This window comes from Diadema antillarum, unplaced genomic scaffold, assembly GCF_040938485.1.
Source record: "Diadema antillarum isolate AM-2024a unplaced genomic scaffold, OU_Dant_1.0 seq00001584_RagTag, whole genome shotgun sequence".
Lineage (NCBI taxonomy): Eukaryota > Metazoa > Echinodermata > Echinoidea > Diadematoida > Diadematidae > Diadema > Diadema antillarum.
The window spans coordinates 208,209-280,297 of NW_027272302.1; the positions used below are offsets into that span (position 1 = coordinate 208,209).

Sequence of the window (72,089 nt, forward strand, 5' to 3'; positions counted from 1 at the left end):
TAATTTATGATAAATATGACACTATTCAGACTACAGTACAGTGAGTGGCTATCAACAAATGTCATTATCGCAAAATGTTTCTCAGAAGAAGTATTCTTTTTTATGTGGGGGGGGGGGGGGGGGGTAAGGTGGAAAAGACAAATAATTTCTAACCGTCAAAATAGGACGAAAGGAAAGATTAATGTTGCCGATGATCCGGTCTTGGTTTCATACCGAGCCCCTTCCTTTGTTTGTGCAAGTTCAAAACTATAAGGATGTGAAATTGTCTTTAAATGAAACTAAACGCAATATAAATGTTAAACAAATCGAAACAGTATAGGAAATTTATGTCGTCATTTGTCATCAATGTTGGTCTCTCGGGATTTTAAGACAACGAAGCCGTGTGAGTAAGTGTATCTCGAGCAGTTTGATCAAAATACAATGAACTTCAATACATCATACACCAACTTTTACTGTAGTGAACGAGAAATATATTTCCAACTTTATAATCAAACTAAGAAGCATTTGCAATGCAATATAACGCTTTAATTACAATATCATGTAAGATCAAAAGTGACTATCATGCAGTAAATACGTAGGATGGTTAACTTTGCTTTTTTGATTTTTATAACAACCACCATTTTCACCGCAGTAATTGTGGATTTATCGTTCTTGTTTGTTTTATCTTTGACAGCTGCCAATGTGTAAGCACGCAGAGATGACTGCAGTGACAAGAAAATCAGCGATTTTTCTTTCTTCCCAAGAATATTTTTCCGCATTTTCATCTTCGCCTCTCAGCGATTCATCGTTTCGCCCAAGCGCCATATCAGTGTGTTTATTTTTTCTTCGCTTCTCCCCCCCCCCCATGTATTCATTACCATAATCATTCGTAACTCAAAGTTTATTTTCTGTGTTGTCCAGTAATTCGTCGCGCGCCTGTCGTTTGCGCTTGTGTTGTTCAATGTTTGCATAAACAAATAAAGTTATTTTTCTCCCCTTACCAAAAACAACAGTGTTCCTGTCATTACTGAACTAGTAAACAATTTATTGATATGTCGTATGAGAGAATGAAAATTTATTTGTTCCATAACATGATACTTAAATATGTGTGTACTCGATAGTTTCTATACTTGAAATAACAATGGTAGGCAAGGAAGTTTTCATTATTTAAATCGACAGCATTCTTGGGCTTAACGGCTGAGAAAAATCGTGTTGTTTATGTCACGCACAATAGTGACATTATTATTGATTGAATGCTTTGCTTGTTTGTAAAAATGCCGATAACTGGATGCAGACACTTTCTGCTGTATTGCAGCTGCGAGAAAATGAGACACTGAAACAGGACGCCCCCCCCCCCGCAACACACACACACACACACACCATGGAAGGGGGAGGGAGGGTTGGAGTAAACAAACGTTGTGAACACAGGTACTACAGGTTGCTTTAAGAAATAAAGAAATGAAATAACAGACGGAGGAATGAGGAACATATGTGTGTGTATATATATATATATATATATATATATATATATATATATATATATATATATATACACACACATTGTATATATATATATGAGAGATAGAGAGAGAGAGAGAGAGAGAGAGAGAGATGTATAAACATAGATATGCATATTTTTACTATTAATTCAACAGTGTTACAGTTTATGTCAAGGCATATATAGAGAATTATCCAGGATAATCATTATGCTATGTACCAATCACAGTTATCATCACAACTACATGTATTATGATTGATAATAAAGAAGTGGTGAAAGATGGTTATCATGAGATGACGCCTGCACGTCAGACGAGATTTGAGCTGGAAGCAAGGTATCTGTCATCTACCTATCATAAATCATATGAGCATGGTTCCTGCCAACCTTTTTTTTCTTTCTCTTCCCCCCCCCTTTCATACACACACAGAAACGCACAGACGCACACATATACACACACACGCATGCACACACTCGCATGCACACACACACACACACACACACACACACACACACACACACACTATCTCTAACACATAGATGAGCAAAGTCACTCTCTCCCATCTCCCTGTCACACACATTATAAAACCTACACACACAGACACACACACAAACTCTCTTCAACTTCACCTTCTCACACGCACACACAGACGGACACACTATCTTGAACAAAGAAATCTATGAATTCACTTTCCCTCCCTCCCTCCCTTTCTTTTTCTGTCTGTCTGTCTCTCACCCTCTCCCTCCCAGAACTACCCTACTCTCCGCAGCAAGACATCTACACTATAATATATCCAGTGGGAGGTCTCATCTCAAGTGGAACGGCAGCCCCCATGGGGGGACATGAGATCCTCGCTTATTTTCCTGTCGGAGGACACGCATGAACGGGAACAGCGGCCTCAGCTCGGCCTCACATGATTGAATTTGGTGGAGCGAGTAATATCAAATTTATGACACGGTTCCCGGTGAGTGATCGTGTGTAGCAAATGTATCCTAGTAGGCGCAAGACCTTGATCTATCTGAAAGATGATGGAACAATAATTTCCTTCCATCTACGAGATAGTGACTCGACATACAAAAAAAAAAAAAAAAAAAACTTCTTTCCTACCATAGCCAGTGTGTATCGCCAACATTACAATAATATCACAGGTTGTTTTGTTAGAGATAGTTAATACCCATTGAGAAACATGGATAGGCTGATTTTGTAGATTTGTAAGTACAGTACATCTAAAAACTGGGAATGGTGAAAACTCATTAAGGGAAAATGAATGCACTGAGAATATGTGAAACACAATTTGCACACTCAACTATTGATTCCTGGCAGCACACAGACATAATTATTATCCAAAAGAGTCCACTTTTTTCTTTCTTATTCACATGAATCACAAGTTTTATTAATAGCGACAGTGAATGCACAATTCTACGTCTGACTCAACAGCGTCATCATCTGATTGCAATATTCATAATATGTACACTACTTACATATTAGATATATACACATAGACTCTAATCAAGGTGTACAAAGCATTTGTGTTCTTGTCTTTGGTTTTAACAAGACATAAAGTGTCGCATACATTCCTCCTCACTAAGAGCAAGCTTGAAGAAAAGCAAAAACAGAACAATAAAACAGAAGAAACACAGAGAAGAAAATTGAGACCTCTTTTCACTTAATCATGATCCAATTGTTGAGATTCAGTAAACTCATAAAACGGTGCATTTAGTATTTTATTCTACAGTATAATAAACACACACACCATCATTATGCTAAAAGATTGATGACAGATATAAACGGGAACAAAAACAAACAAACATGGGAACATCAATGAAATCAAAAGTTTCTCAGGACCATGATAAAGTTCTTTTAAGAGAGATCTACTTTCAGCTCCTCTTGTATGACATTTAAAAGTTTTAAATGCCTTGTAAACTGCTTCACCATGTTCACATTTTGCTTTTCATTATCACAGAGTACTAAGGTGATCAACAAAGTGTTGATAATAGCTGATGGACAGCTACTTGCTTCCAGGTGTGATGTACCTAGTCAATCCACACTCAAAAGCCCGAATTCACAAGGGTAGTCTTAATCAAATCCATGGATTAAAATACAGTTCCAGAGCTAAAACAAGAGTGAAACAGGCATACCTTTTACAAGCGCACATCAGCGTGCATCCACTATTGGATGTCTGTTTTCAGTATGCAAATCTGTCACACACACTTATGCAGAAGAGATTTGCATAAGCTGTGGGCTAAATTCAAACTAAGTCAGTGAATTTGGGCCAAAATGTATGTGACACTTGCTGATATCATACTTTCAAAGTAGAGACACTTTGAGGTATCTCCAGCAAATTATTCATGTTGTTACCACTGGCAACACTGGATGATCCGCATGAGAAATATGAAATGTTTAACTAGAGTACGGAGAGGTATTCATATCTAAAAGTCTCTACAAAAGTCTATCCATGATCTGAGGGGATATCGTATCTTATTCAGAAAAGACTGCTACTTCATTAACTGTGTGGTTTTGTCTGCTTTTTTTTTTTGGGGGGGGGGGAAGGGGGTTATCAAGTATTTGACATCCTGTTGTGTAGCTTGTGGGCCTGCATTTTACATACAGGATTTGATTATCTTATTTCTTTTTATGGTTTGAATCTTTCTTTATTTTTTGCTCCATAAAGACGACAATGCAAGATACAAGTTGTTGTGTGAAGATATCCAACATTGTGTTTTCACGCAGGCGGCTCTTAAATCACGGGTTGTGAACAGAGCTTAATGCGATAATAGACACAAAACACACACTGTCTATGGAAGGGCTATTTTAACTCTCCCAATCCTTTCCATAACATAATTTGTGTACAATGTAACTGGGATATTGAGAATGTGGTCCTGAGAGAGTTAATGTGCTGGCATATACAGTACTCACCGCGTAATCGGCTATCGCTTAAACGGGTACTCCGTTTAATTGGGCAGTGATGTCAAAATCAATTCCAATGCACATTAAAATTACCTGATAATCGGGTTGCCTCTCCGCATAAATGGGTAAATAATTTTCTTCTTGTCTAATTTCTACCCACATTTTATTGCAGATATAACACTTTAAGAAATCATGAATGTCAAATTTTCCATGGCTAATCGCATTCTCTGCTTAATTTGCAAAGAAGACTGATCATTTGGGGAGTTATTAAACATGAAAACACATGTACCAGTAATGACTTGACACACGTAAACGAACATTACACATGTAGCTGGCACTCACAACTGCATAGACAGACAGGAGTTGAACACACTTGCGCTCCACCCTTGCTCCGCAGCAAAATTCACAATATGAGAAGTTTGCAACGAAAATCAGGCCATGCACCAGCTCCATAATTTTGCTTTGCCCCAGTCACTTCTCGAAAAGTAACCCGACGTTCTACGTGACTAGTGCACGCAAAGAGACGTGTTCATTTCGGAAAACGCCTGCGTGTTGGCGAGGAGTCTATAGTCAAACGACAAAGTTTTCTGAAGACAAAATTTTCCATAAAAAGAGTGTAAATTATTGCTCGTGACTGAGCAAGTGTAAGGTATGTATAATGTGCCGTGCAAGCACGCGCGTTAAACATGCAGTGTAGGTGTTTGGTGCAGTGTACAATGTATGTACATACACATTGTGTGTGTCAATTTTGAATGAGACGTGTTCTTCTGTTAATCGGGTACTCCGCTTTAAATCGGGTAAGAAACGCTCTGCCCGAGCCTACCCGATTATGCGGAGAGTACTGTACAATGTATGCCAACAGGTTCAAGGTCTTTACTCCACAGATTTCAACAAAATCACAGAGTCTATTGAGTGCCCCACTGAATTTCTAACTGTAATGTGATGGCCAAATTGGAATCCTAGAACCCAATTCCATGGGTTGACTAACACCAGTGACCCCAACAGTGGACATCACCCCTATCTCCCTCCCCCATCCCAATTCCTATCACCTTCTCATGAAACAAAGTGAAGAAGAGGATATGGCAATGGGGTAGGGGGAGTGGTGTTGAAGGCTAGATGATGGTTGGTGGGGGGGGGGGGGGGGGGAGGGAGGTAAGTGCAGCTCACTCAGCCACGGAGAGACACGCCTGCTCAGGTGAGAGGGGGAATGCAAAATGAGCTCCATCCTCTCAATGACATACGGAGAAAATACAGTGGGTGGGTAGCCCCTTCGAGACATGCTCAAGAAGCTCGTGCAAAATGAATGATAACTACCACGCCGAGACCATCAGACCAAATGATCTTAAAAACAGTGTGATATTTTTTTCCCCTTACTCCTTTTGTCAAAACACCAGCAAACTTTGAAGTCCTCATTTTTTTTTACAAATTTCATATCTTTTTAATTTCATATCTGCTCTCTAGCAGTAACCATCCTTTTCAAGTTTCCCAATTTCATTTCCTGCCATCAAGAGCACATCATGGTTGATTAGAGAAGGAAAAGAATGTGACACCGATTTCAATAAATGTGAGTGATGCTCTGCACGCAGCCATCCTTACGTGAGAAATCGCATTAAGCATGCCAGATGGTGCCACCTCATTGAGCTTTGTCGGCTCTACCAGCATTCGGTGACATGAACAATTGGTACTCTCATCCTCCACATGCAGCTGTCAGTTGGATGGCCACATTCTAAGGATGCTATTGTCATACCAGCCTACTGATATTTTGTTTCACTTCAAACAAATGTCTGCACTAATCATCTTCCCTATCAATTTTTTGTGATGTGAGCGTTAATAGATCAAAAGGCGAGACTGGTAACTCCATGTAATGATGACATCACCAGCGAATGCAATATCATGTGACAGAGACAAAGAGTATCACAACAATAAAGTGGCTACTGCAAGTGTAGATCATCATGGCACCTTGGCATTCGACAGTATCAATGATATTGCCATTTTCAAATTTGCAAGGTTGTGAGCCACCGTACTGTAAAACAAGGAATGTTCATGTGCATTTAAATTTTGAAAATTTCACAACAGTCAAGAGTTGCAGAATTAAAATCCAGACAAAAGTTCTGGTCTACTCTATATGCATTGCATGCCAAAGGCACTTTGCGAAAATTTCATGCCTTGAAAAAGGCCATCGGCTCCAATTCGCAAAAATTGCATGCTGCGAAAGTATCATGTTTTACAGTACTTAAACCCATGGCGAGACTCACCAACAGCCCATCAGCCTTGTGAAAGTGTCTACTCTAGTTAACAACTTATGCTGGGGAAAATTCATCAATCAGTCTTCAGTCTAAAACTGGATGAGTCTGTGGATTCAGTCTAAAACTGGATGAGTCTGTGGACTGGTTCTCTGTATTTTGCTGAATGGTTACAAGAGAGGGACATTCCGAGTTTCAGCTCCTTTTCGGGGAGCAGTATCAACAAAGACTTTTCTAAACTCAACGTCAGCAAAGGACTGAATCTTGATACACAACATCTGGAGAAGTTTGATGAGGATATGGTTCATAAGTTGACAGAATTTGAAGGCTGACGGGGACACAAAAATGCCCTGAATGGGAATAAAATGTAGCGAGGGAAAGGAACACAGCATTGAAGGATAAATACAACAGTCCCTTTGAATGCTACTTTGAAGTAACTTGATGCTGACTGCCTGTGTCAGCCGTCATTTGTTGCCCGACTCCCGTTGCTCCTTCTGAGGTAGTCCTGCTGATGGTCGCCTAGCGCTGGACTCCCTTCACTAGCATATCCTGTATCAGACGGTTGTAGTCGTTGACCTGCTCTCTGACTTTGGCCACTAGAGGGCGGTAGTCGCTCTCCATGCTCTTAGTGGCTATGACTGTTATTAGAGTGGACTGAGTTAAGGAAAACACAACAGGAAACCATGCAAGATGATACAACCTTCACCATGAAAGTTTGCTTAACCTTTTTTTGTGCCCAGGCACTTTGCTTATTTAACTTGCTAAGCTTTTTGATCAGCACTCAGTAATCCATTTTAAAGGGATTGTATAGTTTTGGTTGACACCTAATTTCAGGTTTCTAACATTTTTGGGTGAGATAATGAGAAACCTCTTATGAAATATGAAAAAGCATGTAATTCCATGAGGAATTCAACATTTATTTGATGAAAATTGGTTTTGAAATGGTTGAGATTTCCAAAACAGAGCGATTCTAATAAAGTGTGGGACCCACACTTTATTACGATGGCTTTGTTTTACTTTGTTTTTGGATGTTTCAGTCATTCCAAACCCGATTTTCATCAAATAAACTTTGAATTCCTCTTAAAATGGTACACTCTGTACTATTTCATAAGTGTTTTCGTGGTATCTTGCAAAAACTTAAAAGCCCAATTCTCATCTCCACCAATACTGTACCATCCCTTTAATCTTCACCTAGTCGTAAAGTAAAGGGCGTATCTCACTGAGCAGCAAATGTTTGCCAAAAATTTAGGTTTTGTCAGGGTTCATAACCAGTTGCTATCAAGTTCGTAAACAGTTGCAATCAAATTTCTAAACAGGATTCAATGTTGCAAACATTTATTTGGCAACAAAAAGAACAAAACACTCAGCATTGCAGGATTTACCTACGGGCTTCACAGCACGGATAACTGTAAAGATCCAGTAGTGTGGGAATATCCATAGAGTGGGAAGGCTGGCCCGGCTCTGATATATTCGAAATCTCTTTAACAAACTGTATACAGCTTCATCACTGATCTCTAGGTACGTACACACACAGCCACAGATTCTCAACTGGAGTCAACTAGTACCGATGAATACACGCTTCAATGTACATAAATTATTCACTGTTGGGGGCGCTATTCATGTTTTTCAAACACACCCAGTGGGAAGCAGATGAAGATCAGTTTGATCGGACCACCCATGTCTCCCCACATTACTGTTCTTCAACACTATGGCCCAAATTCACAAAGGTGGTACAGATGAAACCATGGTTTAAACCATGGACAAAAGCCAAGTGTCGCAAGGAATATTTCGTTATGATATTGGTCATTTCGTTGACAAAATGACCGTTTTGTTAATGAAATTATCATTTCATGGACGAAATGTTCATTTAGTTACAAAATGTTGTCATTTCATTACAAAATAATCATTTCATTGACGAAATGACTGATTTCGTCACGAAATATTCAATGTGACACTTGGCGCCTCATGGTTTCTGTCCATGGTTTTAAACCATGGTTTCATTTGTACCACCTTCGTGAATTCGGGCCTAAGAGAGCAGTTCTAGCACAGCAAAGCTAGCAACTACTGCGAGTACAGTTAGTCAACTTCCAAGCATCACCTGGTCTGGGAATTAGAGAAAAAAAATATTAGCAGCACAAGAGAAATCTATTTCAACACAACACAGTTAATGTGTGCACATGTGCATGTTGTTGAAAAGGATACACTCTTTCATGACAAAGTTGTTCTGCTCGTAGTGCTGCCACTTTCGCTCCAGATTGCCCAGCTGTGAGTGGGTCTCATTGTCATTCAGCTGAGCCTTCAGTGCCTCGTACTGGCTGGACAGAAGTTGAACGCCTGGAGGAGAACAATGAAAACATTGCACATCAAAACTCCATTAATTGGAATATTGTAATTGGTGGGTTGCTCTCTTCCTCTATACATATATACAATGCAGAAATTAGTTTGAGATGAGCAGCTAGACAGATGGTCATAAACATGGACAGTGCCAATTATTATACAGGGCTGCACACTAACTCATTTTTTTTTCTACTGGTCCGACCTGATTGTCGGACCAGTAAGTACCCAGTTTTTAAATTTTTCACTGCTCCATTCCTGAAAAAGTTACTGGTCCGACAGTGATCTTTACTGGTCAGGGACCGTCGAACCAGTGCCATGTGCAGCGTTGCTTTATGATAGGTAAATGATATTTTAATTTGCATGTTGCTCTTCTTCTTTCTCTCTCTCTTTCTTGACAAATTACATCACATTAAAATATATAGATAAAGAGAAGGATGAATGATTTCACACATGCTGTAGGTGGTGATTACCAATAAAGGCATATTCAACTATCTATCAAATTGAATTATCATTGATAGAAGCATGTAAACGCTGCCACGATAGAGGTCGAACTTGATCTTACAACCCTGATTGCCAGCAAATCAAGCCCAAAATATCTGCCCTGACACTCTTGCATGACACTTCACCATGCGCGAACACCGAGAAGAAAACACCATGTGTCTACAAATCCCTAAGCATAGAGACACCCAAAATCCATCATGGAAGTAGAAAAGTAAAGCAAAACCGTGCACCTGTGAACGTTGTCATCACAGTAAAGCCCGCCGCACACTACACGATTTTGCCCGATTCACCGGTCTTAAGACCTTAAGACTAGAAGTGTGACGTCACAGTCTTGCCATTTTCTAGTCGTACGACTGAGTCTTAGCGCCAGTCGTAGGGATTTGACATGTTGAATTTCTACGACTGGTCGTAGGCTTTCAGCCATTCACAATGCAGTAGAATGCAAGCGCACGCAGTGCGCACTGCACGCGCTTTACAGTCGGGTCATACAGTGTGCGGTGTCCGGTCGTACGACTGGTCTTAAGACCTAGCTTGGCTTAAGACTTTAAGACCAGTCTGATCGTGTAGTGTGCGGTGGTCTTAAGCTTACAGCTGTACATCATTTTTTATTGCCGACAAGGCAATATTTAACATTGTCACTTGCGCATTTTCACAATCAAGGCGTAGTCCTTGTGTGTTCTTTCAACTCCACCTTTTTACACAAATGTGGGCACTTTCCAGTGGGACAACACTGATGAAATTTCCCCCAAAAGAGTGCCTCTGAGGGAACATGTGACTGGAACTCACTTTTCTTGAAGACATCTCTCCTCCTTGCAAGGTTGACTTTGTCTTCTTGCAGTTTCTGTGGAAAAAAATAACAAATGAACGAAACCACATACGATGTAAATCCATTGTGTGATATCCACGGCCTTCACAACAAAGTAATAAAAGAAGAGGATCAAAATCAAACACACATGATTTGGATCTAACTTCTATTCATGCAATGTGTATGTATCATGATGTGATGAATGTACATCATTGCAGGGCTGAATTCTGCAACTAACATTTGGTGAACAAAATCCGCCAGTCAGCAGAGCACTCTTGTGTAGAAGCTCTATGCATACAGTGCACTCCTGTCATAATGAAGATGGTTATAACAAAAATTCTCATTGCAATGAAGTAAAAATTCAAGCCCAAAATTATTGTCTATACATCTTTGTATGCTCCTGTTTAGCTGTAACGAAATTTCGATAGAACAAATGAAAACTGCTGGTGCCAAAGACTTCATTATAAAGGGAGACGCCTGCAATACCTTTTATGCCGATAGTTGAATGGACAAATCTAGCAATTCCACCACTCAAAATGACTGCCTTAATAATGATAAGATAATAATGACACGAATTTATAAAGCGATGTACTTTACAATGAAATGACTGATGGAACAAGTGAGTAGGGTATGATGAGAGGGCTATCATCGTTGTTGGAAAAAAAAGAAAACAAAAACACAAACAATGATAAGATAGGAGGTCCGACCTTCTTCTTCTCATCAGCATTCTTCTGCAGTGAGTCGAGGTCTGAGTAGGTCTTCAGCTCCTCATCCATCTCCTTGATGCGGATCTTGAGGTTTTCCAGCTCCGCCGTGATCTTCCCTTCCAGCTGTTCTACCTTCTGTAGGTCCATCTGGAGACGGGCAGATTCTTGGGAGGAGGAAGAGGAGGTGGGGGTGGGGGAAGGTGGTATTAATTGTATATTATTATATTATCTTTAACCTTCAGGTCCACAGGTAAAGACCGACCTCTCCTACCAAGCCATGTCGGGACCGGTGCTCATCCGGATAATTGATTTGGTTGGATATAGGAGACTCAGAGTTTAATACACACAGCTACCTACCCAAATTGTAGGTATATGTACATGAATCAATTTTGCGTAAATATGTCATGTCCTTGTCAGCCCGTCTACGTTCTGAATTCTCTGATAATTTCCTCAATGAATGATTGCCTGTACCGTGCTCTGATCTAATGAAAAGTTTTCCGTCCATGTTTTTGCGATGATTAGGGGGAAGTGAACTTCTTAATGCATGTCATCCAGATGAAAAATTGATATGAATGTAATATGTTCATCATGTTAGGGATAATATGTAATTCATGTGAGTTTGTTGACATCCCTTTTTTCCCCATAATTTCAGATTGGAAAAAAAAAATCATGCCAAGATCGCATTCGGATAATAGACAGATCCGGATAAAGGGAGGTCAGATAGGAGAGATCGGACTGTAATTATGATACAGAAATGATCATTTTGTGATTATCAAATTGGCACCTATTTGAATTTTTCAATGTGCTGCATATATTACAGTAAAGCATGAAATGTTCAAGGCTTGAAATTTTCGCCATATTGGAAGCGATGGCCTTCTTCGCGGCATAACATTTTCATGAACTGCCACTAGCATTCAGTGCATAGCTTGTAGACAAGAAATTTTGTGTGCATTTTAATTTTGTGAATCTTGGCTCTCGAGAAATTCACAAAAATGCACACGAAAATGTTTGGTTTTACAGTATATCGTAGCTAGAGTATATGGAGTTTGTTACATTCATCAAGTCATCAACTTATGAAAAACTAAACAATGTCAATTTGAGAGAAAACACGAACTTATATCTTCTATAATGTGTTTGCTAATTAGAGAATAAGTTATAGATTTTGCAGATAAAATGTTTTTGAAAATTCTGCATCCGAGACTAATAATCATACGTGACCAAAGGTAAAAAGCACAAACAATGAATAGTACATACCCACAATAAAAACATGTCGCACCAGACCACCGAAATCTGAAACTGACGGCTTAATTGGCATCATATGCCCTGATAACTAAAAATAACTAATTTCCTTCCATCTATTCAAGTCTGATCTTGAAACCTTCCTAGTTTATAATTACATTATGAGTTTCAGTTCCTTTTTTTTCCTACACTATTCGACACATGCGCTAATCTTTGTATTTGCTGTACTCCTAACTTTCTTTGTCATGCAATTATCACACAAAGCCCTTACAGATTTTATTTCAATCACCACTTTAAAAAAAAGGTCATGATTTTCAATGACATTTTTATCACTAAATGCCAAGCAGACTGAATTTTGTTCCATTTTCAATTTTCAAGCTTCAATGTGCTTCCACAAGACACGAGGGTTATGGTCTTACCTCCTGCTAGCCCTGTGGTGGTGGCCTCTGACTTGTGCATCTCATTCTGCTTGAAGTTGAGGTCGTCCTGCATGCGGGACAGCTCCTGGGGTGTGGGCATGTGCTTCTGACGCCCAAGGTTCTGATGGACAGAAGATGGGGCAAGCATTCATTTCAGTTTATGAACATTTACAAGCTTTGTTTTCAGTTAGTTCAGTCATATTTCTCGTTTTTATTCATTATGGAGTTAAAGCTTTGGTTCCACTATTCATTTTAATTATATGTGACCCTACATCACAAAACCAACAAAAAGTTGCAAGACATGGATTTTCAGTTAAGGGCAGATTCTGAAAGAGTAGACTCTAAGCTTTAACATGATGTATAGCTCCATTGAAATGGACTCTCCTAACCTATCTTAACATTGGAAAGAAAGCACACACTCTGGAAAAGTGTGAACCGAGAAAAGAGGCTATAAAGTACAGGGTCTATTCAAGCGCTTAATCTTCACCAAACTGTGCTAGCTGTGTGATGAATTGGACAAAAAAACAGGGTGTAAACCACCGGAGCAACAACAATGAAGAGATTATCAGATTATGCTAAAATTAAACATACTCTATCAACACATTCTGTTCTTGATTAATGCCAACTTTCAATGCAGTGGCAGTATCCCTTCGAAAGTTAACAGACTTGAAAGTGTAGAGCGTTCAAAGGGCTATCAAGAAATGAAAAGGGGCCTCGAGAATGACATACCTGATCTCACTATTCTACAAAAAAAGGTTGCAGAAAAAACTGCTGAAAATGCACTTTTCAATTAGATAAATGATCCCAAACTTGAGAATAATTTAGAAGGGTAGCTCTTTCAGAAAATGTGAAAAACCCAATATTGACTTTGTTGACCTGTTTCACATTTTTTGAATCCTCACGTAAAATCAAGGGGTGCGACTTTTTGTTCGTTTTGTGATGCAGTCACATGTCGTGTATTATTTACATATTTACTTATCATTGCGGCTACTTGTAATTAATGCGTTTTTAATTGAACTTTGATTTGCGGCCTAAGAGTGTCTAGCTGCTTGACTAACTGATGTGCCAGCCTGTGGCTCTGATGGAGGAAGACGTGTATATTATTGTACAGAACCGGAAAATTCTCCACCCCCAAAGATTGACGTGAACGTCCAGGTCATTCTGTTCTGATTAGCCAGAGCATGTTCCTCTTCTCATTTCAAACAACTCTTAGTGTCATGTGACATGTCCCAGATGAGGAAATCACTGACACAAATCACATGACTTTGATTGTACATGTACAAACACAAACAAACACACACACACATACACACACACACATACACACCAACACGCACACACTTACCCTACTCATGTGCGCCAACAGCGTCACAACGGTTTCCTCTGTTGCGCCACGTCTCTCCTAAGAACAAAGACGGAACAAAGCATTTGTGAGTTAAAGGAACTGCCAAACTTTGTTTCTAATTGGAAATTGTATAAAGCATGGTCTTACAAATTTTACAAAGCATCTCTGATTTTGTGTTAAAAAAATTATCTATGAAACATTTGCCACTGAAGATGGAAAGTCAATATTTTCAAAAGAGTGAAAGCCTGTAAGTGACAAAATTTGCCATGTCCAATTTTCTCAAAGACACTGGTCTTGAAATAAGTTATTTCAGATACCATTCATTGGCATGGTGACATTTGTTTGAAGATATGCTGAATGAGACTAAAAAATTGACAAAACTTTTAGTATGTTTGAATGTTTGTTCATCCATATGGATATCAACGCACAACTCAGGCAGGAAAGTTTGGCAATGAAAAAAAAAAAATAGATAAAAAACAAATTTTAAAAAATGGAAAAAAAAAATGAGAGCCTAACCAAAATCTCAATTTGTGTTTTTGACAGCACATTCAAGAGCATTCAAAAGTAAGGTGAGAGGTTTTGAACACTCACTGCAGGGTGTCTAGCACTCAAGCTACACAATGTCAATCATCTGATGTGCTAAATAGCCATGTCCACTGCCCTAAAAATTATATAAAGAGAGTCTGGCCAACTCTGTTTTGAGCTTAAGAGTTTTGAAGCCTGTGATTGGTCAAAACTGGTCCCGTGATCTTCGTGGAGCCATGTCATAACCAAAGTGCACTCATACAAAGTGACCATTGTTCACTACCCCTCATTTGGCTTCCTTTCATTATTACATCTGAGTGTACACGCTAACCCTTTACCGTGTAATACGCTGAGTGGTGACATGGTGTCCAATTTAGCAGTTGTCCAAACTCTCTTTATATATGGCACTGGCCCTGTCGTTGCCAAAACCACGACGAGCACGTACAATGGCTACGGGGTTTTGAGGGAATGGCACAAAGAGGTGTTAAAGTATCAAGTACAATATCAAACTAGGAGTTTACCAAACCTCTGATATCTACACATGACACGATCATTTAGATATCGAGTTGTACTCACAGTTTCCTCTTTCTTGGTGCTCTCAAAGGTTTCCAGGAATTCTGTTGGACGATTTTTGAAAGAATTTACATGGATATTAGAATATGTAATATGAGCTTATTGCAACTGATTGACAAATTTGCCCTTCATCCATGTAATTAAACATTGACTATTCAGTGTTTAAAGGACAAGTCCACCTTCATATACATAAGGATTGAGAGAATGCAGCAATATTAGTAGAACACATCAGTGAAAGTTTGAGGAAAATTGGACAATCCGTTCAAAAGTTACAAATATTTTAAGTATCTGCGCAGTCACTGCTGGAAGAGAAGACTACTCAGTGTATGATGTCACATGCGTACAACTATATAATGAAAATAAAAAGAGAATTACACAAAACTTTACTTTTTTAATAAAGTGCACATTTCTTGGACTTGCTACTGACGTATGTTAAGGGTAACATCATTCCCCCTGCCTTCTGAAAGAGAGAAGTCGAGTGTTCTTTTGTCATGCGAGAAAGATGGAAATATGTTGAATTTTCTTTATTCTTTCTTTATATTGTTGTACTCACGTGACATCACCAGCTATAATAGTCTTTTCATCCAGCCGTGACTAAGCAGAAACTTTAATAATTCATAACTTTTGAACGGATTGTCCGATTTTGCTCAAACTCTCACTGATGTGTTCTACTAATATTGCTGCATTCACTCAATCCACATGTCTACGAAGGTGAACTTGTCCTTTAAGTAGTAGAAATGATAGAAAATCATGGTCATAGATATTCCTGTTGGACTTGAACCAAAGGCCTCCTGATTGCTAAAAGGGTGTCATACCCACTGGACTACCAAGCTTCTGTTCTCACCCCTTATAGCAGCGGGTACTATTTTTTTTCTTTTATTATCATTATTTTACGTCAATGAAGAGCAATTTGGCAAATCAGCTGCAATACAGAACAACCCAGTGCAAGAATAATTAATTCGAATAAAATGACCTAATAAATACTGTGGAATTACATAACAGATGTCATGAAACAATTTGTTCAGAAGGTCTCATGGCCTGATAAAATGACTTACTGGCTGATTTCATCATAGTCTTTAAAGTACAGTCTTCATGTCACTTCACTGATGTATCTTATACATTATTATATGATGTGTGACCTGCATAATCCGTGAAATGTCTAGCGCAACGTTTGAGGGTCTGCATCTACGGGTCCATTTGACTGGTGAGAGGCATTTGGTTCGGTGGGACTATAGAGCATCGAAGTCATGATGTCACTTTATTATTATTTTTTTTCATATAGCTTGGGTTGGAATCAGGTGCGAGCATAAATGCTCAGGCCAGGTGAGGTTGTTTAGAACCCGTTTCCATGGCGATGAATGGCTATGACATCACAATTTGACACTCTCACTTACCGTCTATGGTTTCCTCTCTCTTCTTCAGCTCTTTGTACTTCATGTTCTTCTCTCCTGAAGAAATACGAAAAGAAACGGTAACAAGTGATGTAATAACTGATAAAATGTATCACACATTTTTTAATTGTCAACCCAACTAGTTGAGGAGCGATGTGATAGTGAAGGCTCCACAGATACTAAATATTCCTGGTCCTAATTTTTATCCAACATGAAGTAGTGTAATGGCAGTCTAAAATTCCTAACTGATCAAGTCATCGCATACGTAAAACATCAGAATCAATGAAACAGTATGAAAAATGAAAACAAAGTAAATATGTAAAATTAGGTTTTTTAACAGAAAAGTACAATTTTTCCTTGTTTTTTATTTTTTTCGTACTTCCATTATTTACCGGGATTACCTGTATGTGCGACAATTAAAGTGATTGTGGCATTTATGTATATCTATGAATTTCAGCCCATGGATGCTAATCATGACGGAAAATTTAAGTGGATGAATACAGAAAGAAAGCTATGTAAACAATGATTAAATGCACAGGTCTGTCAAGCTTTGAACAAGATTCTGTCATTCAGCCACTACCATATTATATGCATGGGTCACTTGAACACTTTTCATGCATAATTATCCTGATGTTTACAAAATATTGTTGGCTAGTCAGAAAAACCCAAAACATCTTGATGGTCTAGAACAACAGATACTGTGTCCTTCTTTTTTTTTTTCAAATATGTCCTATACTGTTTCATTTTTATGTTTTCTTTCTTTTATGTTTGTAATTCATATCTTGCACAAGTTGTACTAAGAGCATTTAATAATTTTAGATGGATGACTATCACTACCTCTGCCATGGGGGTTATGTTTTTGTCAGTGCTGGTTTGTTTGTCTGTTTGCAAAATAACTCCAAAAGTTGTGAACGGATTTAGATGAAACTTACAGGAAAAGTTGATAATGACAGAAGGAACAGATGATCAAATTTTGGTAGTGATCAGGGAATTTATATGGATTTTTGAAGGATTTTGTATTTGTTGGCATATAGGGTCAAGAAACTAGAAGCTGCGCATACTAGAGTTTTAGGTATGCGCACTAAAGTGGCGAGGCACTGCGCAGCTGGAAGCTGATGACGTTAACAAAAGGCTTCTATATTGGGAAATTGCATGCGTGTATGGGTGGAAATGACTTGTTGGCTTGGCAGAGGTCTGCGCTCTGAAAGTGCTCTTCTAGTTACAAACCGTGGTCAAGAAACTTCCAAACATTAATAGGACACTCTACCTTGATGCTCCTCGAGATCCATGTCTAAGTGCCTGAGCTCTTCCTGGACGTTTTCCAACTTCTCATGTATCTCTTTGGTCCTGGAGAGATGGAGCAAGAGAGACAAGCCTGGCCTTGACATTTGCTGTGAAAACTTTCTTCACTTCCTGTATCAACTAGGGTACTTGATGAACTGACCATGTTTGAAACGTCCACTGAGTGCGACATGAAATGTGGTATTAGCAGTTTATGCCAAGAATGGGGGAGGGGAGGGGAGGGGAGGGGAGGGGGAGGCGGATGGGAGGGGGACGGGAAGGGGGGACACCAAAGGATGAAAAGATCTCAACTTTTATATCGTGCAAGACACGATGGATCTCATCCATGTTTGACATTTCAGGATAGCTATAACACAAGCAATCCCACTTACAGCTCATGAGCTCAGGAATGAAGGTTGTGGGTGCACAGAGGAAGAAAAGAACAGGGAGATGATGACAAAATAGAAGAGAAAAAGAAGGAAAGAAGAGGTGGCAAGATAAGAGAGAGGAGAGGCATGAGAGGAGGAGGAAGAAGAAGAAGAAAAAAAGGGAGAGGAGAAAGAGAGAAAAAGGAAATGAGGAGCAAGATGAAGAGAACAAAAGTAGAAGTGGAAGAAGAGAACAAAAGAAAAAGTGGGAGAAGGACATATGTGGGAAAATATTCAAAATTCAAAATTTGCACAAAATCACAGGAAGAAGACTTAACCAGAAGGAGAAGGAGAAGGAAAGAAGAAGAAGAAGAAGAAGAAAAAGAAGAAGAAAAAGAAAAAGAAGAAGAAGAAGAAGAAGAAGAAGAAGAAGAAGAAGAAGAAAAAGAAGAAGAAAAAGAAAAAGAAGAAGAAGAAGAAGAAGAAGAAGAAGAAGAAGAAGAAGAAGAAAAAAAAGAAAAAGAAGAAGAAGAAGAAGAAGAAAAAAGAAGAAGAAGAAGAAGAAGAAGAAGAAGAAGAAGAAGAAGAAGAAGAAGAAGAAGAAGAAGAAGACGACTTCTTACTGTCTCTCCATGCTGCCAATCTCTTGGTTATCTTCCTTGACCTGCTTGAGGAGTTTCTCTCGCTCCTCTGCTGGGGTTCCCCTGGACTGCTCCTCAGCAATCAGCTGGTTCTTCTTGTCCTCCAGCTCATGAAGCTGCTCATACAGCCGTACTGCCTCCTGCTTCACTTGGGAGTGTTGCAGCTCCTACAAATATAGTGACAGTATGTCGGGGGTCTCTTTACACTTGAATGAAATTAATAATGACTAAATAATATCTGTTTGCGTTACAGGATATGTGATGTGCAATAATGCCTTCGAAATTTGCATAATAAACGGACTACATGTATACACACTACCTTTGTACATTATAATTATGGCAACTCAGGTTGTCTACTGAATGAAATCTTGACTTATTCATCCATATGTTATAGTTCATGTTCCAATAGTGACAGGGGACTGCCAGACTGTTGATTGTCCGTGTTTGCTTTAAAAATACATGCCTCAGAAATATCTATAGCATGGCTATCATTTCTGTGAAAGAGAAAGCCAAGAAATGAGTAATAGTATTCACTGAATTTATTGAGTACCACATATAAATTCCATGAATGACTTCCATGTGTCTGTACATTTTGATGATAAACATATGCGTAATGAGTACTGCTTTTAAATTATCAGGTCTACTGTATCAATAATAGTAGGGCATTGGACATACATTCATATACAGTAGGTAAGGACTAGCTACACATTTGTGGGTGCGTGCAGGGGCCAGCAATATCACTCTATGTTTTATCGCCTTCATCAAGTTATATATTATTCCAGAGTCATAACCCAGCAAAAGATTGCACAAATTTTTAATTGTGGAAGCAGCAGGAATTTTTGAATTAAAATATTTGCAATATATGTCTATGAGAGTGTATCTGCCATTTAGCAAATAAAAGTCCTTGCTCAGCGGTTCTTTTTAACTCTTAATGTGCCATCGTGTAAACTCCCTGTGTGCTGCATTATTCTGAGACTGCAACATAGTCATGCTTTGTGGAAATGTTCTATTCTTTGAAGCGATGTGTATTTAGATTATTGTTACCATGGACATGTGTGTAGCAAAGCTGTAGAGAAAATGCCTAAGTTTGCTTTGATGTAAATTGCATGACAAATCTATGATTGCTCTTTTTTTCAAATGACCAGTAGCTATTTCATTGTAGAGGCATGGCTTTTGCACACAAATCAGTGACAAAAACTTATAATTTACTCGCAAGTCCAGTGAGGAGCACCCTTGAGAGTTAATCACCACACTAAAATGCAAGCTAGTACATGTAACAGGAGTGGAATCGCGAGAAACGATTTCCTTGTACTGCCGCATTTGGCGCTTCATCGATTGGTTTGGACGGGTTTGTGCGTTTGAGCAGAATATGCGTTATTGGCATTCCATCGACTGAGTTGGGTGTGCGAACGTGGCACATAAAGAGTTAAGAACATGTCGCAAGTTTCTGCCATTGATACCAGTACTAACATCATCCAGGCCGTCCTTCTTGGTGTTGAGTGCATCCAGTTCCTGCTGCCGGTCCTCCAGCTTCTTAGACAGCATCTCATTCTCCTCCTTCAGCTGCTGGTACTTCTTGCGCATCTGTGGATTCTGTGTTTGGGGAAATCGGGAGGTGGGGGTAAAGTGTACCAATCACTCATCTCGACAGGTGGTATGTACACACACACACACACAAACAAAGGGAGATCTATCATGAATTGCACATTCTTTCCTCAGAAATAGCCCGCATTCAAGCTTTCTCTTCACTGAATCAAATCCTAGGATGTGGATGATAAACATACATGTAGTTTAATGAAAATGATTGCATACCTCACCATTTGCAGCCCTTGTTACAAAATCTTTGTGGTGATGCAGGCTTGAAAATAAAATGATTCAATTAACGGTCACTTGCTTATGATACATCGAATATCCCACAACGTTCATTTACAGTTGGGCTGATTACTTGACAGCTACTCCATGACAGTGACATATGGTATCTTTAGCAATCAAATAGAAAAAGAAATGAAGAATTTTATCATCTGCCCAGTGCTTACCTACCATGCCCTTTGTAATCTTTCACTATTGCATTTGATTCCTAAAATCTAAATGTCTAATTCAGATGAATTCAAAGTGAATCTGGAGAATGTGTCAAATCAGGATCACAGATAAAGAAAAAAAGTAGAGGTTAGTTGCTAACGCCTTTGTGGTTCACAAAAGTTGCATCATTTAACAGCTAGCAAACTGTGAAGAGAATAAAAACAATGTATTGAAAACCTTCAGATTGTGTTGATAAAGAAAAAAACAAACAAACCAATAATTCAAAACTTGCATTAATCTTACTCACAATATATACCAGAAATTATATGCCATACTTCCTGAAACTGAACTTACCATATCTTCCACCAGAGTGTCGGCCATTCGTCGACACTGCTGGATCTCCACGCTGACTTGAGCTATCTGTGATTCAGTCCTGCGAAAGAAAAGATGCCACCATAAAAAAATATGCAAATGTTCTACCCCACTATATCACTCTAAGGGGAAGTACAAAGACAGATATATCATATGGACTACACTTGAAGACGACATATTTTGATGTCCTTGAAGATAAAAATAATCATGAACTATCAAAATTATTTAGACTGATCATAAAATGCACAGTACAAAAGTAACACACATAGACAACGAAAGATTGCAAAATACCAATGTATAAAGAGCTTTTTTGTCCATGGTGCAAATAAATACTTAAAATAACTGAAAGAACAATCATAGCTAAAGTTATCATTGCCATTCACATCATTTGGTCAAACTAAACCTTTCAATGGTATTGTTCAAACCACTGTTGAGAAGACAGGTATTGTGTCATGATGTACCATTCGGCATTAACAGACATCGGTTATTCATCTTTTTAATTACTTAGAATCCTCTTCTTTTTCTTATGCATATTTTAGGAATCTAAGGAGATTTTCAGATTAATCTTTCTGCCCACTGACCAACTTCAATTTTTCATCGTATGACACTGTATTTTGAATGTGCATAATGATACAAATTTCCAACAAGATAAAAATTCTGGGAATACATTCATCTTCAAGTTGCATATATACATGTTGTAGACCATGATTTGTTATGGGAAATGGGAGTACCACTGTCATTGCTTTTCTTTAAAGTTGCCACAAGCTGTTGGTACTTACTCTTGTCTTGTTGTGAATATTGCATCAATGTTCTTACTCTCCAGGTCATTCTCTACTTTCAGCTGTTCAGACAAAGAGAAACAACATTACAAGCCATGAAGTATTATTTGTGGAAACAAAGCTAACAGAGTATAATAATTCTTCACCACAAATAAGATGCATGATTTTCTTTAATACACTCAGAGGTCAAATCATTAATTGACTGTTATTATGGCATCAAAGTTAGGATATAATGCAAACAAAATTTCTTGTCTCCTTGGTCTACTGTACATATTGTAAAACCAGAAACATTTCTGGTACGAAGCTTTTGAGAATTGGAGTGAGTGAATGGCCTTATACACGGCATGAAACTTTCGTAAATTGGCGAATAGCATTCAATGCATACTACGACAGAAAATTTTGGTTGCATTTTATTTGTGTCAATCTTAAATCCTTGCCAAATTAGTGAAAATTTCAGGTACGTGAAGATTTCTGAAAAAAAAAACAACCAGTAATCCAAACTACCTTTTTCTTTAATCATAGACCAAAAATATGATTTTTATCATTTTTTCAAATCGTGAGAAAGTTGAGAGGTAAGGACACCTCAATTGGATTAACTTACCTGGTTGAAGTCTTCTTGGACCTCATCCATCTCAGTGTCTGTGTTCAGCTTGTCCACAAGCTGGAGAAGAAAAAAAAAGTGCATGCAGAAGAAATTTGTTCAAATGATGACGATAATAATTATAATAATAACAATAATAATAATAATAATAATAATAATAATAATAATAATAATAATAATAATAATAATAATAATAATGATAATAATAATCATGATGACAAACAAACAGTGACTAAAATTCCTTTTGTCTTTTTATTTTGCAGATACATCTCACTCCAAGAACATTTTATGGATAAATGATCACAATGAATAAACAGGGAACAAACGATTTAATCTTATACCAAGCAGGAAAAGAAGATTCTACATAAGCACACAGAAATACTGGACACCACTGTATCATATAGCCAACGTTGCACACTGGCACTGGTCAGACGATCCCTGACCAGCAAAAAATCACTGTCGGACCAGTAACTTTGTCAGGAATGGACCAGCAGGGGGGCATTTCATGAAGGATCTTGTCCGATAAAATGTCCGACAAGTCAATTATATCCGACAAGTTCAGAGAAATCAGCCAATCAGATTAAAGAATTCTCAAAATTTGTCGGATATAATTGACTTGTCAGATATTTTATCCGACAAGTTCCTTCATGAAATGCCCCCCAGAAAAGATGGAATAATTGGGCACCTACTGGTCAACAGACAGGTCAGACCAGTAGAAAAAAAAAATGGGTTAATGTGCAGCCCTGATAAAGCATTATCTGAAAGTCCCTGAGTAATTCTGATGAAACAAATTGTCTTCTTGCCTGCTTATTCATCAATTTGAATTCACTATAAAATAGTGAGAATGCAGGTTTGAAATGAGGAAGATTACTTACTGTATTGTAGTCGCCTAGTTGACCCTGAAGCTCTTTTATCTCTGTAGCCAGACTTTCTGCCCTTTATGAAGAAAAATATGCAAACCACAAATAATGAGTGATAACAAAATAATTATAATAATGATATATAATACAACATAATATAATATAATACAATCTAACATAATATAATATAATGTAATATAATATAATATAATATAATATAATATAATATAATGTAATATAATATAATATAATGTAATATATTAAATCATAATATAATATATGATATAACATAATAAAATAAAATAAAATATAATATAATATAATATAATATAATATAATATAATATAATAACTAATATTTTAGTTTGCTATTATTTCTATAAACATCAGTCAACTTGCAAATTTGTGAAAATACTACCACTGTAAATTGTACGCTTACATAGTACTCATAAGAATGATTCATATGAAGTATATAATAATGTGTGCTATAATATAAATAATATGTCTAAAGATTTTCTTAAAATTTCGAATTTTGACCACATGGGCACCGAAATGTGTTAAACTGTCTTATATCTTACATAACTCAATGTAGAAAGACACTTTTATGAGCCATATTCACAGCTATACTCACTTCTTTTCGTAGGACAAGAAGCTGTTGTTCTCCTCATTGATTCGGTCAATCTCTCGCTGTAGCTTGTTGTTTTCTGTGGTCAGTTCATTCATCTTGGTCCTCAGCAGGCCCAGGAAATATGACTTGTCCATCACCACTCTCTGGGGGCCTGGAGAGGTCAAAGGTCCCAATGAAATTAAGTGAAATCTCCTCTTGAGGTTCTCTTGTGGAGCCAGTCAATGTCATATCACTGCGCACATTTCAAATAAAAAAAATCTTGCGTGCTGTGTCTTCAGGTAAATGTTTGCAAGAGTCTGTGAGAGGTGGTGCCATCCCTTGACATTGTATTCTCAGCATGTGACTAACAAAGGCATTACAGCTTAGGCCAAGAAAACTGCTCGTTGAGATATACATGCACTGTTCTGACGTAGGATTAGGACACTGATGATTCTTGACAGAAGAGATGCTTGTGTGTAATATCAAGGTAAGCCATTTCTTATGGTGTGGTACAACTGTACCTACTTCTGTATCCAGAATGCTTTCACTAACTGCTTATGACATAAATGCTGACCGCACAAAAACAAATTTGTAATTTCTGCTAAGATCAGCTTTGCCCTCATCTCCCACAAAACGCACTTGCTCCGTTCTAATGCGGTGTTATTTTTGGTCCTATCAATGATCTTCAATGCGTGACTTCCCCAGCCTCTCACAAGGTACTTCACATGAAACAGGGGAATACCCTGTAATGGGAGACCGAGAGGCTGAAGTTACCATCACAACACAATTGTTATACCGCCCTCAGTAGCCAATACCATACAACCATGATTGCATTCCCCAAAGTGGAGTATATGATTGCATAATTATTTCTGTTTGCATTGGTTTTGGTCAATTTTGAATTATTTCAAATAATGCTTCCTTACAGAGGCCTTTCCACATACCTTTCCTTCCCGTCTTGAGTCCACCAAGACCCTGCTGAGTGGTTGGACGATCCGCCACATTGATTCTAGCATCAAGAACTAACAAGGGGGGGGGGGGACAATAAAATTACAGAACATTTTTACATAGTTTCATTTTTGATTTCTCGTAATAAATCATCATTCATATTTCATATATAACTGATAAGTGAAACTTTGTGAAAAAATAGGAAACAGCAAAACCTAGAATTATCGTATGTACGAAGTTTTTTGTCATCTGTTTATGGTATACCAGTACAAGATTAAAAAGAAAATGCTTTAACTGATATAATTTATAGCTGATTGTCTCTCATATTGCCATGATGCTATCAAAGTTCCTACATGACATCGAGAAAAACTTTCATCCTCACATATAAATTGGTTTACAATTTACACAACAAAACCACAGCAGGAGTTTAGTTACATTTGTAGAAGCTACTTTATAACACAGCATTACAGGAATGAAATTGTCTGTGTAATTCAAAGTTCCATTCTTAATGACGAGTCAGTAAAATATTTACCTCCGCTGGTCCCTGGTCCTCCTCCCCTTGTTCCTGGTCTCGCTGTACCTGGGGCCTGCACAAGGAGACAACAAGAAACCACATCTTTCAAAATCATAGTAACATTATGCCACATGAACATGAACCCGTACACAAATTCTGAAGCAGCCCTGATAGGAACTTGCCTATCCATACAATTATTCAAGATGACATTTTGAGCAAAGAAAGCAATATCACAATTTAACCAAAATCAGTAGCATCCAATTCCTTAAAGGGAAGCAGTCCTGAGATTTTCACTGTACTGATAATTAAGAAGAGTAAAAAATATAACCTTTCACCAATTTATACGCGTGGACATCAAAAATTGTCTCTGTACGCGATTTTTAAAAAATAATTCCTGCAAGCGATCGTGTAAGAGCCTGCCAAAAGGTGCAACGTCATTGATGCCCTACTCTCAAGTTGACAGCAGTGCCTCAGAAAACCAATTTAAGTGTTCAAAATGATCATATCTGATTTTTTCATAAAATGTGACAATATGTGGTTTTATTATTTCAAACAAAATATTTCAAGCTTATTTATATATACAATAAATATAAAATAACTAGAAATATCACTGAAGGTGATTAATACCCCCGCCCCGTGACGACAGTCTTACCAAAGGAATGATCTTTCCTTGATCTTCTGCCATTTAAATGCCGTTACCATGGCAACGCAGCTTCCGACACGTCCGAAAAATATGTCTTGCACATCTTCCCACCAAGACTATTGTGTGTGCCACATTTCATAAGCTTTTGTCAAAAACTGAGGAAGTAGTTCAATCCACAAGATCTTTCCTTGATCTTCCGCCATTAATATGCCGTTACCATGGCAACGCAGCTTCCGACACGTCCAAAAAATATGTCTTGCACATCTTCCCACCAAGACCAATGTGTGTGCCACATTTCATGAGCTTCAGTCGAATACAGAGGAAGTAGTTCAATCCGCAAGATCTTTCCTTGATCTTCTGCCATTTATATGCCGTTACCATGGCAACGCAGCTTCCGACACGTCCGAAAAATATGTCTTCCACATCTTCCCACCAAGATCAAGGTGTGTGCCACATTTCATAAACTTTGGTCAAAAAACTGAGGAAGTAGTTAAATCCGCAAGATCTTTCCTTGATCTTCTGCCATTAATATGCCGTTACCATGGCAACGTACTTTCGGGTACTGTCAAAAAATGCGTCTTGCACATCTACAACCAAAGGCACACATCTGTACCAAGTTTCATGGAAATTGGGCAAAAACTGAGGAAGTAGTTTGCAACACAAAATTTTCCATCATTTTGGCTCATAATATGTGAGCTGTTACCATGGCAACATACTTTTTGTCACTGTCAAGAAATGTGTCATGCTGACCTATATCCTAAGACAAACATTCAATATGAATTCCATGAGAATTGGAAGAACACTGATGAAGCAGTTTTGCCATGAAGCATTTTGCCCTATATTTTACCAATAACATGCCGTTACCATGGCAACGCACTTTTTGCCACTGCGGAAATATGTGTCTTGCACATTAACATATTCAGATGAACATCTGTACCTAATTTCATAAAAATTGATCAAAAACTGTGGGAGGAGTTCACGACGCAAGATTTGTACCCATTTTTGCCCATAATATGCCGTTACCATGGCAACGTACTTTTGGGTACTGTCAAAAAATACGTCTTGCACATCTACAACCCAAGGCACACATCTGTGCCAAGTTTTATGGGAATCGGTTGAAAACTGAGGAAGTAGTTCGCGACGCAAGATTTGCAACGGACCGACCGCCCGACCGCCCGACCGCCCGACCGCCCGACCGTCCGCTGATTCCTATATACCCCCTTCAAACTTCGTTTGGCGGGGGTATAAATAGTAAACATGTATTTATAAATAACTAGGGATGACGAGCAGAACACCGCTGGAAAGAGTTGTGCATCGATGACGTATGACTCTCCGCCAAGACTTGCTCATTTGCAGAGTCACACTTTTTTAACCGAAATGTATGAGCTTATTTGGTGATTTGAAAGTTTGTTTTTGATGAAAATAGTTCATTGGAGGTACCAACAACAACACATTTTATTAAATTTCATAAGGACTGCGTCCCTTTAAGATGCAGTAAGTTCTATTACTGAACATGAAATTCCACAAGATTTATTGTAAAGTAGTTTTATATTAAGAGATCTAGAGGTGGACTGGGTATTGAATGGCCGAGTCAGACTAGAGGATATCACTACTTCAGAAGAACACATCATTATGCACATCCACTGTGGATTGGCAATATCATCAATCTTGTTGCATTGCTATCCATATGACTATACACAAACTTAATTATTACTTCTGTCTTATCTTTTATAGTATGTTAGAATTAAACTCTCATTAATTATAGAACTTTTCAGAATGCGGGGGATTGAGCCTACTTACCCCTGTTCCCGGGGGCATTCTCATGGCAGTGCCTGGTGGAGGCTGTCTCACTCCTGATGGAGGTCTCATGCCGGTGGTTGGCTTTCGTCCGCTGCTGGAAGGCGGACGGTTCCTGATTGAAAAGAAAAAATAATGATAATAAAGCCCTCTTTAAACAAATGACAATAAATTAGCCATGACATACAGTATGCTCAAAACACAATAACATGTGCAACACTTAGATCTACCCTATCCACACTTTGTTTGCCCAACATGGGGCACTGTCTGTAAAAAAAAAAGAAGAAGCAAAAATAACACTAGTTACTCACAAAGTCCTGCAAATTACCAATTTGGCAAAATTATGTGAATTATTCACTCTATTTTTGGAAAATATACTTCAAACTGAACTCCTTATCTACTATAAAAAAGTTATCCTTTGGCGAGGTGCAACATAAAAACTGTAAAATTGCATTATAATTCTGCCCTGGACACGAGTTTTATAATAGAATAATCAATCAATATCTTTCACATTTAACTCAGTACCGTATTCATGTACAATGTACATTTGAACCCCTATTCACCCATGTGATTTACCGAACATATTCATACTGGGCAGAAGACAAAGAGGAAAAAATGGCAGATGGAATTAAATTTTGTATTGTTGTAGTATTGTACTTGTAGGGCAGTAAATTCAAATCATAAATGATCTAGACTAACTAACAAGTACATGTAGTAACATGAACATTTCTAACAACATAGGTGTAGGTCCTACGTACACATATTCTTTGAAATCTGAGGTGAAATGTGAATATCTTACTAAGAATTTCTCCATTTTTGTGTCGCATTTGCATTTGGCGATTTTCAACAATTACACGCTCTGTAACTTAGCTACAGTACGAGCTGAAATTTTTGCGTACAGATATTTTCGCAAATTGCTACATGGAGGACATTTTCGCATGTTGTTAATTTCGCGGTTGCGAGGGTCTAACTGAACTTAGCTTATCTATTTGCGCGTTATTTTCGCGGTTCAAATGCGATTCGCGAAATTCACGAAAATAAAACCACCACAAAAATTTCAGCTCATACAGTAAATAGTGTACATTAATTTTTACTTGTAGTTGTACTTTTATGAATACCGAGTCTGGATGAAATCTGCAAATGAATCGAATGTCATTATCTATTTATTAATATGTTGGTGAGAAGCACCGTAAAAGTTGTGAAGGGCCTAATCGTGATATCGGTCCCCTCTCGTTCTGCGTGTGCATGTGCGTCTCCACTATGACAATGTGCAAAGTCTATAGAGGTTAAAGGTCCCCAGCTATGAGTCATGACGAAATGAATGGCGGTGAATGGAGTGGGGACCTATTTGAATTTCGCGATAATGCCAGTTGGAGTAGAACCTATGCAGAGATGTGCGCGTCCAGAATTACTATGTTGTCCAGTAAAAGATCTACCATGTTTTTGTCTACTTTCTATACAAAGAATCTACTGAACAGCATCACACTACACTAACAGTAATGTTAGGCCTAACATTGGTCAAATAGCACACAGCACAAGCCACAGCATAACCGCAGCAGCGACCCCATACGGACAAATACGTACCGTAAAGGGCTGTGTTACAGCGCCCCGCGACGGGGTTAGCCACAGCAGTGCATTAAGTCGAGTGCGAGGATACCACTACAAAATATTGAATACATGGGACATACGCTATTTGTTTCGCCGAGGAAAATGCGGACGCACGATATTTGGGATATCATTTCTCATTAACTCCTTTGAAATGCCACACCACTCAAAGCGAAGAAGGAAGAAATACTTACATATCTCAAAATATGTTTGCTCCTCTCGATTTAGTCGTTAATTAAAATGAAATATGAGAGCCGGATTCAGATTCAAGCGTCCGCTGTCGCTAGGTCGACGAGAAATATTTACACTAGGAATGCTGGGAATGGAAGACGCCCTCTCTCGATACATCTCTACCTTGTGTTTTGTTCTGTACTCCCACCACACACACGTACACGTACACTATTATGTACATTGTATGCACAACTTTTCATTGGTCGAAAGTTTTGCTAGTTAGTTTTGACTGGCCAGCTACCTCCCGGTGTTAATTCACCGACTCTCCCTCCGCCGACAGGATTTCTTCCTTTCCCCATTTTCACAATTTTTTTTCGCAGGACTATTGGAAGTGATGGGGAGTGCTGTGGCAAAATATCGAAGACAAAGACTCAAGAAAAGAGCGCAATTAGCGGGTAGAATTGGTCGAGTTGCGAACCTGTTTCGAGCGGCGGCTGTCGCGCACGCAGGATCAAGTACAGGGCAAGATGGTGGCGTCTTGAAAGGAAAAGAGCCAAGACAAGGCACAACAAGCTCCGTGTCTGAAAGTAGTAATGTGGATACGAGCAACACCACATCTCAACAAGACCAGGGACCCAGATATAGCGAGTCTGCGTGGGCAAAACCATCACCATTTCATAAAGTGTACAGGCATGCATATTCATAAAGACATAATTATGTAGATTCTAGATCTGACTAGTTTTGACTTGTTTGTGTAGGCCCTACCAATACCATGTTACAATTTAAAAAATGGCGTAAATTAAACACCTAACGTTAAGAGTCGGTGCACCAGTTTCCTGCAGGGGTCCAGTTTACGGCACCCCTTGGAATATCTCACTGTTAACCATATCTTCAAAAGTAACGTTAGAGGGGTATTTTTTTTCTAAATTGTTTTATTTGAAGAGCAACTGAAGAGTTTTCTTTTGATACCAAAATTATGAAATAACTTGGATGATGGTCTTCATAATTCTAACTTAAACTGTCTGTGTGGCACTGTTTTAAAAAAAGAATGACTTTCTTAACAAAGAGATATTAAGATTTTCTCTTGCTAGCCATCCGGTATTGTAATTTGTCAGTTTTGAGGATTGCAACAGTGACCAAAATGTTGGGATGGGTCCGGTTTGCGGCACTCCTATGGCTATGGGATTTACACATTATAGCACTATTTTTTTACGTGTAAAATTGGTGGAAATTGATAAAATACATGCAATCTTGAAAAACTATAAAATCATGAAGGATCGAGATAATGAATCCAAATAAATGTTCTAACAAGTTGGAAAACTAGTTGGACCATCACAAAATATTTGGTTTCTGCAAAATTTCAATGTTTGAAGAAATCAGGGGACATTTTTGTGTGGGGTGCCGCAAACTGGACCCCCCTGCCGCAACCGGGTCCTTGTCTTTACTATACTACTTATTATACTAGTCTTGGTGGTTGCAAATTTTCTGCATAAAGTTGATTATTACTACTACTACTAGGGTAATTGTCCACCATACAAAATTGTGATGTAGTGTCGAAACAAAGAGGCCTTTGGTATCAGTCTTCCAATTAAAAAAAAAAAGTTGTTTAATTTCTGTTGCCCGTTTTACCAGAATGCTACAAAATACCCTTGAAAGTGGGTTCGCTCCTCTAGAACTCTAATTTTAGTTTTAGTGTTCACAGGCATCACCATTGCCATTGGCATTACTTAGCCTAGACTCTGGAGCACTAACCCAGGGGTGCTCCTTCACATTGTTCGCGTTCGAGCTGGTCACAGTTACCTAGAGCCCTAGTTACTATAGGCAGGCTGGCCTAGTACTAGTAGTATCGGTACGCATACACCAGGCCTACCAGGCCTACCAGTCTAGGCCTAGGTTGTCTAGACCTAGACCCTATGTGGTAAGTGACAATTTTCGGATGGGTGTTCTGGTTGATGTTAATAAATCTACCCTACACTTCAAGTACTGCCACTGCACTAAGTTACGGCTGGTAAAGACACATGATGAGTAGAATAGGCACCTAATGACGGTAAGTTAGATAGAAATACAAAGTGAGACAGTTGCGTTTTTTTTTTTAATTCCTTGCTAAAGAAATATCAGTTGGGCCTAGACTCGTATGGATGACATAACTATTTCCTTTTTATTTTCTTCCCTCAAACCTGTTTTGGTCTTGTGCATGCATGTAGAATTGCTGATGAGTCAGATGACATTCCAACAGACTCCGTGGATGCTCAGCGAGAGGCCAGGCAGGCAGAGAGACGGAAGCTGTCTCGTGAAGAGGCGAGTTATGGGACGCCTTCAGCAAACCTCGACTACGAGACAATCTTGGAAGTAAGTCTCATAACAACAACAGAATGAGACCATAATCCCCTCGAGCTCAACAAAAATTTAAATTTCTTAAATTGAGCTTTCTGCTCTATTCCAATTGATTTCTCTAATGTTAATAATAATAAAATAATTCACTAGAATTTGAACAAGTATGCAATTGGATTTGGAAAAACATAAATAGCATGTATCAACGTCAAACTCCTGATGGCATTCTACTAGCTAAGCATTTAGCAGTATTCCATTCACTTCCTCTCTCATTCATCTATTTTTATCATATTTGTGTGTCAAAATATGAGGTATTTTATGTAATGCTCTCCACCTAGTGGATAATGGTGTGCATGCTTTTTAACGTTGAATGTGGAATTGCTAAGTTAGCCTTCATTTCCAGAGTTATTGTATACCGGTACCATTATTGTTTAAGACCCACCCACAACTGTCCTTAACAGATAAGAGTCATTACCATTCAATTATTATTTGTACATGTACATGTATGAACAAGGAGACCCAACCTTACAAAAGACAAAAGCAGGGGGTTGATTATGAAATTACAGAGATAAGGGGAGTTGCCACCATCTCATGACACAAAAAGAGTGAAGAACAAATCTTAAATGGGATAAAATGGTCAAATAACACAGGATTAAAAAAAAAACACTTGCAATAGCTCTTCTTCAATGGTGCTTCCTTGGTAGTCAAGTAAACCATTTGTGAAAGAAAAATATGAGGCAATGTTGTAAACTCTTCTGAAAGCCGAGTATTAAATTAATGATAACTTGCTCGTCATGAATGTCATTACATCTTGTGGTTAGTCATTCATTTATTTTTACTTGGCAGATTGAATTTGATGTCACATGCATTCTGTGCCACATGGTCAAGAACGATGTGATTCATGAATGTCGCATCTGTGGCCGTTGCTACCACCAACTGTGTTTGGAAAGCGGAGGATACTGCCAGGATGAAAACTTTGCTGCTGCCTTGCGGCGGTCAGACGAGGACATTGGCTGGAGTTGCTCTGAGTGTGTAAGTTTTGAAGCCATCTTGTTTGTACTACTGCTGATTTTATTATGTTCTTTTGTCAACTTGCTATATAACATACTCTTGCAAAATGCAAGTAAACTTTAGCTGACAAAGTTGTCACACTCTACAAAAAGTATCCTTGAGCCCACAAAAACTAAAGTTGTCTGAAACCTTTAAAAAGCATAATTACTGAAAACATAACTAAGCAACTGAAATTGAAGTACTTACTGCAACATTTAAAAAGGCATGCACACAAAAATGAGACTAGATTCTCAATCTTGGGCAATCTTTGAAAGGATTCTTTAGAATGAAGCAATTGGTTCTTTCATTTTGTACAACAATCTAATGGGACTTCATGATGGCCACCTTTAATGGAGAGAAATAAGGAAGGACTAGGTAATGTCAATAGTGATGATATTGGAAAGAAAAATGAAAGATCGGTACAAGTGTATCTGTAGAACAATCCTATGGTCACACCCCACATTCAAAGATCATTTTCACTACAGGGAGTGAAAAAGGAGGTTGTTGTCAATTGTCATGATCTAATAACAAGCTCAAGTGGTAGCTAAAATATTTGAATTTCATGGAGAGGTATTGCATAGATCCTGATTGCATAAAACAACATGCAGTCATATGAAAGTATATTGGATATTTCATATGGATAACAGCTGTATGGAAGAAGAATGAATTCAGAAGAATGCTATACATACCTAGATGATAGCCTGGCATAGCAACTAATATGCCCAGTGAGTTCCTAATCCAGTTCCCCCTTCCCACCCCTCCCCCACCCCCAATAAAAAGAAGAGGATTGTATGTATATCACATGTCATTGGCAGCTTTGCTTTCCAAAGCCATTGCTCTCTTTTTTTATTTTTTATTTTTTTTGATAACCTCCCCTCTTTGTTGATTATCCACGTATGTAACACTAAAGACCAATTTTCCTTTTCTTCTGCGTATAGGGAGGGTTTTGTATTGCTGTGGCAATCCTGAGCAACCTCCCCTCCACAAAAGTAGTGTAGATGCATTTGACAATGCCTATAAGACTGCTTGAAGTTGATTGTTTCTTTCACCATTTTCTTTCAGGAGTCTTTAGGCAACCTCCTCTCCATGGAAGAGATGGACAGTGTCATGGAGAAGTTTGACAGATATGACACTGACGGAGGTAGAGTTAATGTCATTTAATCCCATCCCCTCAGAAACGATCATTAAAGTGAAGCAAAGTCTTACAAATATGCACAGATAGATGACAGGACTGTGTGGACTGCCCTTATGTTCAAATTCTACTCAGGGCCGGTGCAGTGTTTTCAAAAGTGTGGGGGCCCACTTCCGGGTTTCATGAGCTAACAAGCAAAAAAAAAAAAAAAAAAAAAAGTCCTCAGCTCATCTCTCCCCGTCCACTTCCGGGTTCTTCAGCTGACAAGCAAAAAAAAAAAAAAAAAAAAGTCCTCAGCTCATCTCTCCCCGTCCACTTCCGGGTTTCTTCAGCTGACAAGCAAAAAAAAAAAGGTCCTCAGCTCATTCTCTCCCCTCCCATTTCCCGGTGTTATAAAAAAAAGGTCTTCAGAGAAAACACATAACCTTACCTCCGCCATACTTCAAGATCTCTATCTATTTCTATTTTAGTGCCAATTACGTACTTCTGGGTTGAAAAAAGTGTGGGGGCCCAAAGTGATGACACCGTATGTATTCCTTTGTATGGTGCACAAAAAGTGTGGGGGCCCGAGCCCTCACGGCCCCCACGGCTGCGCCGGCCCTGCTACTTACTGTTAGATATGCATGATGTACTTCTATATCGAACATGGACGACGCAGGATGTAATGCAAAGGGAAGGAGTGTTGATAAACAATAGATAGCAGAAAGTTTTTTTGGCTGTGTTGCGATTGATGGTTTACATCTTGAAGGTTCTGTCATATTTGGTGCATTGAGACACTTGGTTGAGCATTCAACATTTTTGTTCATTCATGAATCATTGTAGGTTTATAAATTGATACCTCTTTGACATGTAAAAAATGCCACATGCAGATCATTAGTAATTACAACAGCAAAAACAAAACAAAACAACAACAACAACAACAACAACAACAGTATTTTGATAGGACCAAACAAACTATAAAGATAATGTACCAATCACTCATATTGTGGCACCCAACCCCCCCAAAAAAAACAAAAACAAAAACAAAAACAAACACAACAACAACAAAGCAAATGTAGATATGTCATTCTCAAATGTTATGCTAATGACACTATCTGTACTCTACCTAGAATGTGATTTTGATTTGCTTCTATTTCTAGAAGAGCAATTCCTATAACCATACCAAAGATTTGCATTGTCGTATCATTCAACAGATTCTAAAATGTCCTGGGCAGACTTTTTGAGTGTGGAGAGAAATGAAGGCTCGAGTGAAGGAACCCTAAGAGACAAGGTACAGCATATGTGTTGATACTGTCAGGGCTTTTAATTGTCTATTTTCTTCTTTTTTTTGGGGGGGGGGGGAGCTGAGTGTAAGATTCAAAACTTACACTAGGCATCAACTTTCTTCAATTTAGGAATAAAAAAAATGCCCTGATGCTTTTACGAGGAGGCAAAATATCAGAAATTGAGAAAGATGTGTATATTTGGACAATTAACTAGATAAATTAGGAATAGCAATAGACATCATAAATTTGACTATAGATGTATTCTTGTAAATATATGATGGGACACTGACATACCAAGTTTGGTCACGATAGGATAGGTTGATAAATGGCCAATGCAATTTACCCACCCCACCCCAGGCTATGCAATTTCAAAATGGCCTTGTCTATACAGGGTTGAGCGTGAAAATCATTTTGGTGTCTCAAGTTCAACTCTTCTCACATTACACTCAAATTACTGTCTTCCCATTGCATATAAATAAAAGAATTATCTCTGCAGTCAATTAAATCACAACTTAATATTTCCAGCAATATTTTTCCAGCACTGGTTGACCAAACTTAAGCTTCCAACACATAAGCAGTTGTAGTGTGACTGTATATTTTGAAACAGCATTAGTCATATGACCTTTAATCTAATCCACTCTGATAGCCTTGAACTGATGTATTGCTTTACTCATTACCCTCATCCCATTCATCCCTTCTGTAAAGTTCCTTCAGTATGACACTAACAACGATGGCATAGTCTCCTGGCAAGACTTTGTTCTAGTGGAGTCCTTGGACATACTGGAGAAACAGCCCCAGGTGAGTGATCATGTGATCGGTCACCTGATGTGGAGGAACTCGACCATGAGAGAAATAGAGGGTGGGCTTGGCGGGCAAAGTATTTGATGTGAAGAAAGACAGTTGTATCATCTACAATGGGTATATCCTATCACCCCTTCCTCACAGTTATGTAATTGTGTTCATCTTAGTCCTAAATGGTTATTTTGCCCTCTCTTGCTTTTCATGCCAACAGTGTCAAGGGGTTCATAGCATATAGCTTGCATTTGATACACACATAATCAGTGATGATTGATCATCTTGCCACTGGTAAGGGGTGCATGCTTCTATGAAGGACTGGACAATCATTTTGACGATCACTCCTACAGGCCGGATCTACTGCCATACAGTGTTTACTCTCGCAAAAATCAGCATTATGAGTGTTGTAATACAAACTCATCATTTGATATTCCAACTTTAATGCAAAAGCCTGAAATGGCCAAGATGATGATGTAATTGGACATCATGCATTTACCTGTCAGACAGTAATTAATCTACTAGTTTCCTTTACATGGCTTTACATGGACTCAAATGATAAATTGGAAAAAACTCAATTAAACACACAGATACTCAATACACATGATTTTCTCGTGTTTTCGTGAAAAAAAACCCCCACTGTTCTGTATTGGGAACATATAGGAGCAGTACAAAGGAATGCCTACTACTTAGAACACAATCCAAAAGCTATCCAATTACGAGCAAGAAATATGGATGTATCACTATTCCACTAAAGGTTGTTGTGGTTGAGCTTCTAGTGGACTTCAAAGCATGATGTTAGGGTTAGCAAGAACTATTGTTAGCTTTGAATTTGATCTGAAAGATAAGCCTTCAATCTACATGTATTTTTAGAATCATAGCAAAGGATTTTTTTTTTCAGCAGTTTTGTGTTTTGCATACCTTTTCACACTTTCATTTTTGTTTTCTGCTGTTTTTCTCCATTTTATCCCAATGTAGTGCATGAAAAAATGTACAAACAGCCTACAGAAACTTATCAAAACAATCAGAATGAGTATTGATACTTTAAGATAATACTGGATAGAATGTGCTTCATGATCTAGTAGGAAAAGTTTCAGTATATCAGAAAATCAAGCAAAGGGTTCTTTAAGTGCATTTCAGTCGACCATAAACGTCAAATCCTTTGTTTTCAATACCTCCTCTGAAGAGGTTAGGTTTTCTTTCTCTGGTAAGTGGATGAGGAAAATTCAACTCGACCAACATACATGTCAGTTTCAAGCTGAGAATTTCTTCTTGCAATGTTTCACTCCATCTAAAAAAAAAAAGAAAGTGTTCTGTTGACTTTTCTTGGTTTTGGAAAGCCAATTCATATTTTTGAGTAAAGCAGAAGAATTTTTTTTCAAACTATGTGTGATAATCTTTATCGTCATCATTATTTTTGTCATTATCATTATCATCATTGGTCAATATAATGATGATATTTCTACTATCAGGTGCAGCTCTTGAGCTATGTGACCCCCAAGGAAGTTGAACGCATCAAAAACTGCTTCCGGGTGAAAGACTTTCACAGCACAGGTGTCATCAGTGTAGCAGCAGCTGCTGAGGTCTACTATGAATGGCTGAAAAGCTTGGGGTATGTTACAGTATGCCAGAAATTGCTGAAATACTGGCATTACTTCCATTATTTTCAAAACAAACACACAACAACTTGTTTTCTTCTACTTCCTATCTAACCATTCATGTGCTCATGTAATGCACTTATAATTTGTAGCTGCAAATCGCATAGCTGTCTTATGAGGATTTGGCTCGTCACTCCAACATAAACCTGTGAACTAACATGATTTATTCAAATGTTATGCTTAAATGTCTTTCTGACAGTGGTTCTTCTTGACAACCTGAAACCAAGGTTTGCCCGAAGCACCAACAACTAACATAAAATTATGCAAACTGGATTCAAAGTACTGAAAGTGTTTTTGAAGTAGAGGTTAATAGTCTAAGAATAGCTTATTACTATACATGTTCATAGATTTGAATGTGTTAGTATGCAGTCTATAGTTAGCCTCATTGGGAAATCTAGGCAACCTGCTTTAAAAAAGAAAAATCCTCTGTGATATAATACAGAGAAGCTTCTTTATTCCTTGAAAAGTCCTTTTAGGACATTTGTGCTGACCAGCAAGGGGAGAAAGCTAGATGATGTGCTTATTAGCAAATAAAGTGCCATTACATTTGATACTATGTTTTGACATATCCATTCAGTATGAATGTATGTATATAATATGTGTGTTTGTGTGTGTGTGTGTGTGTGTGTGTGTGTGTGTGATGTGTGAGTGCATATGCCTGATGTGTATATTTTCATCTAAGTTTGACTTTATATCCACATTTAAAAAAGAAAGAGGAGGTTCAAAATGAGTGATGTCAATTTAGAAAAGAGAAAAGTAAAGAAAAAGCAACGAGATTCTTGCCGACATCAGCAATGTTGGCAGTGATTTGTGTGTCTAGGAAGATGATTCTATTTATTCATGTTTTGGGATCCTCTTCTAATCACTACATAGGACTGAATGTGTCTGTCTGGGAGGGGAGATACCATACGTTTCATTTTGTGGGTTGAAAATGATGTTCTCTTGAGCTGATGAGTGATGGTTCAGCAAAGTTCTGTAAAATGGAGTCACTGAATGCTGTTAAAGATGTTTGTTTTTGTGATATCAAAAATTTATATGCCATATGACTTCTGAAAAAGGACAATGAAATCCAGAAATACAAAAAACTGACTCAGACTGGTCTGCTATTAATGCCCTCTCACTGGGGCTTGCTCTCCTATGGTTTGGTTCTAGCTTGTGAGAGGACCCTCTAATTGTTTTACTTACAATTACAACAATGAGGCGGCCTGAGCACAAAGACAAGCTGCCTGGTGGCCCTGGAAAAAATGCTCACAAGAGGGAACAGAAACCGAAAGAAAAATATCTACGCCCACATGCATATCCACAATGACAGGTGTATGTGCCAATACAGTTACATTCTATAGTAGACTTACTTAGGCCATAAAACAAAAGGGATGATCACTGTATTTTGTAGTAGAAATGTCTTGCTTGGCACAAATGTTCCTTGGTGCAAGTGAAAACACTGCATCTGGTGAAATAGCCCCTTATTTGCTCAACTTATGCACTTTTGCTTTTCACGAATAGATATTTTGTCAAAGTTGGAATAAAAACTTTTTTAAAACCAAGATATCATATCAAACCAGGTTCTTGGTCTGGGAGAAAATAAAAGCAAAAAAAAAAAAAAGATTTAGTTTGCTGAACAATATCATTTTCCTAATTAACCATCATTAGGCAAATTATTAAAAAAAAATAATAAAGAGATTTCTGTGAATTGTTATTTCATTTTTAATCTAGATGATGTAACAGTACTTCCACGTGCAATGTGTAAAGTCTTGGGGATATTGGAATAGTTATTCCCAAAGGGATCAAAATCATATACATGCAGGACAATGTTATCTGCATATATTTGTAAATTAGTATTAAAAGTACACAAGGAATTTTGCAAATATTCAAGTCTTTTCACTCCGTTCTTCCAAGAAACACATGAATTACATGTATTTGTTGGAATCTGCTAGAAACAAATTCCTTTTCATTCTTCAAAATTGATATGAAAGTCACATTGACTCTGAAATTTGCTTTGTTAATAATTTCTGTTAAAAAAATGCACAGCAATTATGCTTGATTGTGATAACATAAGGGTTAAAGAGATAACATTGACATTTTGATCTTCTTCCTTGAAGATCATGTTCAAATTATTAACAGGCTTGTCTGGAATCAGTGGTAAAAAATAGTTTTGCCCCAACGAACATTTGTGCCAAGAAACACATTTGAATGAAAAATAAAAAAGTAGGTTTGGCCTCTGAACAAGCCTATTGCTATCGTAGAACCCAGTGCAATGGCACAAAAATATAGCATCGACACGGGAAGTGTTCCCCATGTTAAGCTAAAAGCGTGATTTTATGAATTTCAAGATCAACACAAAACAACCAGTTGCTAAAGGCAATGATTCTTTTTTGAACTGGTTGTAGTTTGTATTTCAGTGCATGATTACTGCTCGACAGTTTTCAACACATTTAAGAACTTACAAAGAATTTGCTGAAGACTTTATACACATGATAAGTATAGAAGTGAATACACCCCCTTACAATTATTTTTTTTCCCAAAAAAGTTTGAAATTATGAATTTGAACCCAACCATGTAAACTTCTGTCTTTTCCTTGTCAAACTCTCATTGGGCTTGTAATGTAATGTAGTATGTGATGACTTGGAATATTCATAATTTTCTCAACTTGGCTAATTTTGAATTTGGGTGGTGTTTCTTCTTTTTTTTTTTTGGACAGTTTCCCTTTTTCTCCAACTTAATAGAAATTTTAGATGCTATATTGTGTAATAAGATCTATTTCCTTTAAATAATTTCTTTTTCTACAAATGAAGTTTCCATCACTTTAAAAAAAAGCAACAAAAAACCCAGCGACAACAAAACAAACCACCCATATTTTATTCAAACTTGATTATTTGTGACTGCCCAGCTCAAAACCCACAAAAAGAAAACGTAATGAATTTTTACTTTTCTGCGTAGTTTCAGAGAGCTTTTTTTTTTTTTTTTTTTCTAAGCGGCCAAATTTGAATAGAAGTTAGAGGAAAGATGACTTTCCCAGGTAAGACAGACTTGAAAATTTCAAGTTAGTCAACCCAAATGACATATTTGGTCCATTCCAGAGAATCCTGATCTGGGACTTTTCGTGGGTTTTGAGCTGGGTAATCACACTTGGTGTTACAGCTGTCGTGAAAGTCACTACGGCATGCACATTAATAGCTGCGTTTGATTAATAAGATATGGCATAGCACTGTAGGTTACATCAGCTTTTACATATGCATCAATATTTTGAATGTTCCTAGGCAAACATGCTCAATTCTTGATGAGCAATTGACAATTGCGTGGGCGTGCGAATGAGTAAATCTACCCGTCTCTTTCCTCCTTACATCCCTGAACACTGATGCCCTTTGAAAGAGAAATGTTGATCTCTATGTTCTTTGTGTGTATGCGTGTGTGTGTGTGTGTGCGTGTGCGTGTGTTTGTTTCTTTCTTCATTCTCAAATTTACCCTTAGCTTTCAAGTTGTCAAGGAAGTGAAAGCCAAACACTGCCTGGGGCCAACTCAAACTTCCTCTGTGTTGTTCTTCTCTGATTGCACTGTTAGTACTAAATTTGAATAGTCAAAGAGTATGTTGTTCCTTGCATGGATGTTTTAACTGATTTTATAGCTCACTCAGACGCTGATGCTTTTGCCAATCATTTCCTTGTCAAATCGGTCTGATATAGATTCGAGCCCCAAATGTGTGCTCTGCTTGCAACTAGTGCCAATGTGAAAGTTTTGTGGCAATCGATGATAGCTACCTCTGCTGTATCTGTGGCTCTTGTTCCCTTCATGCAGGACATGGATGTCTTAAAAGAAGGAAATGTTAAGTATTTGTCACTGATGTCTCATGTTACCACACTGCAGAAATTGCAGTTTGACGTAAAATGATATCCTACTTTCTATTTATCTTATGCAGCTGTGGTTTCATCTTCTGACAGTGTTCCATGATATGATTTCATAATCTCTCCTATATAGGCTAGAGATGAGCTCGGAGGGGAGGGAATGTCAGGAAAGGATGCACAACCCAGCTAATAAGCGCAAGTATGTCATGCAGCCAACACCTGTGGCCCGATAACTTTGATTTTTGACTTTTTTCTTCCACATTCAACCAGATCTCCTTCTCATACTGTACTAAAGATTTATCGCTTTAATATGATGATTTCCTTCTTTTGATTCTAATAGTGACAATAATGCTAATAGGTTATTTTACAGATAACAGGATGTTTGTAAAATGATTCTTTGATGCGATTAGTAAAACCACTTGTGTCAGTTCTGCAAGGATGTTGAATTGTTCCAAATGTTGAAAGCAACAATGTTTATAGGTTGCTACTGTAATTGATGAGTTTCATCTCTGCTATGGAAATGTGGTTCCTGGACATAAGGGAAGGAAAATCAATTTTGCATGTTATTCTGACATTCGTTTTAGTCCCAGTGTTTATGAAAGGACGCACCTAGTAAAGTAGCCTATGATGAAGTTCAGCATGTTTTTTCATTTAAAAAAAAAAAATATTTTTCATTCTCCCATCAAGTGCACTACTGAACCCTCAGCACGCAACACAAATCCATAGTAATTAAATTCATTTTTTATGTTATCCCTCACAACTGTTAAACGTGCTGCAATCCTTCTTTGGCTACAATAGAACAAATCTAGACGGAGCAAGGAATGAGTTGATTGTAGGCTCCCTGTTTGCACTCGATCGTTTCACAAGACATCTCAGATCTGCCAACTTTGGCAGGAATCATAGTTTGTACAAATGGTGGTGGAACCTCCCCCTCCCCCTTTCTCCTCCAGGGCATGGTAAAATTACCCCAAAATGATGAACAGCTTTTAATGACATTCAGAATGTTTTTCTTCTGAAAAACAAGGTGCTTGATTTTGATGACATTTGGCAGGAAAAGGAGGGAATTACAGTTTGTACAAATGGCGGGGGTACCCCCCCCCCTTTCCCGGGCCCTGGAATGGCTTCTTATACTTTGTAAAAATTGTTGTGGTGCACAAGGGAGGCCACTAGGGAGGGCCCCAAATACACTCCCATTGTAATGAAAACTGCTATAACAAAATTTCACATCCAACAAAGTAGAATCCAGAGCCCAAAGTTATCATCTAGATACATACACTTTATTTGTTCTGATATAACAAAATTTTGATATAACGAAAGAAAACTGCTGGTCCCAAGGGCTCCATTATAACAGGAGTTGCCTGTACCAAAAACTAGGAGGGTGCTGCCCAATAGGCTTGCAGCAATCCCAGTAGGTCAACATTTTTTGAAATAGTTTGCCTTAGGTGGAGAATCACAAAGGCAAAGTGTGTTGCTCAGGTGATCATTAGTCCTGTTGCCAATGAGATGAATGAAAAAAAAAAGTAAGAAGAAAAAAAAAAGAACAGATAGATGACAAATGTCACAGATATCTTCCCTATAGCTCTCCTGAAAGACACTTTGGATCAATGGCCTGTCATTGTTCAAGCCATCATGGGTAAAGGACTGAACTGACAATGTGCTATCAGAAATCCAGCTGTCTTGATCCTTTCAGGAATCCTCCGAATTTAAATTTGTACATTTTTCTTAAAATGACCTGAAAAAAAACCCACCAAAATTAAAACAAACGTAAAAAAAGAAAGGGAAGGAAAATGAAATGGAGCATCAAATTTAAATGAGCACCAACATCTCTTTAAAATTGTCATGGTAACAGGTTGATCACGTGGGAGAGATTCATCAGACAGAGAGCCTTGAGCATCCTCAGCGCCAGACCCAACACGATTGCCATCTCGCCCTACGTCCGAGGACACCCAGTCACAGGCCTGTAACCGATTGGGGGTGCGTGGTGCCAACCCATGGAATATGTAGACCAGCTCCCCAGCAGGATTCCCGGTATCAAAGTTGGAACCCTCCCCCCATCAGTAGATTGCAGGAACATTATCATCTGGGCCCCATTTCATAAAGAGTTGATTTGATGACAACTCTTTGCTGGAATGACAATGGTCATGGTAACGACAAGAATCCAGCTTCCTGATTGGCTGTTTGCTGTGGGAAGTTGTCATTCCAGCAAGAGTTGTCATCCTAACATCTTTTATGAAATGGGGCCCAGATGTCTATTTGCTTCCTTTCCCCTCAGTCATCCTATCAAACCCCTTGATGATGTCAGAAGGTCAAGTTGATTTGTTTGAGAAGTTTTAAATACAGTACAGACCTTAAAACATCAACATAACAAGTAGAAAGAGTTTATCTCTTTTTTTTTTTGTCAACATTTCTTTATTGATTCCATACATACCAGGTCCTTTCATGTGAGAATTTCTAGATGACCATTTCAAACTTTAGCGCATCAAATAGGTTGTTTTTTTTTCTTGGCCTCATCCATTAATTGATTGCATGCTTATTAAAAAAAAAAAAAAATCTTTTTGCTCAGGTGTGAATCCCGACTCTGAATTCAGCTGTATAAGTAGAATGAATTCAGAGCAAAGTTTACCCACGGGCAAAAGCAGGCTAGAGCACTATGCCGTCAATTTACCTAAAGAATGACACGATCGCTTGAGGAATGATTTGAAATAGGAAAACAATTATTGTCATAAGCTCTTTCAAAATTGGAAGATGATTGTCCCTATGGTTCTGTCTTCTCGAAAAATATAAGATAAACAACATGCTGTAGTAGGTTGAAAGTCCTTGTCCATTGTCTATCAGTATTTTTCTTTTGATACATGTCATGCTCATTGTCTTTGTTAATGAATCTCCGTGTCAAGTTATCTGCAAAGAGTCTCCTGCCATTTTTCTTTTTAGTACTGTAAAATAAATATCAATTCTTGCCACTGTTGTCAATTTGACTTCTATTGTATGTATATCTTGCACCTGGTGTTCAAGCATCCATCTCATGGTATTTGTTTCGATGTGCTACTGTCGTGGGCTCTAAGAGTCGTTTCCCTTGTTTTTATTGATAGAAATGTGTATCTAATTTTGTAGAAATGCATTGACAAGTATGTGACCCTCTTGCTGATGTCATTTGAGCAACTCTGTGATGAAATAGCTATATCCCACTTTGTTGTTCAGATACTGTATTTATTCTTGCCCATTTCTATCTGTTCACGTAATGATCTTTACTGTGAAATTGTTCTTGTGAAATGCTGCAGCATGAATAAAAGCATTAAAATGACAGATGTGAAACAAAATTCATATACACTTTGTGTGCTTGATAAAGTTCGCTTTTGTCTTTTCAAGTATCAAATTTATTTAAATGAATACAATTTGCACTGCGGTACTATGATCAATTTCAGTACAATGAATGTTATGTTATCATCATTCAGCCACTTGTTTTGTACGAGGGAATCTATTATAAAATGCATCTTTTCAAAAAAAAAAATGATTGAATACAATCCACGTCGCCTTTACTTGCTTTATTCTGATACTTGTGCAGACTTTCTGTCTATAAATCTTACATTGCAACACAAAAGGCATAAGAAGTTGTTATTGAGACATTGTATTTACACAGACCGATGCGAACAGTGATGTCATGTTGATATAATTTGAACTACATGTGAATTACTAATTCATATGCAGGCCATTAACTATATAGAAAGTGCACATGTGAACAGATGTTGCGTGAATACGATGCAAAGGAAAAGGGAGAAATTAAGAACATTTCGAAAAACATCAGAGAGCACATAATTGTTCAGCTTTTATAAGGAACATCTGAAGGAACATGCTACAGGCAGGAGGGATAGGTGAATGACAAAAACCTTAACTTCGACCCTTGCAGCCATTGTGCCTCATGGATCTGCCTGCATAGATCTACATGAACATCTATTGTTAGAAGTACAGCAAAGAACAAACATGACAAATAATCGAACGATCAAACATAGAAAATGGAAACAATAAGATGTAAAATTCTTAAAAGGCAAGAAACTGACATCATTCAGAGGGATTTTATAGAACTGTGTCATAACCTAAGAATACCAAATTTCCTCATGCAATTGCGTTTCATTTAGGACCTACACTGTACTTCCAAAAGTATAGGATTATGTACCTCGTGCAGGCAGGAGGCGATTTGTATCGCAAACAGAGAGTTCCATGCAGTGTATATTTACGATTTACGCTGAGCAATGATAGTTAGCAACATTTTCCATAACACTGTAAGATGGTAGTATATGGTGATGTTATAAAAGTACATTTGTATGAACAGTTTGTTTGTGTATGTGTGTGTGTGTGTGGTTTGTTTTTTTTTTTTGTTTCTCGGCAACATACAAAGAATCTGCACATATGTATGTTTAATTTCCCTTCTATTTCTGCGCACCCCGCCAGGAGTTGGGTGTCGAAAGTAATTGATTAATGATTGCGAGTGAGAGCTGAGCGTTGGGCGTTGACCAATGAGCGATGGCCTCATTTTACAGAGAGTACACCGGTTTCGGAAGTAATACAAGCCCGCACCTGTACTTTGAAATAGTACCTATTTTGAAAAAAAAAAAATGTATGCCATTTAGTTTGTTGTCATAAACATGATATACATGTCTAAAGAAAAAAAAAGTCCCTCTTGAGGGAGCCCAAAACCTGCTGTAAGAGGAAGCTGATTCGAGTAACAGGTGCATGTATAATGCATCTCTCTGCCAAATTTTCAATTTCGTAATGTATATTTATTTGTTGGTTGGTTGATTGGTTAGTCGGCTATACTCCCTTTCGCACAAGTCCTGGGCATGCAAGATAGTAGGGTCAATATTGCGATATAAGTGATATAAGTCCAGGTACATGTTTTCTTTTGCTGTAGGGTCGTAATTGGCTATTGGCAGTCGGAACACAAACAAGATGCAGAGTGGCCGGATATCGCGTGCGATGTTTTAAGGGTCACGGGTTCATGTAGACTGTCGCAAGAGGAATCGACCTTCAAAAACCAACATGACGGTCATAGCTGTTGGAAGTGTCAACTTCATGAAGGTTTTTGCCAATTAAGTTTAAGGTGTCACATGGCCAAACTGTTGACACTGAAGTTAGGACCCTATAGTTCAGTGCCAACAAGTGTGGCCAGTGGTGATGAACTATCAAAACTGCCAAAGTGCTGTGTGTTCCTTGTTTATGTATGTATTTTTTGTTTCATATCTCTATTAACATAATGGCGTTTTATTTAAGCCCGCAGGCAGTGTTTGATAGTTAAGACCTTTAGGGTTCTTTTTTCGTCGTGATGATTTGTGAGTTCAAGCGCAAGCGCAAATTATTTTTTTCCCCTAATTAAGATAGGCTTTAGTTTGGTAAAATCACGTGCAAAAATATTACTAAACTTTAACTTTATTTTGCAAATGACTGGAGCGAAAAAAGTAAGACATTAAAGGAAAAGATATATCATTTTCATTAATTTTTGTTGTGTTGCAATGACCAAACAACATGAATAGTGATGACTTTATGTGGAAATGGTTTAAGTTGCTAAATTAAAACATCAAATTTATAATTTTTGTTTTTGCATAAACAGATGACAAAGTTTTGACTTAATCACTGAATTACCCACATGTTCATCTACTTGGTAACTGTTCTCTTTTTATGAAATACGTAGAACATAAATATATGCTTATATTCTATATAGATGAAATAAGTCTTATTGCTCCTGGTGATGTCGAGGGCGCCCCTTCCTCTCGGTAAATCTGGGAAACCAATTTCCACATCCTCTGCTCCCACCTGAAGGGTGAAAAAAAAAAAACCTTCCTTAACCCAAAATCAAAACAAACAAAAATATAAAAGAGCTATTGACACTGCCAATTATTTGCCAGGAAAATGTAGCGCACACAACACAAACACTGTCACACACACACACACACACACACACACACAAAACGGAATAGGGATTTTTTTTTTCATACTCCCAAGTGTGTGCATCTGACGCGGGGTATCAGTCGCAGCGGCTTTTCTCGACAGTCGACTGGGTGTATCCCATTTCTAGATTGTAAAATGGGTTAAGAGGTATAGATGAATTCAAAATAAACACTTCCGTCAGAACTTCTTAGTTTTCTGCCCTGTCATACTTTCGATTCCTTTGCATCTTCCGTTTTCGGGATCATGGGACGATTTTTTTTCCACATCATGTAATTTTTCGCCTAATATTCGGCAGCCAATTATAAGTGAATAAACAACCAATTTGCTCAGGTCACATATTATTGGCGTCAACCAATGATAAGTTTCTAAAGCGGATTTCTGAGCTGTGATATGTGGTGCATATTAAGAATTAACACTCGAATCTCCTTAGCCGGTATACATTGTGTGTGTGTGTGTGTGTGTGTGTGTGTGCGAGCGCGCGCGCGTGTGTGTGTGAAACGAAAGACCTGCATGCGGCTTTTTATAAATCAATGGTTATTAATCTAATCGTCAGATAAGATTGTATCTATGTAATAATGTAGAGTATACCAGCTCCAAGACACACACGCGTTGCAGCGTAGGACATGCGTTTTCCATAGTTGTAAGATGTCTTCAGTGTAGACGACCTTTTTGTGATAAGTAGCTTATTTGACTGACTACAAGTTGTGTTATCGTACACGGAGTAACAACTAGTCTCGTAACGAATTCTATCATAAAAGAATTAAACAGAGGTGAAGAGCTGGAAGGAGAAGGAAGGAAAGAGTAGGCCTTCGGTTTTTCGTGTTGTTGTCAGTCTTAATTGATTTATGATTTGTTTTTTATGTTTGTGCTTATATTACTAATAATTCAAATAAAAATATTATTAAAAATTCAAATGCTTTTATCCCATGGATGATGGGCAATTCTATTTTGTAAATCTGAAATTGGCTTTTCTCGTTTTGTTTTTATTCCATTAACACTATGCTATGTTGACACGTCCTGAATATAAATCTTATCAGATTCTACAGAATTGTGAATTCTCTTCGTTATAAGGCTTTTGATCTTTAGCTGTTTCGAAAATACACACAAATATTGAAAAAAAAACCGACTACAAACTGATGGTGCATGAGGCTAATGAAAGAAAGACACCGAAAGGTTTTTATTTCCTCTTTCTGCATGTTTGAAATCTCGATGGCAAACTGATAATACACTATGAATTCTGCACTAAAGAAATATTCTCTCAAACTAATCTTTTTAAGAGAAAGTATTTTTGTGTCATTTTTTCATGACGTCGTATCAAGCATATTCCATCCTTATTAGTCTTAGTCTTGGACTGAAAGATAATCAAAGATATGCATACATTAAAGGGGAATTCTAGACAATTTTCATAATTCCACATCATGTAGGAAATCGACAGCTACATTTATAGATTTGTGGAATTTATTGTGGTCCTCGAGCAGAGAAACCGATACTCTGAAAAAACCCACAGCAAATTAAACTGAACAGTGATGATGACATAGGAGCCTCACATATTTCAGAAATGTAACAATGTCATACCATTACATTACCACTTACTTTACAAGTTCACCTGTGTAGAATTTATGCGTATTTTCTTCTTTAGTTCTGCTTCCTCGAGCCCCCACTCATGCATTCTTATAGTGAAGTTACTATATCATCATCCTTGTGATTTGTAAAAAATAAATAAATAAAAAATGAAACATTCTTATTCCTAGTCCAAAACATAAATTATGAATCTCTGTACCCAGTATAACCAATACTGTTGTGTAGAATGTAAATGTCTTAAATGATCCCGAGTTCTCCTTAAAAAGAGATCCTCAAACATTGCAAGAAGTCCGATGTGATAAAATCTTGTGGCATATGACAATGGCGAAAACACTTTTACTGCAATCAACACTAAAAGAACAGAAGAACATTTTGATTTCCCTAATAATTCGCTTTTTATATTTTATCAGGTTCGAATGAAACACATCGTGCATTGTACTCATTATGGGGTGCGCTTGTCCTATAAAGATTAGATTTACGGGTCAAGGAATTTTTCAAATTTTCAAAATTTTGTTCCTTTTTTCTATGTTGCTTTATGCGACACCCTTAGTCATAATATGATCATCTTTATCTATCTTATTATGAAATGAACACCAGAAACACGATGAATTGCATTTGTTATGTACCACTTTTATTGCTGACAATCTGCTTCCATTCAGCAAAACAGAAGCATGAACTGTCCACTCATTTGGATATTTACATCACTTGAGTTTGGTTCCTAGATACAGAGTTTGATAACACACACTTTACTAAACAATATACATTAGAGTATAAGGAAATCATCACACTCCTAATCAAATCATGATCACCATGAAATTGTTGATGAATATAACGCAATGAAAACTGGAAATGGTGCTATGGCGACTGGTAATATGCCTTCGCCATAATGCATGGTTCTCCAAATAGGTCTACAGTACGTCTCGACAATGTGAGACAATAGTGTCATATAATTGGCCAAAAAAAGAAGAAGAAGAAAGAAATGAAATGACATGTTTGGCACAAATGTGTTGAGTGTTTACTTTCCTCTTTCCTTAAATTAGGTTTCTTTTGGATGGATGGCTAAATTGTTTAAGAGAGCAGGTATTGATTCGGGAATTTGAGCATTTTCCCTTGACCTTTACCCTTTGACCCCATAGCCAAAAATTCTTCAAATTACTGTATCACTAACTGGTAACATCCATCTTCATGACAATACCTTGAGCTATTCTCGAAATATGGGAAAAGTTGTGAAAGTTTAACATTTTCACTTAGTTTTGACCCATAACCCCTTAGGCCTGAATTTTTCCATACAGAATCATTGTGCAGTAATGCTGTTAGTATACCTAGTTTAATTAAGTTTCTGCAATAAGTAATTTCCAAGATGTGGAGAAAAAAATGTAATTTCAGCATTAGATTACTTCTAGCATTTCAACCTTTGATCTTGGACCCCATCAATCCAAAAAATTCAAGAGAATCACTGTCAAGCATTATATGCATATGTATGGGTCCTACTAAATTTCATAATATTTTGAGCCATTTCCGAGATACAGAGACTAAAGTGAAATTTTAGCATTTTAACTTGATCTTTGACCTTTGACCCCATGATAAAAACTTTCCCTGGAGAATGTTTATCCGGTAATGTATACACAAAGTTTCAAGTAGGCCTAAATACCTTCAGGCATTGCATATAGATATGGGGAAATGGTAAATGTCAAAAAATTTGACCTTGATCTTTGACCTTGAGCATGTGCAATCAAAACTTGATAGGCACAAATTCGTCCACTCATACAACCCGAAAATGATGGTCCCCTGCATTTCATTTCTATCATTTCCTATTGCTTCCTTTTATATATAATATTCGTTCTTGAAAAAAAAAAATGTATGTATGATCCAAACGTTACGAATATTAGCTCTGTAAATGACTATGTAAGCATTTTGTTGATTTGTTGATTTGTATTGATTTTGAAATGCAGAAATGAAAACTGAACTGAACTGAACTGAACTGAAAACATAATACCTCCGGCTACACTTCATGCCGGAGGCATTAAAAAAAAAAGAAGAAAACCATGATGCATTCAGTAATAAAAAAATCTATTTACATGACTTTGACTTGTTCCCTTATTTGTGTGATAATGGTGTGAATAGCTATATTGAATATAATCAAAATCATATTTGCATTAATGAAGATGATTTTACTGATGAGAACATCAAGAACTACGATGTAACTAAATAGAATGATAACGCACTTTTATTTGAAGATGGTCATGAAATATTATTCAGCAAATATTTGCCCCATTTTGCTGCAACACTCATGACAACAGTCATGACAATATGGGACTGTTTCATAAAGAGCTACGATTGATCTTACGCTCGATTTATTGAGCGTAACTCGGCAAATCGAGCGTAAGATCAATCCTGATCGTAAGTCTGTTTCATGAGGATACTTACGCTTGATTTAAAGCACAGATTTAAGAGCAGATTGAGCGTAATTTTTTTTAAACGTATCAAATCTAAGATAAATTTTATCTTACGATCAATGTTTATGAAACAGGCCCTACAAAATCTTGTTGAGCCTGTAATTATCTCCTTCTGTACACTGATCTTGATTTTTATTAGTCGTATGTTATTATGTTCTCAGCCTTTCATTCGTCGACACTAATTGTGTAACAATGCCTACAATTTTCACATTCTACGTAAAAACCATTCTACGACACAGCGTCAGATCATTGTAGGGATAACTGAACTCCCCCTATATCCCGGCAATAACCTTGACTCTAAATTCCCACTTACGTTTTATTTCCACTCCGCAAACCTTCAAAGATATTCACATCGAGTTTGGTTGATTCTATATTGCACAACGTCACAAATCAATATGATGAGTGCAGGCTGCTGTCATTCATGGTGTCATAGATTGACTGTATTGTCCACTCGATTTCTCTCTTTTTTGGCACTCTTATTCTACCCCCTGTTTGATTATACACGTAAAATGCTATACTTCATAAGTCCTTACTTCATGTGACAGAAAGTTGCGGCCACATTTTTACTTTCTGGGCTAGCATTTACAGATCCTGAAATTCAGGAGACCGAAGAACTTATACTAAAGCTAACCATATTCAATATTTTTGTGGAAGACATATGATCACCATTAAACCAACCATTGTCCAAGAATATAGTTAGTGCATGCGTGACACGCATATTCTATCATACATCTTTTACATCCGTGAGGTTCACCGCATACTGTTTGTGACGATGTTTACACAATAATTAACAAATTGTACGTTGGTGCGTAGAAAAAGTTGCCCTTGCTAAACAATAACATAACGTACATGGCAATGCAATGTCGAAGAAATTATATGTCAGCCTAATTACTACAAGAAATTGTTTTCCAGCGATTCAACGATTTATGAACAATGAAGAATGTGCAAAACACCGTAGTTTGACATTTTTTTTCTCTTTCTCAAAATTCCGGAGGTTACAAGGTTCTTATACGTGTTATATGACGGCATTCTGTTCTTTCTAAATACACACACTGAATTCCCCTACGTTGAAACCATACCGGGTGCTGTTCGTTATTCCGAAGGTTCGCTATTCCGAAGGTTCGTTATTCCGAGGGTTCGTTGATCCGAAAGACACAAATTCCCTATACCTAGAGGTTCGTTAATCCGAAAACGAAAAAGGGTTCGTTAATCCGAACATTTGTGGAGTTATTCCGAAGGTTCGTTATTCCGAAGATTTGTTAATCCGAAAATGAAATTCGGAAAAACGAACCTTCGGAATAACGAATCTTCGGACTGAAGAGCCTTCGGAATAACGAACCTTCGGAATAACGAGCTGTAACCGAAATACCGCTACATTGAAGCCCAATGCGTGACTGCTTCAAACAAAGAGAGTAGTAAAGGTTTCATCCACATCAACAGAGTTTCACATACTTTCTCGTGTGAAGGTAAGATGTAAATGATGTCACATGTTTCCATTTGGTTTGTACAAAAACAAATACTGTAAAAAATATGATTTTGGTTAATTCACCATTTTTATGTTATTACAATGCAGTATCAATTTGATGCGAAGAATTTATTATTTCTTCTCCTCTTACATACACGAGCTTATTAACTTATTCTGAAAATTGATTTAGAATTATATTGAAAGGGCAAGTTCTATTACTATACCCCCGCTCTTGCGCTTGAAATGGTTTCCTTTCATTACAGCAAAATATTTCTGTGACACCTCAACTTCTGAAAGCGATTTTTTTTTGCAATTTAATGAATTAAAAAAACACACGTAGTCTGTTGTAACTCTGTAGTAAGAAGTTTAACAGAAAAATCCTCCATGAAAATGTAGTCGCTAAATGCAATGGGGCTGTAATCATTTTTGACGATTTATAAATCGAGTACATACATTTCACCTCAACCGTATCTCACATTTCTGATGTTTTTGGGTTACACTTTCCAACAGATCGTTAAGCAGGTGTTAAGAGGAATTATTTACACGTGTGGGATGATACCGTGTTGGATCAAATTAGAGAACTAAAATAGATGCTGTGAGACAACAGTGGATCCTATATTTATCGGGGTTTTTACACTGGTACACCCACGCTAGATTTCTTGCGACACAGAATGATAAGTGTCATGCCATTAATCCTACGACGCACATAAATAAAAAAGAACATGAGAAATGCATATTTATGCTTAACAAGACAGGAGCGCGCCGTAGGCCTAAGTGCTGAAAGCAAAACAAGAACACAAAGAGGTAGTTTGTATCAAAACTTCACTTTCATGACTCTGTTGTACACTTTGGGTTTTTCCATGTGCCGCTGAAACAGGGATCGCTTTCATTGCAGCGCAAATATTACAAACAAAGTTTAACGTTGCGGCTGAATTTTGTGAAGCATTTGTGTCAGTAAAGAGCCAACAAACCAGAGTGCCAGTAGAATTTTAAAAGCCTTGATTCGGCGCGATTTGAGCCTCGTGGATCATGGTGGTGTATTCTGACGTCGGGTCTTCGTAGATGACTTCATCATCGTCCACTGATTTGATGGTTTCCTCTGGTATTGGTAGTGGTCGCTCGATCACGCCCTGGTATCCCGGGGGTTCTTCGACGTTGCCCAGCTCCTCGTATGTCTCTCCATCACCCTTTCCGTCATCTTGCTCGACGTCGTCGTAATTATCGTAGTTGTCGGCGTTCCCCACTCTCTGGTACTGCTCGACTGTCTGGTACTGCTCTTCCTCATCTTTCTCCTCGAAGGCGCGGCACTCGTCCGCAGCCGTCGGCACGTAGGTCGGATTCATTTGCGTCGTCCCCTTCTTCTCCCGGATCTCCAATGCGTGTCCGCCGCGTTGCTTCACTTTGCAGTAGCTGCTTTGTCAGAAAGAGAAAGAAGATTATAAGCGATTACTTATCACCACAGCCTGATTACGTCAACGACCATAGTTTTGGGGTGTTTGTAGTAGCGAGTTTTCGATCTGCGACGCTAACGCTAAGACGACCCCTCCTCCAGGGTTGGACAATAGAAACAGCTGTATGGCGCTTATACAGAACACCATTTTTTTTTTGCCCAATAGCGTCGTAGATCTAAAGCTCGCTTTTGGTGAACTTCTTAAACTGAAAATTGTAGGCTTTTTTTGGGATAAATATTAGCTTTCATATTTGGACATTTTTTATTAGATGAGCTATCGACCTGTATTCATATTTAACGTAATTTAAAATAATGCTTATGCAAACGATTTTTTTTTTTTTGGGGGGGGGGGGAGGCTCCCAGATAAAGTTTGTGGGGAAAAAAACCCACAGAGACATACGGCCACACCAGTTCACACTGTCACGCAATAAAATCACCGTTGATTGAAAATATGTTTCGTTACGATTTCTTCAGATTTTTAGATATCGCTAATTATATCATTATCTACCGAAAACATCAGGATCAAGACTTTGGATTGTTTGTATTTCTTTCTGATTTATCTGTACATAAATCTTCTCAGCTACACTGGTATTAAGTCAAAATTTGTGATCCAGCTAAGTCCCGATTTTCCTTATATCCCATTTCCATTTTTCTATCAATAAAAGGAAATGCATAATACAAGGTGATACATCTATCAACTCAACTTTTAAACAATTTGGAAGGGCAAATCGTTGAATTTGATACATAAACACATATATACGAGTGATATCATAGCGAAAAAAGAACAATGCGTACTTTGTCATTGTAACAAAACAGATAAAAAATGTGACGATGGAAAAGAGCGTTCCGCTAAAAAGCAACGCTTGCAGGACGTGGAACACTCAAAAAAGTTATATCTCGCAGTTTTCCCAAGCTTTGGTTTTGAAAACACCAGCTTAAGAATCCACCTCCCCATTCGTGGCACGTGTACAAACATTATCTTACATTCATTTTCATTTTCATTTCGTTTTAATCTTATTTCAATATGTTGATAAAAGGAACTTGCCCAGCCGCTAGCTTTTCAGTATTCTGTAGGTCTTGCATACAATGTAACGGTTTAATACAAGGGATAATGAATTGAAAGTGCAAGATGTATCCACAATGTCATGTAGAAAAGAACATGCACTGAACATAGAGAGACTACAAACATAGACAAAACGCTGACACAAAACAAAGCAATAGTACTCATCACATAACATTAAGCTTTCTAACTCCCAATCGCCATTAGTATTTAATCAATATTGGACAGCATATACCCCTGTTTCAAATGGGACCTGAAATTACAAAAAAAAAAAAATCATCATTTTGATATTATCTAGAATTCTATTCCACTCTTTACACCCTCTATTCTACTGCACGCTTCGGCGTTTGAAATTATCTAAAAACTTATATATTTAGATGGAAACGAATCCTTTGGGGTAGATTCCATGAGCGAGTTTATTCATTAAATGGAACATTCTTTGTCTTCTTTTTTTTTTCAATTGTAAAATGCCTAACCAATCTGTATTAATTGTGTTGGACACCAACTGATATTCACAACGATATGTAATGCCCGATTTTTGCAAACTTTGCAATTTGTCAGTTAACATTTTGCCAAATTTCCTCACAATTAAAGGGACATTCCAGACGATTTTCATAATTTCACATCATGTAATGCATAAATCGACAACTCCATATATAGATTTGTGGAATTTATTGTGGTTCTTGAGCATAGAAACAATACTTTGAGAAACCTTAAACAAATTACACTGAACAAGGATGATGACATAGGAGGTTAACATATTTCAGAAATGTAGCAGTGTAATTTCATTACAATACCGCTTGCTTGCAAGTTCACCTGTGTATAATCTATGCATGCCTTCTTCTTTTGTTCTGCTTCCATGCGCCCCAACTCATGCATTCTTATGGTGACTCTGCCATGCCATCATCCTTGTTCATTGCAATTTGTTCTAAATTTTGAAAATATTCTTATTCTTCATCCCAATTATCACAAATTCTGAAACTCTGTCCTCAGTATAACTAATTTATAGTTGTTCAAATGTAAAAATCTGAAAATCATCCGGAGGTCTCTTTTAATCACAGTAACAAAATTTACCTTGTATGATGCCTTGATAACATATTACAGCTGTCTGTTTTGTTACAAAGGGTGGTATCAGTTTGAACGATAAATAAATTATTAATTATTCCATTTCATACTCGTTTTATAATGATTTGTAATAATGACTCCATACGTAAATTATTGTATTACTCGTTTGATTTGACATGATCCAATATATTTACATTAAGGAGATTTAAAAACAGATTTTTCAATCCGTTTTAATGAAATCAAAATGATAAAAACGCATATATTCATTCATCTTATGAGAACGAACTTATGTACATTAAACCAGTGGTCTACTTCTTTAAACTTCTGTTGAGAATTTCGATTTCAGATTTAACATTCTTTTATGAGTGTACGCACGAAACGTGCAGAGATCATACAGAGACACGTTGCATGGATCATTGCATTCCTCAAAACCGACGAGGAATAGGAGAGGGCCTAACCTGCTCCCTGATGGAGCGACACACCCATTAACTCTTTTTGGAAGGTGAACATCATAAACAACAGGACATATACTGAACGCGATTTAACAAATTATGCTCTACCCACTTCAAGGCATTACCAGTGACACCCATTCTTATCAATTTGGACAACAATACTTCATGATCGACAGTATCGAAAACATTTTTGGGCCCATTTTTACGACCAAATCTATAGATTAAACCTATTAAGCTTAACAAGCTATTCTTTTGTTATTTTAAATAAGGCAGTGATGTAGTCGTGTATTAGGGTCGAAAACCATATTGTTGACAGCAGAGAAGATCAGAAGTGGTCAAATAGTCATGTACAGGCTACTCCCGTATAATCAAGCCACCGGGACCGGCAGTTTACTTGCGTTACAGCCGAACTAATAAAAAAGTGTATTGACATGTTATAAATGATAATTTTGGGAGCTGGATCTTTCTTCGTTGTATTTGAAATTTCGTTATTACCGCGTTCGTTATGATGAGAGTGCAGTGTATATTCTGACCAGATATTATCTTTTCAAAGATTTTCCAAAGATAGGAGAAGTGCTAATCATATCGGTCTATACTCTCTCCACCTTTAGATATAGTAGAGGTAATTCTAAAAATTGTCATTTCATTTACATGTTTGATACACATATTTGACAGGTATGTGAGAGGTTTAATAATTGAACGAACAATCGGTTTAATAAGCAACGTCAAGATATCATTCAAACAGGTCTTTTTTATCACTGACATTTTCATGAAAAATCAAAGGTTTTATGCTCCCTGTGTCTTTAATGGGGATAAAATTACCATATTTCAATGTTCGAATGGCTCGCTGTCAGCGTCACCATTTTTCCTATATTTCGATTGTTTTGAGGTGTTTTCTAATCTTGATAATATAATCATTCAAAAAATATTTTCATCAATTCTTTTTTCCTGTTGTATGAATTACCATGTCGTTGAATTTGAAATATCCTTTCAGAACTTTTTAAAGCACCACATTGACCATTTCTAGTTTTTATTGTATTCGTAATGAATTCACTTATAGCTCTGCATGTTTCATCATATTTCTTGTTATCGTTATAAGCAGCTATCAACGTGTATTGTTTTACCGAAGGCTGTAGTCTGGAGTCATATTCAAGCATTTTTTCTTTAGATTTGATACGAAAAAACTAAAGTTTGCTCTCAGCAGAGTAATGAGTACCAATGTGCGAATAAAGAACTACAGACAAAGTAATTAACTTAGAGCATTCCGCGTTCGAACTGACGCCTCCACCACAATTGTATCGCTTAGATTTCTTCGCGCAAATAAAGGTGTATAAATAAATGTTTCTGAAAGGATATTGCATAACAAATTTGACCTCTGTTATCTTGAGTCAATAGTAGCGTAATACAAAGTTTCATTGATCAGTCGTGAAAATCTATATACATTCCAAAGCACTCACTCGCTCTGCCCGTACTTAGTAAAATGAATAGTTTTCATAAGTTATGATCATAGTCCTTCGCAGTGATTTTTTACTATCTTTAATTCCCTAGAAATTTGTTTTTAAATGCTCTATAAACAAGGCAGATAAAGCTGACATGTATGAACTTGCCAATGAGTTCATTTCTAGTGGAGATAGCAAGAGAAGGAGCACATTTGCTCTTCTTAAAAAAAAGACTAAGCAGTTATGCACACCATCTGGGCAGTGCAAGTTATCATTACATTCGAATTAAGTCTGTCCGATATTTTGTATTTGTTTATTACAGTGTATTAGCCTTTTCACTTACTTATTATTTGTTTTATGTATCATCTAGGTGGAATCTTTTGGGATCCTGGGAATCGTTGGGATTAAGAGACATTCATACTCCTTCACAGTGATTTTTTTTTACTATCTTTAATTACCTTAATTTCCTAGAAATGTGCTTCAAATACTGTATAAACGCGACTTTTATACTCTGTTTTTACACAAAAAAAAATCACTACCGTGGGAGGGGGTATCCCCCCCCCCCTCCCACACCCTCCTTCCGCTCGGTCGCTTAGCTCCCTCGCCGAGGATCTCACACTGTCACATGTTATATGTGCCCTCTTCGAGATTTTGCCCCCCCCCCAAAAAAAAAAAAAATAATAATCTAAAAGATATTCGGCGCGCTTGACCATAGGATCCGCATGTTTCTATTAGGATTGAATTGCTATTATAGAGCTCATTTTGACCCCCCCCCCCCCAAAAAAAAAAAAATGGTCCGACAGGTATGAAAATGCGAAATTCTTCTCCTTGATTAAAGAGTTAATCTGAAAAAATAATAAGATCATTGCTGTCGCTGTGAAATATTTATTTACAAAGTTCACGATGTAGCTGATCCTTTACAGTATTTTTTTTAAAATTCTGCCACTACTGTCCCTGGCAAAGAATGACTAAAGAAAATCTCGAAACAGGTTTCACCTTTTTTTTAACGCTTGGTGTTTATTTGAATCGTATTTTGAACAATATCGTAGACTCCGTTACCATTTCAGATAATACAGCTCAGATTTTGCAAAACTAAACTTGTTAATATATGACTTTGCAGCGCCTTTACTACAGGCAAACAAAAACGAAAAGTTGTGAGGCGATTTCCTCATTGTCATGTGCAATTGACTTATGTAATTGTCTTATCTCGGATATTCTATCTGCTTCTCGAAAACGTGTCAGAGTCAAAACTTCTAGAACTTTCCAGATTTTTTTTCGTCCGATTCAATGAAAATTGTCCTATTCTGTTAGTTTTTCTTTTCAAAGCCAAATTAACAATGAACGGTGATTTTGTTAAGAGGTATGTTTAAGTTATTCAGCACGGAAAAAGAAGTTTCCTGCATTAGCTCAAATAATGTCCAGTATACGTCAGTAAGTGGTATAAATAATTCTGAGGACATTACCGTGAATAGCTGGCCAACATACACTAATCCAAAATAACGCCTGTCACATGCTACTTGGTACACGAACACACACATGACTGTGTGCGTGTTTGCATGTTTGTGAAGGGTGAAGAAATATTATAAGTAAAACCTAATTAGATTGAATCAATCATTATAGCCTTTGAAAGCTTTAGTCTAATATCATATGTGTGCATATTAATGTGTATATGCGTAAACGCGTATTCGCCTGTGTACCTAACCATAACCACATTAATCATAATCATGTCTTCACCCATGTGCACCAAACATTTCCTCCCCTCAACAGAAACATGAAGACTGTATATAAAATTCTAGCCCCCTTGATGCGACTTACCGTATGATGAAGAGAATTAAGTAGCGCAGGAGGACGAGCAAGAAGAAGAAGATAGTCCAAATGAGGCCGCAATTCAAGAAAACTATCCAGTCAAACTTGCCACAGTCGCATACTGCCGGGCAAAAAAAAAAAGAAATAAAAGTAAATGCATCCCCTGTTGTGGGCCGTGATGCTGAAACTTTAGTCATACGTGTACTACAAAAACAGTCTGTAAATCTGAAGCTAGAGGGACCCTTGCAAAGACTGCTGGATCATTTTGCCCTTACCTCCTTTGAAATGAATTCGTCAATTCTTGCACTGAATTCCTCAAAAAAGAATGAAATCGGGTAAATGACTACTGGTATTTTGATTAAAACGACTACAACCTTACAACGATAGTATCTATAGGTATTATCTTGATGTTAGACTATGTTATGCCAGTATCCATCCTTTTTCGCAACGTATACAAGAGATATTGGAAACAATATTCAGTGACCAACGAATTCGAAGGGTTTTATGTGTTTCCTGACATAAAACATGTTCCTTTTGACTTATACAGCGAGTGAAAATTACACGGAAACAACTGGGGTAAAAACGTGAGAGTCTTTTCTTTGAAAGTAAAAAAAAAAAAACCCCAAAAACATTAATTTTTCTTAACTTTAAATGTAATAAACAAACGTTTTGTTTATACGGACCTTCCCTGAACACCAGTGACAGAAAACAACTGAGCACATTATTACTTGTTTTTTTTTTTTTTTTGAGGACCCCTCAAAATGAAAACTGAATTAGCGGCTGTTCTATGATGGGGCTGGAACCGATAACATAAGTTTATTTACTTCATAATTCAATAATAAATTAGTCTAAAATCAATACAAGTCTGTAATAACAGCAATCATTGTGAATGATTGAAACATACTGTTTGAGTTTGCTTTGTTATTCTGGTTCTTCGAGTCTAGATTATTCACAGTGGCCGTAGGATCTCTTCCTGTATGCAGGAGAAAAAAGAAAGAACACAAGCAGTTTATCTTCTGCAAATTGATTGATATTAATCTAATGGTATATAAGCTGTTATTTTTCGTGAGGGTTTAATTGTCGCGAATTTCGCGAATCACATTTGTATCTCGAACTTAACAACAGGCGAAAACGTCGCCACGCGCTGGGGGAATATAATGCATTTAACATAGCATTGGTGTCAATTCGCGAAAACAACATCTCGCGAAAATGTCTGTGACCTCCTCATTCGCGAAAATATCTGTACTCGAAAATAACAGCGTGTACAGTATATATATGTATATATATTATATATATAGTGCATGAGGCTGAATGCACTATAACAATATAAGCACCGACAAATTCTGAATTTGCCCCGAAGGCCAGTTATATTCAATGAGGCCGCAGGCCGAATTGAATATAATTGCCTGAGGGCAAATTCAGAATTTGGAGGTGCTTGGTACTTGTTATAGTGCAATAAGATGTCATGCACTATGTGATATATAAAATAGCATACATACCCAGGCAAGATAAGCCTAGATCATTTCTAACAGTTACACGTGTCTACACAAGCAATAATACCAGTTTCTCTGAACCTGTGTAGACAAAATCCTGAAGATCCAAATTCAGCTATAGTTATAGAGTCTAGGGTCTACGTGGTTATATCTAACGTTTTCTAGGCCCTACGATAGGTTAGGTCTAGGGCCCTAGGGGCCCTGGCCTAACGTTTTTATACTAGATCTACGTATTTGTACACTGTACTGTACGTCACTTTTTATACGAGCGACAGAGCTAGTTAACACTTGACCCTACAAGTACAGTAGATCTACCGTGGATCTAACAGTAACACTAACAGTAACACGTTAGACGCCCTACTTACTGCACTGTGGGTCCAGGACCAGGACTAGATGATGTTTTGTAGGATTAGGGATCTACTGGATTTAAACACAAGGCTCGTGCCAGGCCCCATTGCTGCACATGCGGATTCCGAGAGTGTGTTGTGAATGTCGTTGTAAAGTTCATCTAGCGTAGCGCGATAGCGTGATCAAAGAGCGCTTAGCGTTTATTATACAACACCTCAGAATGATGTCGAATTGTGATTGGCCAAGAACATGTCACATGACATTCAATAGAAAATACCTATCAAACTCATTGAGAGTGACAGCCATACAATAGGCCCCTGGCATGGGCCTATAGCACGGCTCGAAGGTACTATAGCACGGCTTCGCGGGGGGCTACTAATGCATGGCCGCTCACAGAGTTCTGTGGCTCACACCCGTAGCAAAGCGCCAGCAAACTACATTGTACAGTGTACGTGCTGGCCGGGTGCGCTGCGCTGCCGGTAAGTCTCACAGACCAGGCGCGGCGGAGTACTGCAACGTTAACGTGTACACCTAGCGGTACTGCTGTGTTTTTACTTTTGACTCTGATCTGCTACGTGGACCACAGTGATCCCAACATCAAGACTTCATTTCAAGTTGAGAAACCGTAATTTGATTATTTTTCTGTGTTTTTATACAAAATCATTTTCGGAAATAGACAAAGTCTAGACCTACTACTAGATCTACCGACATCTCAGATCGACCTAACAGCCAGGCCTAACTCGATCTAACGTTAGCGTAGAATGGGTATAGACCCTGCGGAGTTCGTGATTCCTATGACTGTGTGGTCGAATCATGACGAGTGTTTGACAGCAGTACACAGGGTGGTTTACAATTCTCTGCCTAATTGTTACATTTATTTTTGGGCCTTCCTGAGTTGGCGGTCACTAATTTTGTATTGTGATTGTGGACAAGGTGTTGTATAAAACGAACAATTTATGATTTTGTTCGTGCATTGGGGCACGTAATACCGCACTCGGCGCGAGATTCGCCACTGGTCTATTCAACGCGGCGCTACGCGCCTTGTTGAATAGACCAGTGGCTCATCTCGCGCCTCGTGCGATATTCGTGCCCTATGTACTCACAACTCATAAATTATTCGTATACTGTACACACCACACGCTGCCCATTTCCACGGCGCACTTCCGCGTAGAATGTACGGAGAAAGCGGCACAAATCTTGGGTTGACTTGCTCAGTAATATTAATCCGTCGGATTGATTCCTTTTTCAGAACAGTAGGAGTCCAAAATTCGTAGGGCGTATTTTATGGCATCCTTTGTGTCCTTATTGTCTAAGATACTGTTTATATAGATCAGTCTCTCTAAAAGTAGCGAACCTGTTCATTTCAGCTTCCATGTTTAAATCTACCGCTGAAAGTCTAGTCCCACACAGATAAGTTGCTGGCATAGCCAGCCTGCGAGAATTGAGAATAACGATAATATCGAGCAAAGCATATCGCGGTTGTGGCGCAATCGCGTTGATAAGGTGCGGGATTCAAATACTCGATGATTAAAATGAGGGAGCAAAAACCGATATCAAATCGATAGTGGGTTATCGTCTGCAATCGTTATATTTTACGTGCACTATAACTTTTGTCATGCACTGCCGGCCTGTATCATAAGTATGTATGCTATTTTGATATATATGATATATATATGATGGTATTATTATCCGCGTGTTGGAATAAGAGCATGAAGACGATGAAGACAAACAAGTTGACATAATGCATTAGATTCCAACTTCATTTATTTGTAAACCAGATTTTCGACCCTTGCACGGATCTTCCTCAGGGTAACAGTGATATTGTATTTGAAGCTCAGCACAGAAAAATAATAATAATAATAACACAGAACCAGGCGCGTTTCTTTGTTATTATTATTATTATTTTTCTGTGCTGAGCTTCAAATACAAATATCACTGTTACCCTGAGGAAGATCCGTGCAAGGGTCGAAAATTTGGTTTACAAATAAATGAAGTTGGAATCTAATGCATTATGTCAACTTGTTTATCTTCATCGTATATATATATATATATATATATATGATATGTATGTATTTCTGTGTGTGTGCTTTTGTATGTATGTGTTACAATTCAATAAGGATTCAGCATTTTGAAAGCAAATAAATGCAGTAACGAACCGCTTGTACATTGATGTCTATGATTTAGTCCGAGGTGACAGTTTCATTTTACTTGTCATAGCACCATACAGTGCCAAATATGTGATATCGAATGCCCCTTTACTAGATTATGCACGATCACAGTAATGCGACATCAGCCCCAGTACAGTTTCTTTTCACCACATATACTGAGGGGCGACGTAGCATGACATTGCTAAAGGGCTGACGATGTATTTGGAGTGCATGTGGTCAAGAAGAATTAATGACATACAGGCGCTATTAGCTACATGATAGATAATGGGAGTTTTATTTGTATACTGTAGAACATTGATTCCTGTGGAAGAATCCGTAGTTACATTGCACGACCGTAATACTGCAAGGAAAATAATTGATGTGACTTTATGCCAAGTAAACAAAACATGCTTTGAATGCACAATGAATAACGCATGTTTGCATGGATATACACATATATTATTCATGTATGTATGTGTTAATTTGAAACTTTTTATAGCGTGATGTTTGTTAGTTTCAAGATGCAATGGCATTTATAAGACGTCATGCTTAACAAATATGAATTTATAAGCAACAACGTGACACGATAATAAAACAAACCAAAAAGTAATTACCTTGGATCACAGCCGAAATATCATACAATAGATAGCATAATGCAAGGAAGTTAATTCTAATCTCTTTTGCTTTTAGTGTATATTATTATTCTGGCCATGGGATTTGAAATTTCCAAATGTATACAAAATAATGTACAAGCAGGCCTGTAGAAAAAGAAACAAATTACGGTTGGAAGAATATTATGATACAATTATGACATGATATATATATATATATATATATATAGCGAAAACTTTGAGCAAAGGAAATGGGTTTTCAACGGGATTCGAACCCGAGACCTCCGGATTACTAGACCGGTGCTCAATATTGTTTCAAAAAAAAATATATATATACATATATATACATATATATATATATATACATATATATATATATATATATATATATATATATATCTTATTGCAATAGTAATTTTGTCGGAAATGAAATATATGAAATGAAGTGAAATGATATCATCAAACAAGTATGACAAGATTCCTCTAAGGCAGTGCTAAGGCTGTTTAAGAATAGATTCACTGTTACTGTATCCGTACTTGTTTTTTATCACAAATTTATAACTCTTTTGAAATACGCGTATGGTACAAGATTGTACGTATAATACTTGTAATCACTTCATTGAATATTCAAATCAATCTCTCTCTTCAAATATTTTTGTAATACTTGGGTTATCCATTTATTTTTCTTATTGGAGAATATGTATTTCTGAGGCCATTATCCTCGTCAAGCATCTCCGTATGATAATGGTCTCCTGCATTTCTGTTACATACCTAGATTTGCTTAACTTTGCTCAAGTTTTGCTTAAGTTTTTGTATGCATAAAATGAAACCTGATCGTCTTCATTAATGCATAATCAAGAAGAATAGTGCAGTAGGCTACATCTATTAAGTCAAACATTTACCTGTGTCCAAGCATTTCCACTCTTAGATTCAAATAGGCCTATTAACAATAACTTTCTCCATTTGCCCTTGCGTTTAATATCCTTGTACGAAAAAAAAAGGAATGCAGAAATAAAAATAAAATCAACTTACAATCAAATCAAATATGGACAAATAATAATAATATCATCTTTCGTCCAAGTGCAGTGTATATTCAACATTGTGCATAATTTATCTTGCTCGCGTGCGTGCGCGCACACACACACACACACATAAACAAATAATAGTGAAATCATGCGTAGTTCTATAGCTGTGAGAATAACTATAGCCATTACCGACAATCATTCTGAAAATGCCGAGAACGAGTGAAACTATGTCTTAATTATCTAAACATTGAAGTTAATCATGGGGTAAAAGTTTGGCTCACATAGAAAAATACATATAATATAGAAGGATCGCTTTACATCTTTATATCGCACGTACAGCACTTTTGTCAGACATATTTTGTCTCCAAAAAACTCCCAAGTGATGTCATAGATATATCTAGATGAGAAATGGACCGGTGTTGTGCACAGCCTTCGAAGAAATGCGACCCTCACCATGGCGTCAAGTCACCGTGAATGAGTAATGGTAAGAGTCATTCACATAATCGCCTTTTCATTTTTTTTTTTTATAAAGGATACCTCCCCCACATTCTCGACTGATCTAACTCGCTTGCATCGCCATGCTTTTTTTTTAAACGGAGAGTGATTGTCTAAAAGATATCACGGAAGAATTCAAGAAAAAAAAACACATGAGAAACAGAAAAATGTGCTCACAAACAATACTTTATGCTATTGACTGACCAACGGATCATAAAACAGCTGAAACATAATATCTGAAATGCCTTGTCAGCAAATGCAGTTTAAAAAGATTTGCATTGTGAGCTACATCACGTTCGAGTATAGACCTTAACTAAAAAAGTGACATCAAAGCACAAGATTAGTGTCGCTTTCATTAGAATCGTCATGACACAATATCTTATATTGTCATCGAAGTGACCTTTTATCCACGTCATAATATGCAAATAATAACAGGTGGTGATGATACCGTCTCGCTACTTTTCTATTTGTTTGAACACAATAATTACAAACATCAAGTGTCTAATCGATAGTCTTCTCTCTAAAAAAATTGAGTGAACATTTTCACTCTTAAAGGAGTGAATACAAAAAGAGTGAATTTTGAGTGAAATTGGGTGAAATTTGAGTGAAAATGTTCATTTTCACTCGTTTTAGAGTGACGTCAAGGATCACTCCAAAATCTTCGAGAGATCCCTTAGGTCACTCCAAAATGAGTGAAAATGAACATTTTCACTCGAAATTCACTTTTTTTTTTTGTATTCACTCCTTGAAGAGTGAAAATTTTCACTCGATTTTTTTTTAGAGAGTGTATAGCAATTAGAGGTAAATCATACAACAAAACAATGACTTTGTATGAAATATTACCCAGTTTGTTATGTTCAAATTTGGAGACAAAAAAGGTAATAATAAGATTTTTCAATGATTATTGTGAAACTTTTTAAGCTCTGTCATCATGAATTAGTCAATGCTGTGTATTTTCTTATTCAGTGTGTGACTTAAATTGGATGGAATCTTTCCAGCCACGGATTGAACTTCCTTATCTCACCCTTTTCTACTCATGCAGTACGTATTAGAACATCATTGTTATTATCAAAAGAGAAAGAAACGTATAAAACATTCAAAGTAAGATATTATTCAGGATGACATCATAATTAATTCAGTATACATACGTTTCACTAACCATAATGCACTGCATTACTACTAACAGTACTAAAGCAGTGGCATTATGTTGTTTTTCATAATATTTTGTTTTTCCGTCACTCCTTAAGGTGGGGGTGTGGGTGGGAGGGAACTTTATATTGGAGTAAATAATCGTATACAGTGTGAATCAGTACACATAGGTATTCTTGATTCTACAATTCTGGCACGATTTTCATTTTCTTGTCGTCCTTTCGAGATTGCCTTGTTATACTGAATATTGCTGACTATATATAATAGTGCATGTTACCCCTGTTTTGCTTGTTGGTGTGTTTGTTTGTTTGTTTGTTTGTTTTGAGATTATAAATAGGCTTACTGACATCGCAAAAACCACAACCATGATTACCCAATATTTGTGTTTATTTCCTTTTACAGTGCTATTTATTTTGGAGTTATGGGAAAACGTTTCGGCATGTTTTTGCATGTAAGGCCTACACAATCATGCGATCCCTAACCAGGAGAAAAACATGCCGTGATGTCTTAGGAAGCCCGAAATGAACTCCGAACGTCATTGTGCTTGGTACGAAAATAACACGACGGCTTTGCAGCAAATGTTGCCATCGTCAGGTAGATATCGCAAAGGACAGAAGTGGGATAGATACGACATGTGATCACAGTTAAAACAAACACAACTTCATGGAGCATGTTGGAGGATAGCTTTCACTCGTTGGCGCTACTCAGCTACCCGCTCAGCTCTCACGGTCCCAAGTCTGATATTCAGGCCGATGGGTGCTGTTGCCCAATACCAGCCTTTTCTCCCCTTTATACTGTGACTTTACATGAGTGAATATAGGATTACCTTCATTCAAATTATCATATGCCTACTAAAAAGATCAGGCATCGCGTCATAATTTATGTCACCGTCTGTGTCTATCAATGTCTATACCCGGAGGGGGTAGTACTTATCTAGCGAGATATGTTGCATGTGTAGGGGAAAAAAAGACAAACTCAGCCTTGATGCAAGGCAAATATAAACCTAACACTGGTTTCAACTCATCACTGGCGTCGATTTCATGAAAGTTCCTGGCCTGCTCATATCATAATATTTATTTTGATTGGTCTTGTCTGGTCCAGCGTTTCTGTACACGCATTTGGAAACTGATGAGCACGACTCGGCAATCTGTAACCATGTCGCAAGCCTAATTCAGGCAGCGAACAAGCTGGTCTATTTTCAAAGTTGTGAGTGTAGAAGGCAGATCACAAACAACGCAAAACGTGAAATACACTTGTATCTAGAAAACTGCGATGTATAGAGTCAGTCGGAAAGCCTTATGCCGGGGCCCTATGCCGCTTGGGAAGGAAAACTTGCATATGAATATCAAATATCCGTCAAAAACTTGTCTTGATCCTGTATGGCAAAAACAGTTCTGAATTGCAGAAGCTCTGATTTAGAGTTTCTCAAGATATTAAAGACAATGCAGGTCTTTATATTATAGTGCCATGATCTACGATATGATATCTGTAATAATCATAATTAGATTATGACATGAATGATAATATTATTGATCATGTCTGTAGATGTATGGTAATAGCAGTATAACATTAAATGTTGCAGTGTGACTCCATTCTGGTGCTCAAGGCGAATTGATAAAAAGATTAACAATAGGCAAACAGAATGAAATCGATACCGTTCGAAATCAGACTAGAATTGGAAAGGTTTGTTAAAAAAAGGAAACACAAAGTATCACAAATTCCCATTTGCAGTCCTTGCTTTATACAAATGAGACATGGTGATGATATCACGGGAAAAACCGCTTTCCAGATATTGTGCATATATTATCACACACTCATTTCTTTTGATTTTAGAATTAAACTACTTTAACCAACCTACAATTATGTACCCTCCATGAAGTCAACACTGGAAATGAAAGATTATTAAATACATAAAATTTAGTACAAATTGGGGACTTGTGATTGGGAGTATCATGAGGCCGTGACGTCATCACTTCTCTTAATCTTAATCTATGACAGTTACCGCTATCATGGTTCTATAAGATTAAAGTGAACCTTCAAATTTCCATAACCTAATTAAGGTTATCTCATGTTTCAAGGAAGCTTCTATAGTTTTGTTTGCTCACTCTTTCGCAAACTACAAATTGCTCTCGATCATGATATGAATTTTCACCTTATTATGTATAAACACTGGTACTCTGGTGTATAAGTTGAATATTATGGATAAAATATAAGACACTTGCATGTTCCTCCACCTACAACGATATATCAGCATTACAGATAGGGTCACCCCACGAGCCCGACACCCACGAGTCATACGGCCCACGAGCTCGATATTGAAAAAGGGTCAATTAGTCATACAGCCCACCAGTCATACAGCCCAAGAGCTCAACACTAGGTAAATAAACCCCATGAGTCCGACAGTAGGAAAACAAGGCCCACGAGTCCGACACGACGCCAAAGAGACCCAACAGTCCGACACTAGGCAAACAAGGCCCACGAGACCGACACTGCGTATGCCTATACATTAAACAACATGATGTAATGAGTGTTGGACTTGTGGGCCTTATTTGCCTATTGCTGAGCTGGTGGGCTGTGTGACTCGTGGGCTGTATAACTCAGGGGTGTCGAACCCGTGAAATGCACCCTTACAGATATCTATTTCCGATTTCCCTTCATTGCTCGCCAGAATTTATAAATTACAAAATATTGACTGCTTCGAGCGGGTATAATACTGTTGAAAAATCAATGAGGACCAATAGTTTTAATCGTGGTCCGAAAAGAATCAGTCATTTCGTCGTTCGTTACGAAATGTTAACATTGCGTCGACGAAATGATCATTTCGTTAACGAAATGGTCATTTTGTCGACGAAATTACTGATTTCGTAATGAAATAGGCCATGCGACACTTGGCGCCTCATACAAAACTACGGTCTTTGTCCACGGTTTAATCCATGATTTCAATTGTACCACCTTCGTGAATTCGGGCCCAAATGTCTAGCTCCAGGATCTTGTGTGCTTATTGTCTATTTCGTGGGCCGTATGATTCAAGAGCTGTAGAACTTGTGGGCTGTATGACTCGTGGGTGTCGAGTTCGTGACTTGCACCCATTTTGAGTCCCCACACCCCTCCAATTGGCCTTACGTCTAGCTCATGGGTCTCGTTTGCCTAGTGTCTAGCTCGTGGGCTCTATGACATAAGAGCTGAAGAACTCGTGGGCTGTATGATTCGTGGGTAGTGTGACTCGTGGCTGTCGAGTTTGTGACTTGCACCCATTTTGAGTCCTTACGCCCCTCCAAAACCCTTCATTTGATCCCTGCTGTCGTACTTTCTCTCTTCCCTGTCTATTGTAAGTAGGTAATGAGAAGTCCACGTATATAAAAGGAGAGTAGAGATATGTGAGAAGAGTTCGGGGAAACTAGGGGTCGTTTAATGATGCACAAAGCTGAGTGCTCTGACGTGACTAATACCTCAGCCACAGCCCGTGGCAGACACATGCATAGAGCGAACAAACATATAATTCCTTTTTCATTAATAACAGACGTTCGATTTCCCTCTTCTTCTTATTTGCAGCGTATAGGAGAAAATGTTTGGATGAGAACATAATGGACTGATGGTCTTGTTTGATTAGCGGTTGTTTCTATTTTCAACTGGAAGAATCATTTCCGTCTTCAAATACGGAAATGATGCGCTCGCTTTCAAAGGCACTTGAGTCTCAATTAAAGGGAGTATTTCGTTGTTTTAGCGAGGTCATTTCGGCAAATAAATCTATCTCGAAATGAGTTTGTGTATGTGTGCCCGCGCATGTGGCCGCATGCTTCACCGCATATCAATTGGTGTATGTATATCATTTTGGATTGAAACACAAGCAACTACCCTGGAATTTAATGTACTCTTACTAGACTTGCAATACCAACAACGAAAAACAATTAAAAAGCCTATATAATAGATAAGTTTACATAGCGTGAAATCATCTCTTTAACGTTGGATACTGAATAGATATAATTATTGAAAAGTTTCCACCAACAAACCAAAATGCCGTAAAAGATCACCATTTTCTTGGTTTTTAAACCATTCAGTATTCTTTAGGTATGGGATTTTATCTTTATCTTTGTTTGCATCAGAAGAGCTGGGAAGATAACGGATCTGGTGATTCCTGGAAACTCGCTTCCTCTAGCTGTCTCATACTGAAGATACTCCTCACAAAATGGACGAATTTGTCACTCCATGTAAATGATAAGTCGATCAATGTGTAACTATGTTCGAACATGAGTTGGCATTCCGGACTACTACAGTTACATATGTACAAGGCTCCTATGTTATATCTCTTCAACCTACATACTTCTTACTTTCCCACCCCACCCTATCCCCCACCCCCATCCAGCCATGGAA

At 37.7% G+C, this 72,089-nt stretch overlaps 3 protein-coding genes across 3 annotated transcripts in view; 1 reads left to right on the top strand and 2 right to left on the bottom strand.

Moving 5' to 3' along the window:
- Positions 1-6,517: 6,517 nt before the first annotated feature.
- LOC139710878 (intraflagellar transport protein 74 homolog) lies at positions 6,518-29,773 on the bottom strand. The gene is made up of 20 exons (XM_071622801.1): positions 29,693-29,773; positions 27,897-28,008; positions 25,472-25,526; positions 24,936-25,013; positions 24,019-24,166; positions 23,404-23,464; positions 22,529-22,588; positions 21,928-21,989; positions 21,131-21,209; positions 20,228-20,350; positions 18,740-18,924; positions 17,735-17,814; positions 16,471-16,524; positions 15,080-15,120; positions 13,979-14,035; positions 12,634-12,754; positions 10,976-11,139; positions 10,250-10,304; positions 8,828-8,959; positions 6,518-7,263 (listed from the first exon to the last, which is right to left on the bottom strand). Coding segments are annotated over exons 1-20 (1,788 nt in total). The 5' UTR covers positions 29,695-29,773; the 3' UTR covers positions 6,518-7,144.
- Positions 29,774-30,063: 290 nt separating this feature from the next.
- Positions 30,064-43,700, top strand: LOC139710874 (PHD finger protein 24-like). The gene is made up of 9 exons (XM_071622797.1): positions 30,064-30,363; positions 31,887-32,018; positions 32,847-33,032; positions 34,113-34,191; positions 35,376-35,452; positions 36,153-36,245; positions 37,712-37,851; positions 41,870-41,935; positions 43,586-43,700. Exons 1-9 carry the CDS (start codon positions 30,064-30,066, stop codon positions 43,698-43,700), a joined length of 1,188 nt encoding a protein of 395 aa, XP_071478898.1.
- A 6,171-nt stretch (positions 43,701-49,871) lies between these two features.
- LOC139710900 (uncharacterized) overlaps positions 49,872-72,089 on the bottom strand; it is a 29,426-nt gene continuing 7,208 nt past the window's right edge. Inside the window, exons 2-4 of the mRNA XM_071622823.1 lie at positions 61,355-61,423; positions 60,460-60,571; positions 49,872-54,588 (exon numbers count right to left, since the gene is read on the bottom strand). Coding sequence (XP_071478924.1) covers positions 54,168-54,521 — 354 coding nt within the window. The 5' untranslated portion in view covers positions 54,522-54,588; positions 60,460-60,571; positions 61,355-61,423 and the 3' untranslated portion in view covers positions 49,872-54,167. The remainder of the gene's footprint in view (positions 54,589-60,459; positions 60,572-61,354; positions 61,424-72,089) is intronic.

Excerpts from the sequence above, each read along its gene's own strand:
- LOC139710878 (XM_071622801.1), bottom strand. Across the intron at positions 20,351-21,130 it reads ACACTCTGGTGGAAGATATG|AATCCACAGATGCGCAAGAA; the intron begins GTAAGTTCAGTT and ends CCCCAAACACAG. Across the intron at positions 12,755-13,978 it reads TGTTGGCGCACATGAGTAGG|AACCTTGGGCGTCAGAAGCA; the intron begins GTAAGTGTGTGC and ends TCTGTCCATCAG.
- LOC139710874 (XM_071622797.1), top strand. The coding sequence starts at position 30,064 with ATGGGGAGTGCTGTGGCAAAATATCGAAGACAAAGACTCAAGAAAAGA. Across the intron at positions 30,364-31,886 it reads TTCATAAAGTGTACAGGCAT|TCAGATGACATTCCAACAGA; the intron begins GCATATTCATAA and ends ATTGCTGATGAG. Across the intron at positions 41,936-43,585 it reads AACCCAGCTAATAAGCGCAA|GTTGATCACGTGGGAGAGAT; the intron begins GTATGTCATGCA and ends TCATGGTAACAG.